This window comes from Oncorhynchus mykiss, chromosome 6 (assembly GCF_057628025.1).
Source record: "Oncorhynchus mykiss isolate SJ-2025 chromosome 6, ASM5762802v1, whole genome shotgun sequence".
Lineage (NCBI taxonomy): Eukaryota > Metazoa > Chordata > Actinopteri > Salmoniformes > Salmonidae > Oncorhynchus > Oncorhynchus mykiss.
The window spans coordinates 72,036,933-72,097,421 of record NC_143027.1 but is presented as its reverse complement, the minus strand read 5'-3'; the positions used below and the strand labels follow the sequence as shown (position 1 = coordinate 72,097,421).

At 41.7% G+C, this 60,489-nt stretch overlaps 2 protein-coding genes across 5 annotated transcripts; both read right to left on the bottom strand.

Moving 5' to 3' along the window:
* Positions 1-1,160: 1,160 nt before the first annotated feature.
* LOC110526520 (myosin-binding protein C, cardiac-type) lies at positions 1,161-41,592 on the bottom strand. 4 transcript variants are annotated; one of them, XM_090238785.1, is made up of 32 exons: positions 41,136-41,592; positions 36,010-36,342; positions 34,086-34,220; positions 33,666-33,743; positions 33,338-33,486; positions 33,015-33,132; positions 32,777-32,825; positions 30,830-30,889; positions 30,664-30,666; positions 29,073-29,242; positions 28,494-28,626; positions 28,269-28,271; positions 27,792-27,916; positions 27,534-27,639; positions 26,250-26,416; positions 20,984-21,149; positions 20,784-20,890; positions 20,661-20,690; positions 20,397-20,536; positions 18,753-18,912; positions 18,239-18,343; positions 17,721-17,909; positions 11,923-12,057; positions 11,231-11,398; positions 9,064-9,152; positions 7,654-7,849; positions 7,240-7,379; positions 6,084-6,243; positions 5,738-5,874; positions 5,266-5,452; positions 3,758-3,778; positions 1,161-1,609 (listed from the first exon to the last, which is right to left on the bottom strand). In XM_090238785.1, the coding sequence occupies exons 1-32, from the start codon at positions 41,158-41,160 to the stop codon at positions 1,560-1,562; spliced, it is 3,834 nt and encodes a 1,277-aa protein (XP_090094911.1). In that variant the 5' UTR covers positions 41,161-41,592; the 3' UTR covers positions 1,161-1,559. The 4 variants fall into 4 exon arrangements, with proteins under 4 accessions (XP_090094911.1, XP_090094908.1, XP_090094909.1 ...); XM_090238782.1 differs by lacking the exons at positions 28,494-28,626; positions 29,073-29,242; positions 30,664-30,666; ... (6 more) ...; positions 36,010-36,342; positions 41,136-41,592 and adding an exon at positions 19,712-19,759 and having other exon boundaries at positions 27,792-28,271; XM_090238783.1 differs by lacking the exons at positions 3,758-3,778; positions 28,494-28,626; positions 29,073-29,242; ... (7 more) ...; positions 36,010-36,342; positions 41,136-41,592 and adding an exon at positions 19,712-19,759 and having other exon boundaries at positions 27,792-28,271.
* Positions 41,593-45,445: 3,853 nt separating this feature from the next.
* Positions 45,446-52,308, bottom strand: LOC100136249 (Spi-1/PU.1 transcription factor). Its single transcript, NM_001124513.1, is given in 5 exon segments — positions 45,446-45,883; positions 46,043-46,202; positions 50,225-50,412; positions 51,280-51,370; positions 51,965-52,308. Coding segments are annotated over 5 exon segments (810 nt in total). The 5' UTR covers positions 52,013-52,308; the 3' UTR covers positions 45,446-45,560.
* Between the last annotated feature and the right edge of the window lie 8,181 nt (positions 52,309-60,489).

Sequence of the window (60,489 nt, the reverse complement as noted above, 5' to 3'; positions counted from 1 at the left end):
TTAAGTCATGCCTTTAGTTGATGCCAATTGTGGGAGGAATGTACAGTATGTACTGTATACTGTGATTTTTGTAAACCAAAATATATAAAACCAGTTGCTTGAAAAAAACAATGTTTTATGTACAAGATTTCTGACGGACATTCTCACTCATTCGTATCATTTATTTGCCCCACACTGACACACAGGTAAGTTGGCCTGATTTTGACCTCATCAGGACTTATCGGGAGTGTTTTTCTTTGCCTACAGTGTTAGGTTCTGTCTGACTGACTGACCATAGTGCTACTCAAGGGTGCTGTTGAAATCATCATTGTTATAAATGGTGCACCAGGGCACTGACACCTCTCCCAATTGGCTCCTCTGACTGGTGTGTGGAATGCATTATGGGTTAAAAAATAACCCTGTTGATGGTGTCCATGTCACCTGCCCCTGTTCCTTTAACACATACAAACCTTGCGAAGGGTGTAACAACAACATCATGATGGGGCTTACTGGAAGTGAACAAGTGCACATGAACTATGGATTTGAATATGACATGTCAAATCTACACCAAGTTTGACAATTATGTGTTTGTTTAAATGTGTCGTGGATGAAGGTAGGTGGTTGGCAGTGGACCTCAGAAACCAACAGGAGCAGCCTTACCTCTCACACCCTGTTTGGCAATGTACGTGGCTTGACCAAACATTTCACCTCCCAGCGATGCACCCCCAGGGGGAATGGGACATTCCAACCCTCCCCACACCTCCCACTGGGCCAAACACATTAAGCATATTGCAGTATCCTCTTTTGGCCTTAATTAGGCTTTGTTACATTAATACCCAGCAGCTTTTGTTCATTCCCTCTGGCATTCAAGTGTCACAGCATCAACTGTTTGTTGGCCTCATAGTGATCATGTTCTGTGGGTAGGGCAGCATGAGGCACACAAGTGCTGCTCCACCTGTGTATTCATCTCAGTGTTAACCCCTGTCCACTGTCTGTTTCCCATGTTAAACAATGGTGGGGTTTTATAAGGCCCCCACTAGTGAACAGGCCACATCAGGGGTAGTGGTTTACTTAACTTGCATTATAACCAGTTTACAGCTGGGAATATGAGTATGATTGGGCACCCTAGAAACCTGGTATAGACTTGCATTTGAATAAGTGAGACTAAAAGGGGCGCCTACTGCCCGTTGACAAAGCTTTGCATTTATTTTTCATACATAAAACAAATGATCTTTGCCACTAATACTCAATAACTTTTTTCTACTAAGGATGCAAGAGTGAATCAAACAATGCAGTCCTTTGCTACTCCTCAAATTATTCCATGAAATAAATAAAGGTACAATAACACAATGTGGATGAATGTAGTGTCTTGGATGATCTATGTAAGATGATTTCACAACAGGGAACCGGGAAGATTGGCATGTGCACATAACGGGGTGGTAGTGGGACACAGGAAAATGAAAGCTAGTGGATTATCTCTGGTCTCTTCACATTGAGCTGTAGTCTGGCCAGGGTCCCAGTGGAGGTCCGTGTAGGATGAGACGGGACATCCACCCTATCTTCAACTGGCTTCTTTACACCTAATCAGCCTTGTTCATCTGCTTATCCCTCTCCTCTTTGGTGATTTGAGCTGCAAGGCAATTAGTCTAAGTCGTGAATCATATTTCCAATTCATAAATCAAACATATTAGAACTTATTGTTGGTGATCAATGAATGAGTGATAATACTTCACTATTTTAGACTATTCGATCTAATTATTGTCTTTTTACATTTTAATTCTAGACTATGTAAAATACACTGCTCAAAAAAATAAAGGGAACACTTAAACAACACAATGTAACTCCAAGTCAATCACACTTCTGTGAAATCAAACTGTCCACTTAGGAAGCAACACTGATTGACAATGCATTTCACATGCTGTTGTGCAAATGGAATACACAACAGGTGGAAATTATAGGCAATTAGCAAGACACCCCCAATAAAGGAGACGTTCTGCAGGTGGTGACCACAGACCACTTCTCAGTTCCTATGCTTCCTGGCTGATGTTTTGGTCACTTTTGAATGCTGGCGGTGCTTTCACTCTAGTGGTAGCATGAGACAGAGTCTACAACCCACACAAGTGGCTCAGGTAGTGCAGCTCATCCAGGATGGCACATCAATGCGAGCTGTGGCAAGAAGGTTTGCTGTGTCTGTCAGCGTAGTGTCCAGAGCATGGAGGCGCTACCAGGAGACAGGCCAGTACATCAGGAGACGTGGAGGAGGCCGTAGGAGGGCAACAACCCAGCAGCAGGACCGCTACCGCCGCCTTTGTGCAAGGAGGAGCAGGAGGAGCACTGCCAGAGCCCTGAAAAATGACCTCCAGCAGGCCACAAATGTGCATGACTCTGCTCAAATGGTCAGAAACAGACTCCATGAGGGTGGTATGAGGGCCTGACGTCCACAGGTAGGGGTTGTGCTTACAGCCCAACACCATGTAGGACGTTTGGCATTTTCCAGAGAACACCAAGATTGGCAAATTCGCCACTGGCGCCCTGTGCTCTTCTCAGATGAAAGCAGGTTCACACTGAGCACATGTTACAGACGTGACAGAGTCTGGAGACGCCGTGGACAACGCTCTGCTGCCTGCAGCATTCTCCAGCATGACCGGTTTGGCGGTGGGTCAGTCATGGTGTGGGGTGGCATTCCTCCATGTGCTCGCCAGAGGTAGCCTGACTGCCATTAGGTACCGAGATGAGATCCTCAGACCCCTTGTGAGACCATTATGCTGGTGCGGTTGGCCCTGGGTTCCTCCTAATGCAAGACAATGCTAGACCTCATGTGGCTGGAGTGTGTCAGCAGTTCCTGCAAGAGGAAGGCATTGATGCTATGGACTGGCCCGCTCGTTCCCCAGACCTGAATCCAATTGAGCACATCTGGGACAATCATGTCTCGCTCCATCCACTAACGCCACATTGCACAACAGACTGTCCAGGAGTTGGCGGATGCTTTAGTCCAGGTCTGGGAGGAGATCCCTCAGGAGACCATCCGCCACCTCATCAGGAGCATGCCCAGGCGTTGTAGGGAGGTCATACAGGCACGTGGAGGCCACACACACCACTGAGCCTCATTTTGACTTGTTTTAAGGACATTACATCAAAGTTGGATCAGCCTGTAGTGTGATTTTCCACTTTAATTTTGAGTGTGACTCCAAATCCAGACCTCCATGGGTTGATAAATTTGATTTCCATTGATAATTTTTGTGTGATTTTGTTGTCAGCACATTCAACTATGTAAAGAAAAAAGTATTTAATAAGAATATTACATTCATTCAGATCTAGGATGTGTTATTTTAGTGTTCCCTTTATTTTTTTGAGCAGTGTATATTATTTATAATATCCATGCCATTTGATAAAAAATACCACTGAGGAAATGTTTATGTTCTTCAATAACATTGGGATTAGAATAACATCTCCAGTTCAATTTGTTAATATCAAGATAGATTTTTCTAAAAATCTATAGTGTACAGATGAGGTAAAAGTCTTATACTTTCACATTATCCAATATTTTGTAACATGTTTTACCTTAAATGAAGTGAGATGGACAATGCACATTGTTACATACTGTAACGGATAGTACATTTACATTTTAGTCATTTAGCAGACGGTCTTATGCAGAGCGATTTCCAGAAGCAATTAAGGTTTAAGTATTTTCACCTTTTATTCTTCTCCAGTTAACACAAATGAAACAGTTCTATAATAACGGGATTGACCTCAGTTATTACTGAGTGTGGGGGCTTACCTTGGGGGAAAGTGCCAGGTGCTGGGAATAAAACGAGTAGAAGCATGACAGGACACAGCATGGTGGGGTTACAGACAGAAGGAGAGACACACGTCAGAGGAGATGGATCATGTAATGGTGTCAGGATCCATTTAGAACCTTTACATGTATTCCAGTGTACATTCTAAAGGTCCGTCAGGGAGTTAATATACCCTTATGAAGACATAACGATATGTCTGTATATGTTAACATGAGATCTCAAATAGGAAGAATAGATTTACTGTATTTGCCCTCTAGAACATACTATGATTACCATGATACATGTTCTAGATTTGAACATGCCATTTAACATGTACAAGTAGAATTCTTCCATCTCAGATTTGATGTCCAAATGTATTATTTCATAAGGGAACCCCAAAACATGTTTCAAATATGAGTTGGGAAGCATTCATATATGATGACATTTTCAGACATTCATATATGACTTCATATTTGATGGACAAATATGTACTAAGGGTACCTGTTCCAGACCGTAAACAGAGTGAAGTACATAGGAAGTTGGAAACCTTGACAATCACCATGTACACTCGGTGGCCAGTTTATTAGGTACATCAATCTAGTACCGGGTCGGTCCCCCCTTTGCCTGAATTCTTCAGGATATGGAAACATTGCTGAATTGGTATCAAGGGCCCTAACGTGTACCAGGAAAACATTCACCACACCATTACACCACCGCCACCAGCCTGTACCATCGACACCAGGCAGGATGGGGCTATAGACTCAAGCTGTTTACGCCAAATCCTGACTCTGCCATCAGCATGACACAACAGCAACCGGGATTCTTCGGACCAGGCAATGTTTTTCCACGCCTCAATTGTCCAGTGTTGGTGATTGCGTGCCCACTGGAGCCACTTCTTGTGTTTAGCTGATAGGAGTGGAACCCGGTCATCTGCTTCAATTGCCCATCCGTGACAAGGACCAATGAGTTGTTCATTCCTAGATGCCATTCTGCACACCACTGCGTCGTTATTTGCCAGTTTGTGGCCCGCCTGTTAGGTTGCACCATTCTTGCCATTCTCCTTCGACCTCTCATCAATGAGTTGTTTTCACCCACAGGACCGCCGTTGCCTGGATGTTTTTTGTTTGTCACACTATTCTTGGTAACCCCTAGACACTGTTGTGCGTGAAAAGCCCAGGAGGCCGGCCATTTCTGAGATACTGGAACGCACCTGGCACCGACGATCATATCACGCTCAAAGTCACTTAGGTCACTCATTTTGCCCATTCTTACGTTCAATCAAACAGTAACTGAATGCCTTGATGCCTGTCTGCCTGCTTTATATAACAAGCCACGGCCACATGATTAATTGTCTGTAGGAGCGAACCATTTTCGTGAACAGGGTGGTGTACCTAATAAACTAGCCACTGAGCATACAAGAATGACAATGGAGTTGGCAGTTGGTTGGCAGGCCAGGTGTGTTAAGGAGCTCACCAGCAGAGAAAGGGTGAGTAGTGTTAGGGATACTTACGGCGAATCTCCAGCTTGCACTCCACTGCGTCTTCTCCACTGGCGTTGACTGCTTTGCACATGTACACTCCCCCATCAAATGAGCAGGGCTTGCGGATCTCCAGGGTGAGTACGCCCTGCTTACTGAACATACGGTACTTGGCCTCGTTGGAGATGTCCATCTTGTTTTTGTACCATGTCACTTTGGGCTGAGAGAGAGAGGTTACAATGTGAACTAGATGTGCCTAAAGTAATGCATGTGGCAAAAAAAATGAAATAATGTCTATCTGCTATAACTAAGGCTCATAGTTTTTACTGTTTTACTGGTCAGGACATGCTTGACATCCCCCTACAGTATTAGTAGCAGACATGATGATAATGTAATAGTCGTGCTGATTTGATGGTCATTCTGATGGTGATAAATCACTATATCATTCATGGTGAGCAGCATAGCCTTTGTCTCTGTCATTCTCGCCTGTATAGGGACACCTCACCTTGGGGATGCCTCTGACGGAGCAGCTGAGGGTGGCGTTGTAGCCTGCTATGACTGAACGGCTCACTAGAGGGTGTGTGAACTTAGGCGCCTCGGAAAAGTCATGCTCCTTGTAGGTTGGGGGCTTGTATTCGAAACCTGATGAACAGATGAATAGATGCAGTGCTCAACCTTTGTTCAGAAAGTTTATGGGTTTTTACACAGGTGGCAGTAGGGGATGTTTTTTTAAATTAATTTCATATGAATGCTGCTCCTACATACATGAGTGTATAACTATTGTTTGTTTATAGTTATGATGTCATGGTGGTATTACTGCCATGAACGGTGCATCAGGTATGGGAGCCCACCTGTTTTCTGGATGTAGGCACTGTCTGCTGAGAAGCAGGGCTCTAGGCTGAGGCCTACCATGTTCACAGCGTAGATACGGAAGATGTATTCATTCCCCATGATGAGATCAGCCACCACACAGTTAGTTCGCCTATATAGCTCATAGACAGTGTACCATTCCTGAAAACCAACCATATTTTAGTCAAACTCTTCATTTTTAAGTGAGACAATATTTTAGGGCTACCAAAATACTACAGAACAACTCAACCACAATGTAAGTGTAATGTGTCTTGAGAGAATGAGAATGCATGCCAACTCCATTGAATGTTTGCCAAACAAAGGGGCCCAACTGTGTTATATTTAGTAATGGGGCATCTCCGATATCCAAATGAGATATTGTTCTTTGTAACATGATAATCTCATATCTCACAGCCTGCCATAGTGAGATGTAGGAAATTAATTGGGTCTAATAATGACTTGTGTGAAACCTGAACAGGGAGCTTTTTATTTAGCCACTAACCTTGCAGCTCAGAAGCACAATGGGTTTCCATCACTACACAGACAAGCCATGTCCAGTATGAGGCCAAGGCTGGGGGCTAAAAACAGGACGGGCTTGGCTTGCTGTGCTCTGGGTGGCTGCCTGGGGCGGTGGAAGGTGGCAGTTGGAGCTCAAACAAACAGGCCCAGCATGCAGTTTTCCTTGCTCACAAAGGCTCTCTGCCTAGCTGTGGCTGACTGTGTGTCACAAGAGAGGGTAAAATACCCCTCGGTGACCATGTATCATTCTTCCCCTCACATAGTGTACATACATGAGTCAATTATGGCCGTGTGTCAGAGAGCTTAGCTACCTTGCCTTGGCACTCAGAGCTTGGCATAGTTCACTCTGAGCCCAGCCAGAGAACTAACAGCTAATTATCAGGCAGCTCGCCCTCTCTCACACACACATTGGGATGACCTCTGTGTGTCAGTTAGAAGATAAATATTAGCCTAATCATCATTTATAATATAGATAATGCTTTCCTGAACCTGCCATGGGAGGGGCAGTGTATAACTTTACTCATTCAATATTGTCTGACCAATATTAATTGCTAGTTTTCTGTCGTATATGAACCTCTTGCTCAAATTGATGAAGAGAACATTTTCATGTTAGACACTGCCCAGCACATTGACTCTCACCATGGTCTTCTTGTCAGCCTTCTGAACCATGTAGCCGGTTATTTCACAATTTCCATTGTCCTTGGGTGGCTTCCACTCCAGAGCCACATTGAAGCCCCAAACATCCATGATCTTCAGTTTCTCTGGAGACCCAGGCAAATCTAAAGATAAGAAATAATATTTATCGAGTCAACATACTGTACCATAACTTTACCTTAAACTCCAATCCAATCATTCACAGAGAAATGTAAACCACACGGTGGGTACACGTAGAATATGTTATCTTAGGGACAGGTGTGGTTTTGTTTCAATATCCAACGATAATGGGACCAGCTTGCGGGATAGCATAAACCCATTCTGAGTGAACTGATAGTGCCACTGATCAATCATAAAACATTTCTATTCCAAACCATTAGAGTTGTGAGGAGTCCTCACCGACAATTTGAATTGAGATGCTGGCTGTGTCCTCAACATTCTCAATCTGCAGCTTGACTTCATACTTCCCAGAGTCCTTCCTCTCTGACTTGCGGATGAACAGGATTGTGTCGGTGTCGCTGTTTCGGACGCTGACCTGCTTCGGGTTCAGATGCTCCCCATCTTTACTCCAGGTGATCACAGGCCTAGGCTTGCCCTAAAATAAAAAATAATAATATAAACAATCTAACATTTTTTTAGAAAGACCAAACCAGATTCTGGAGGACTACAGTACAAGTAAGTTAATATGTGTGAAATATTGGTTTTCCTCAGTAACCTACGTTTACTAAATAATCATTACAGGTCCAGGGGTGATGATGATTTCAGTACATCTCCAGACCAAGACATTTGAAATATGATATTGTTCAGATATTTGTATGGCAGATTTGAACCTAGATAAATGTTCCTAATGAATACAGTAGATGGTGGTACATTTGGCAGTGGCCCAGACTCCTTGGCTTGTGGTTTTCAGCAGTTACTCACTATGAGCTGCTTAAGATAATCATGTCTGTATCAGTTATCAGTCTGTCAATTGTATGTGTTACTAGGATACAGTTTCAAAACTGAAGCTGTATGTATTTATAGTCTTGAGGGAAAAGCAGAAAGGAATAAAGAGACAGCGTGATTTACTGAGGTATTTTTGCAGACTGTAGTATACTGTAGAATTTACTGTTGTGTTTTTGCAGTAATTTTGTTTTATTATTTTGACGTACAAATGGGAGCTTTCTCCTTGAGGAAACCTACTGGACAAATTTTCCAAAACCTATAGATAGGTAGGTGTCACGCCCTGGTCTTAGTATTTTGTGTTTTCTTTCTTTATTTGGTCAGGCCAGGGTGTGACATGGGTTTTGTATGTGGTGTGTTTCGTCTTGGGGTTTTTGTTAGGTATTGGGTTTGTGGCTTAGTAGGGGTATCTAGCATAGTCTATGGCTGTCTGGAGTGGTTCTCAATCAGAGGCAGGTGTTTATCGTTGTCTCTGATTGGGAACCATATTTAGGCAGCCATATTCTTTGAGTGTTTCGTGGGTGATTGTTCCTGTCTTTGTTGTCACCAGATAGGCTGTATAGGTTTTCGTTACGTTTGTTGTTTTTGTATTGTTCGTGTTTATTCTTTATTAAACATGTATCAAGAATACCACGCTGAATTTTGGTCCGACTCTCCTTCACCACAAGAAAACCGTAACAGTAGGACTAGTATTCCATAGTAAACTAATATTTTTTTAATGTCGGTAGCACCATTCCATAACTCAACGTGCACCAAAGAAAATGAAATAGCAATTTCATTCAACATATTTCTCTTATGGGCCAGGGCACCAGCATATATACAGTACATTCAACCTATAGAGTGTGAAGGGTGTACTCTACCCCATACCTGGAAAGGGATCACAAGGTTGATTGTCTCCTCCACTTTCTTGATGAGGGTCTGGCGGAGATTTCTAGGAATCCAGATTTTGGGTTTCTCTGTTAACAAAAATGTCATAAGATGTCAATGAATAAAAGTGTTTGGGTACAGTTTTGTGGTGTGCGTGTGCGGGGAAATTGGTAGGCTTGGGCGGTATACCGTCTTCTCAATATTGTCAATCAGGGGTGTCAATTTGGGCTGGCTTTAGGACCATGCAGACACCTCGAAGTGGGCGGGAAGACTGTTTGCCTGACTGCAGGTGAACAGCCCAACTTTCCTCTCAAAACAGTGCAGGTGGAAGGTGGCTGTAATTGACTAGGTTACAGCTGTTTGACTTGAAACTAAACTCGAGTTTTAAATTCCGGTGCTGAGCTAATGCGTAGCAGCTAATTGCTGTAAGATATGTTGCTGAAGAATGTTATTTATGTCCCTTATCAACTGAGGTGAATGAAGGTATAGCAGCCAAGGTGATAATGACTGGAGTCAATTGTTGTCAATTGCTTATTTTTGCTGTTCTCTGTACAGCATTTTAGACATTTAAATTAAAATTAAATTGTGTAGGAATGCAGAAAATAGAATAAAGTCACTTTGCTATAGCCTACCCTCAGTTTACCTGAAATTATGCCAATGCCATCAGTACCCTAAAGCTCGGGGCCTACCCGCCTCTCGGGGGTGTGTGCTACGCCACTGCTTATAACTATAAGTTTTCACTATCTAAGATGTGCCAAATAAATTATCTCCAGCTCAGGGCTCCAGCTATGCATTTGGTTTGCTAACTTCCTAACTTAGTGGCTAGCTCGCAAGATCAAGCTTCTTGGTTATGGCAGAAACAATCAAATCCCCCCTTGGATAAAAATCCTGGCTGCCAAACATTTCTTTGTGCTGCAGCAAACTGATTAGCCTTTTCAGATACTGTAGTTATTTTACTTGAGCTCGGTTGTCTGTTCTTGCAATTAGTTTATGTTCGCTTGTTAGCATTTAGCTAGTGTCCGCTGTGTGAATTCTTTGGGGGAAAAAAATACCGGCCATTGTGTGCACTGCCAGTAATACCGTATACCCCTCTATGGTACAGGAATGGTATGAAAATATGCATACCGCCCAACCCTAGAAGTTGGTTCATGGCTCAGACTTTTCCCTGAGACTGGGAGTACCACAATACTGTAACGACCCTGGTTTTATAATTTTGCGGCACAGTCGATAGCGCGCCGGACCTCGGGCTCGAAGGTTGAGGGTTCGAGACCTGCTCCCTTCTGTTTCATTACAATACCTTTCAACTATCACGTTTAGCTTGATGGCACCATTACTGATCCAATGAGTTACTGCTCATGTACATTGACCAACCACCTGTGCGGTAGTAATAAGCGTGAGTTGACAACATCAAGTGCTTTTCAGTGCAATTCCACAGTAACGGTGACACAGACTTTCACTTTAACATGTATGTCAAACAAAAACCAATCATTGGAGAATTAAACCAACCATACAACTCTATGCACAGGAACTACTTTTAACAATTTCCACAGTAAATGTGTTTTTGTAACTTTCAATGGAAAATGTTAAACGTAGTCATCATGCATAGAGTTGTATGGTTTGTTTAACTTTGCAATCATTGGTTTTTGTTTGACATAGTGAGTCTCAGTGTCACTGTTACCGTGAAATTTCCTTACTGCCAATCAGCACTTAGTGATAATATCATCCTGCAGCAAGTGCAAAGGCCGGGGGCTTCAGTGTACATCTGAGAACTCAAAATACACCTCACAACTAATCTGTTAGGTGCTGAGAGCGAAATAGCTGATGACCTTGGCAATGTATGTATGTTCCCAAACATGATCTGTGAGCCCTGAGATCCATGTAGGGTAGTGGAGAATAACTTCAAGCCTCATCAGCTAAATATCTCAAACTGTAGAGAAATAGGAGAGAGGAGACAACAGCAGGACACCTCACATACTTTCCATTAAAACCTTTGGATTTTGAACAAACTGATGATGTCTTACTCTTACAGTACAAGTGTTTTAGGAACTTCCCTGGTAAAAAATATATTTATGTTTTGTACGTGTTTTGACTTCATGCTCATTGTATGGGAGGGAGGGTATAATTGAAAAATTGGATTCGTTTTAGGCAATCATGGGGGAATGCTTACGCATGATCTCGCGGATAGTGACGGCCTGTGCTAGGGAGGTAGGTGCACTGGGCCCTGCCATGTTGTAGGCTCTGACACGGAACTGCATCTTCTCCCCAGTTGGCAGGTCCCGGATGATTACAGATGTCCTCTCTGTCAGACCCTCGAAAGCTGGCACCCATTCATCAGCTGTGGGCAAGAGACGGCCAGACAGACATGTCAAAATGCAACATCCGAAGAAGGCTCAGTGCCCCATCCCTATATGTCATCACAACTAGGGCTGCCTGCTTGGATGGAGTTAGAACATTGACGTGCAGCTGGCCAGCATAGCCAACCCTGGAGGGATTGATTTAATTACCTACGCGTTGTGCTAATGGTCCCTGGCTCAAACCACTCTTGACAACTTAGGCCTTTGATGTTGTCAGACTAAAACCAAAGCTTTTTAGATAATGGCTCATCATGGAAAGTGTGATACAGCTAGCATGATGGAGGGTGTCATTTTATGTAAGAGGGTCAAGATTTTTTTTTAAAATGTAAACAGGCAATGCTCTCTGAAATGTTGCTGCATTTGGATTTATTTGACAGTTTTTCTATATTGTTAGGTTGTTTTTCAAATAGTGTGTTAACAGCTTTCATGCCATCCTCCTCCTTATCTACCCAGACATTGTGTGAGTGTGTGTGTCAGGGATCAAAATATTGAATGCAGTACTCACAGCCCTCCTTGCAGTACTCGACCCCATAGCCATCCAGCTCAGACGAACCCAGATGCTCCGGGGTTCTCCACTTCAGTGAGATGGTAGTGTCACTGATGTCATCCACGCACAGGCCGACGGGCTCACTGGTTGGGGCTGAGAGAGAGAGAGAGAGAGAGAGATTTCAGCAACATTATTCTAGTCTAAATAAGAAATCAATGTCAAGAAAAAAATACATCAATATTTCCATATGTTATGTCACCGATGTCACAGTATATGACTGTAAAAAAGACATATTGAAAAATAGAGAAGGAAACATTTCAGTGTTAGCAGGTGTCAATGCAGGATATTTTTATTGTGGATTTACTGCTACCTGTCATTGATGCCTCAGCATCAAGACAGTTTAACTTAGCTGCAGATAAAGTGTGTTGCTACTGGTAACAGCCTTGTAAACTAGGGTCCTCCAATAAAAGCATCACTTCCTGAAATACAGTATCTCCAACCTTACCACAACCCATGTGTTAAGCACCCCTGCATGCTAGCTGACCTGGAGCTAGCACATTGGAGATTAAGTATGGACCTTGCAGGCTCCCGAGTGGCGCAGCGGTCTAAGGCACTGCATCTCAGTGCTTGAGGTGTCACTACAGACACCCTGGTTCGTATCCAGGCTGTATCACAACCGGCTGTGATTGGGAGGCACATAATTGGCCCAGCGTCGTCCGGGTTTGGCTGATGTAGGCTGTCATTGTAAATAAGAATATTTCCTTAACTGACTTGCCTGGTTAAATAAAAAATGCATGACAGAGCTTTCATCAATACTCAACCTGTTCTTAGAGCATTTTATATTATTCTGTATGCAATTACGAGCCACTCCATTTAGGATGGTATGTATTCATTTGTCCATTACCCTTTTTGTATAACATGTTTACGAATTACAATTCGTATTATATGTTACGAATATCTAAAACGAACAATGTGTTACGAATTTGCGACACATACAATATATTACGAATTTGCAAAAGGTATGATATGTTAGAAATTCTAGCTAGGTGGCTGGGGGGTTAACGTTAGCTACCTGGCTAACCTTAGCTAGACTAGGGATTATGGTTTGGGGTAAGGGTTGAGATTAAGTTTATGAGTTAGGGTAAAGGCTTAGATCAGGGGAAGGGTTAGCTAAAGGGGTTAAGGTTGTGGTTGTTCGTTAAAGTGCATATTTATATCCAAATATCTCATTTTACATTGGCGTGTTATGTTCAGTAGTTCCAAAACATGCAGTGATTTTCACTGATGTCATCCACGCAGAGAGAGAGAGAGAGAGAGAGAGAGAGAGAGAGAGAGAGAGAGAGAGAGAGAGAGAGAGAGAGAGAGAGAGAGAGAGAGAGAGAGAGAGAGAGACCGCGCGTCACGAGCTCAAAGCATTCTGCCAGACCTCTGACTCATTCCCCTCTCATTCGTCCCCACTTCACAGTAGAAGCCTCAAACAAAGTTCTAAAAACTGTTGACATCTAGTGGAAGCCTTAGGAAGTGCAACATGACCAATATCCCATTGTATCTTCAATAGGGAATGAGTTGAAAATCGACCAACCTCAGATTTCCCACTTCCTGGTGGATTTTTTATCAGGTTTTCGCCTGCCATATGAGTTCTGTTATACTCACAGACATCATTTAAAACAGTTTTAGAAACTTCAGAGTGTTTTCTATCCAATATTACTAATAATGTGCATTCATTAGCAACTGGGACAGAGTAGCAGGCAGTTTACTCTGGGCACCTTATTCATCCAAGCTACTCAATACTGCCCCCCTGTCACCAAGAAGTTAAGTAACCATCTGTCTTATGTAACCATCAGTGGAGGTTGCTGAGGGAAGGCCGTCTCATAATAATGGCCAGAACAGAGTAAATGGAATGGCATCAAACACATGGAAACCAAGTGTTTGATGTGTTTGGTACCATTCCAATTATTCCGCTCCAGCCATTACCATGAGCCCATCCTCCCCAATTAAGGTGCCACCAACCTCCTGTGGTAACCATACCAAACGTGACATATCATACTAATATTAGTGTTCTGTATTTACCTTTACTATGTTACGTCTAGTCTATGAGACCAGGCTGCAATACTGGGCTAGCTGCATCAATGCTACTATGGAAACCATTCAGTCCCTATAAATCTTAATGTCATGTTTATCTCACCATTTTTCTTAGAAAATGGGTAAATAACAATGGAGAAACAAATAGAGTATCTTACTCATTTTTTGTTTACATCCATAAATCTAAAGATGTATTTCATGAATAATCCTAATATCAACAGAGAGAACTGAGGTTATTTGTAATTTATCCTGTCATAGCTGATTTGTACCACATAAACAGTTTGCATGTAACAACACATTAGCACATAGAGACATCCTGCAAAAGCAGCCTAAAATAAGCTCAAGCTGACAGCCATCAGAGGTTGAGTTACAGAGTTGCCTTTCCCCCAGGCCCTGAGCCCATGGTCCCATGTCACAGGTTAACCAGACAGGGGAGCCATGTAGGCATGTAGTAGAGGTCAGAGGTCAGTCTGTGTTTAAAGGGCCAGACTGAATGGGAAAGACCAACTGGCGTCTACGGGCAGTACAGGAACACAGCAAACAATGCTTTGATAAACATCCTTTTCATTTTATTAGCCAACACACAAACAACAACACAGGAAAGTCTGTTAGTAGAAAACTTTTCTTCTCTTTTGCGCCTGTGAGACAAAACATACAACAAACATCTCTGATTTACCAATGAAGGTGGCACTGTCCATTCCTACTTACATTGCCCCTTACAATAACAGTAAAAAGGAGAACAGAACCACAGAAACCACAGCCAGGGTTCACCTTCTATCTTATTATCATCATTATCATTAAAGAAATCCCAGTATTTATTACAGCACAAACCATGCACGTAATAGTTGACCCTAGCTTAGAGGAAAATAAATCAATGCCTACTCCTAGGAGGTTCCAACTCTGGTACGGGCTCTGGTGCCTGGGCGGGCTCTGGTGCCGGGGCAGGCTCTGCTGGGTCACCCTCTGCAGGGGGGGCTCTATCGGCTGGTGGGTCTCCTTCTGCCGGAGAGGCCCCATCCTCAGCTGGGGGTGCCGGAGCTGGGGCTCCTTCAGCTGGGACTGGCCTTGTTGAGGGTGCTGCTGGCTCAACAGGGGTCTCTGGTGCCAGATCTGGGGCTTGTTCCTCTGGAGGAGGTACTGCTGCTGCGTGTGGCTTGGCCTCCCCTTCTGTCGGTGCCTTTGCTGCACCTTCCACTGGAACTTCCTCCGCTGGTGGCTTCTTCTCGGCCGTCTTTGGCAGCATTGGCTTGGTCATCCTTGAATAAGGTTAAGATAGTGCTCTTCGAAGTGAGCTTGTCGTACTCCTCCTGTTCCTTGTCTCCCACACGCCTCAATCTACTCTGCTGTTGCTCCTCTCTCTCGATCTGTTCTATCTCAGTGATAGCACTCGACAGCAGCAGTTCAGCTGGGTCGATGTCCTCCCAGAGCAGCCTCAACAGTAGCAGCTAGCCCCTGGGTTCTAAGCAGCTGGTCCCAGCCCCGCCACGCGCTTACATGCCATTATTTATAGAGGGGGATGCCACAGATAGTTTCCTAATCAGCTGTCTTACAAGAGATGGGTCCGTCCAGATACCTCGATGTTCACACTCACATCCCCGAGAAGGAGGAGAAAGTAGAGGGGGACCCAAGGTAAAGAGAGCCCCATAATTCCACTAGACACTGATTTCTGTCTTGAAGACACCTCCTCCAGTCTTATTTTAGACAGTGTCTACCCAAACATGTTTTCCCTACAAGCACAAGTCAGCATGCCATAGGAACCAAATGTCAAGATGACCATGTGTTGTTGTTGAGTGGTTAGAGGTGCCCGTTGTGATTGCATAGCAGACCTTACATGGCTTAGGGGATATGTAAACTTAACTCTCAGTAGCCAAACCCCCAAGACAATTCACTGTAGTGATAGACAGCACTGGCATCAATCAAACGCACTGCCACTGAAAATATGTATATGGGTAATCCAAATACTTTAAGATGGAAACAGTTTTGTACATTTCCAATTAAAATCATGTAAAAAAATACATACAATTTGATACATCAAATTGGGAATTTTGTGACATATTAGCGCAACTGTATTATTAACGAAGTAATATCAACATTATATTCAGAGAATACAGGTCAGAACAATGGGGTTGTTTCTTCTGTTTTTATGCTCTGTTTATGTTCCGTGGTCAGCTCACATCAGTAATCTCTGCCAGGACAGAAGTTGTGTTGATGTGACAGTGTGACAATGCATGGACAATAATACGATTATTGTGAATTTATTTGTCATTTTTTTATTTTACCTTTATTTTACTAGGCAAGTCAGTTAAGAACAAATTCTTATTTTCAATGACGGCCTAGGAACAGTGGGTTAACTTCCTGTTCAGGGGCAGAACGACAGATTTGTACCTTGTCAGCTTGGGGATTGATAAGATGAATATAATAGTTTGAAAAAAACGTTTACATGCAATGCAAAAATAACGATTTTCCTAATAATCCTGTTTACATGGACACATCTGAAATCAGGCTACCTCATGGGACTTTGATTAATGCAGAAGATCACCAATCAAAGTAAACGTTCTACCACAGCGACCATGTTATTTCTGTGAAGCCTACTTGATTCTGAGTTCAGACATATACAGTTTGTATGTGAAAACTATTTCTAAGATGCATACTTTCAGTTTTTCCACAGACACAGCTCATTACTTCTCTGCATTATTCATCTAGTGTCACGCCCTGACCTTAGAGAGCCTTTTTATTTCTCTATTTGGTTAGGTCAGGGTGTGATTTGGGTGGGCATTCTATGTTTTCTATTTCTTTGTTTTTGGCCTGGTATGGATCACAATCAGGGACAGCTGTCTATCTTTGTCTCTGATTGGGAAACATACTTAGGTAGCCTTTTTCCCACCTGTGTTTGTGGGTAATAATTTATTTTCTGTGAGTGTTTGTGTGTGCCACTGTTGTGTCACATTCGGTATCTGTTTACCTATTTTTTGTGAAGGTTTCACTTTATTAAAGATGTGGAATTACATGCACGCTGCTCCTTGGCTCATTTATGACAAGGAGATGGAAGACAGCGATTGTGACATCTAGATGGGCTAGCTCACACTGTTACAGTAGGTTACAGTATGTGAGGTGAATTGCTTCTCATAAGTAATGGTTTAATTTAATTGATTTGGCATAATACATGATTGCATTGTAAAAATACATACTTTCAGACCACTGTGCCCTCTTGTGGTAACTTCCCTCGCACATAAGAGGGAAGCTTGCACTGCTGGTGCTGTCACAAGTGCAGATCAAATGCACTGCTGGAACTCCGATTAAGCCGTTCACACATATCCTAATAATTCAAAAGATTGCTTAGAAAACCTGGTGTTTTAATTGCTGCTTGTTTACTTCGATTTTGACCGTACGCCGATTAAGATAATCAGAGTAAGATGTTTACATGACTATTGCATAATCTACCTATTGTCATAATCAGTTTAATATTGAATTATTGATGTGCATGTAAACATAATCATATGACTGGTGAGTGACTGACTGTCCAGTGTGACCACCCAAGGGAGAGCACATGCCTATACGATGACCATCCACCACCCAAAGTTTACACCAACAAGCTGACACATATCTGTTTGCATTTTGAATGACCTGATTGTACGAGGCGCCACATAGAACAAAATGTATTTCCCCATCCCTCAAACAGGGAAGTTCAATTTCATAGATGTATATAAAGGAAAATCACAAGGAGGGGAACTCACCCACTGGGATGAAGGGTTGTGAGGCAGCGCTGTGGCATGACATGCCAATGGCGTTCACTGCATAGACACGCATCTCATATTCCACACCCTCTATCATCCTCTTGGCCTCATAGGTAGTATCAGTGTAGGGGTCAAAGTTCAGCCTCATCCACCTGTAGCTCTTCTTCTTCTTCCTCTCCAGCACATAGCCTGGGAAGAAAACGTCAAACATTGTTACTGTATACATTACAGGAGGTTGGTGGCACCTTAATGGCTGCAGTGGAATGGTGTCAAATACATCAAACACATGGTTTCCATGTGTCTGATGCTATTCCATTCGTTCAGTTCCGTTCCAGACATTATTAATGAGCCGTCATCCCAGCAGCCTCCACTGATAGACATGTGACTGTACCTATCAGTATACTACAATCAAACTACTCATATTTTCTCTGTACATGTTCGCTGTAAACAAGTGAGCATTGTGTATGCCTGAACATAAGATCTGGTAAGACATTATGCACGCTACTGTATATCCTCACCAATGATCGGGTTGCCACCATCTGACTTAGGGGGGTCCCACTGGACAACGCAGGAGTCCTCTCCAACACTGAGGATCCTTGGGGCCGAGGGAGGGTCTGGCGCATCTGAGGAAAAGAAAAGGCCATAAAAAAACATGAATAAGATGACTTGGGACTATAAGGTTCTATCTGCAAAAGGATGATTCTGAGATAATTGGCTTTAAAGTTTCAAACCCTCATTGGTTTGAATGGTGTCTGCAATTTTTATCTAGTATTCTTTTGAACTTAACAAAATTAATTGGGGTGTTTAGAGTACTACATAGGCAGAGAACATTGAACAGAACAAGGCTATGACAATAACTACATTTGGACAAAAATGCAGATAGAACCTTTATCCCAAGCTCCCAAAATATAGTGTAAAATACAGGATAAGCAAGGCACAACCTGATTAAACTAATTTGTCTCATCTCTTTGACTAATGACAGAATGAAAAATGTATCAACAAAAATCCTTGTGGGCAGTGGTTGTATCTTACCAACAACTTTGACGTTAATGTCAGCTTTGTCCTCCCCAGCAGGGTTCCGCACAATCACAGAGTAGAGGCCCTCGTCCTGTTTATCCGCTCCCTCAATAGTGAAGATACAGTGTCCCTTGGTGCTCTCCACGTGGAGCCTTCCATCTCCCTCTGTCATCACCTGACTCATCAGGACAGCAGATCATTAGCGGAGTCGTTCTCATTCAGCTGAACTTAAGGGATCAATTCCAATTCGTAATGCAACCGTTTATATCATCTGATCTGGAGTGTATTCATTAGTGCACACCGTTGCAAACGAGAGTTTCTTAATGGACAAATTCAGGTAGGTCCTTCCTTGTTTCGGCTTGCTTGCTTCCGGTCTGTTGTAGTGAACACACCCTTGATGATACTGTTTATTGTCAAAGCCAAAAAAGGACGAAATACACTTTCCAAGACACATTGGCTGGAAAGGATTTACCTGGTCATGCTTTTTGGCATGAAAACCAACCACACTGGGAGGTTTACTCATAGACTCAGCTGAAATGGCCATGCAAAGCAGCTATAATACTTACTGTTCTGCCCTGGTGTCACCCCTTCGATGTCTTTCATTTCAGCAGAAGATTTTGAACATGCTCTTACCTGATCGTCATGAAAGTATGAAACCGCATGCATTGTTTAATTAGCATTGAATGCTGTGTTAAGTTATCAGTCAACATGTTGCCACCCAGGCCTCTGTTGGCACAGACAAAATACAATCCTTGATGTTTTGAAATGAACAGTGTGTGAGAGCATGAGGAATAAAAAGTAACAGGGATGCCAGAAGAGAAAGGACAGCATGAGACTGACACAAATGCACAAACACATATACAGGGGAAAGAGATGCATTTTTTGGAACCCAGGTGCTATGGAGAGAAAGTAGTAACAGAGATTGAAAAGAGACATGCACAGGCCTCAGCGTTGGTGTTTAGGGCCACACTCACATCCCCATCCTTGATGCTCCATGTTTCTGCCGCCACCTCAGAGCCAGCCTACATGAGCAGAGCAAAGCAGTAAGGGTGCTGAAGAGGAGGCCAGAGGGTATTCCCCTCTTGTCTCCCCCTTCTCCCCAACTAACCTCCCGTTCCCAGCAATCAACCAGACACCTGCTGGAATTTAGGTCATGTGATCGCCTGCAGACCTCCTACCTGTTGGGATGGGTGAGGAAGGGATCCTCTCACCATGAAAGTGGGACAATTAGCTAAGACGTAAATTAAAAAGTTTGACAATTGAGAACATGGGAAACCACATAGTTGAAAGTGGAAAACAAGGTAAACACCATAGTTGATATTGAAAAAAAACAAGGAAAGAAACATTAATAATTAAGCTAGTCTACAGTACATGGCCACTGGTAGTGGAAGAGTTAATTGTATGAGTGAACATACAAAGTATCAGACAGCTTATGACGTACTAATGGGGAAGACAAAACAACATGGTTCAGTCTTCTCACAGCAAGCCTCACCTAGAAGACCTGATCATCTGTACAGTCGTTGGCACTGAGGTAGTCTCTCCTAAACATCCACTGGTCAGAGGCCAGCATTCACACAAGATTTGGTTCTGGCCTACCAAGATTGGAATAGAGGCTATGTGCTAGCCTGCGTGGCTAATAAGGAAAACCAGCAACTTTACCTTTTCTCCCTTTGTCCAGACCACAGTAGGCGCTGGGTCTCCAGTGATGGGCACGTCCAGTCGCAGCTTGTTCCCAGCCACCACCATTATGGTGGAGTCGGACGTGTGACCCATGCAGTCAAGGTGGATCTTTGGAGGATCTTCAGGAATAAAGAATGATGGAATGCAAAATATGTAAATGTATTCTTAATCCAGCAATCCAAGATATATAATATTTTCAATTGAATAAGAGGCTGCGAGGATGAAGAATAAACCATGGTATACCTTGGCGAGGCACATAATCGATCTTGACCTCTGAAAAGCAGACAAACACGCAATGAATTCATAAAATGAAAAGGATCATTATGAAATGCAGGGGCACATGACATGGTGTAATTGTAAAAGTACCCAGGAAGTTGAGTTTGGCTGAGAGGTTGAATGCGTATCCCTCTGGAACAAAGGTGTAGTCACCCTGGTCCTCAGGTTTGACATCATCGATAGTGAGTTTGTGGATCCTTCAGTGAGACAGAATTTTCACAAATATTTGTCCAACTACTCAACAAACCTTCTGATCCTACCCAGTACAACAGTATGGATACCATTCTCACCTGCCAATGTGTGTAATATTGGTCCTGGCATCGGCCTTCACTTCCACTCCGTTCTTGTACCAGATACCCTTCACAGTCTCATCTGAGACCTCACATTTAAACACAGCCTCATCCTTTGCCTTCACCGTGAGGTCAGCAATGTTTTGGTACACCTCCAGTTCCTTCTCTAAAGGGTCAGAAGTCAGAGGTCAGAGATGATTCACAATGTATGTAGTATATGAAGTATTTCAGAATATGTGGTGTGTTCGTTATGATCCTAGGTTTTTCTAGGGGACTTTTACTAGGGGATCCTAAGTGACATGGATATACAGTATATATACAGTATATGACAACACCAGATGCATAGAGGATAGGGCATCTGATCCACACAGGAAACTAATACTTTTAGACATCAACGGAGGCTGCAAGCTCAAAGTCTATCAACATAAGAGAGAGTACGAGACAGTTAAGGGTAGTGGACAGGGAGTGTCCGCAATGATCAATGTAAACTACTCCACTCCTAGTGAAGGTTACGGCAGAATGAAGTTAGCTGACAGGAGCAATGAGAAGCTGCTACTGAGAGCATAATGGGGTTGGCAGCTGGTAATTCTTGGCAATGGCTAAATTTGATGGGGCCCAGATAAACTATAGTTGCGAGCTGGGCCAGATATCATATTTAAATTCAACTACGAGCAACAACCGCTGAGCAACACACAATAAAATAATACACACAAGATACTTGTGTATTCAGGGGTTTGTGCTTAGTCCCCTCCTGTACTCCCTGTTCACCCACGGCTGCGTGGCCACACACGACTCCAACACCATCATTAAGTTTGCCGATGACACAACAGTAGTAGGCCTGATCACCAACGACGAACCAGAGAGGAGGTCAGAGACCTGGCAGTGTGGTGGCAGGACAACAACCTCTCCCTCAACGTGAGCAAAACAAAGGAGCTGATTGTGAACTATAGGAAAGAAGGGCCAAGCACTCCCCCATTCACATCGACAGGGTTGTAGTGGAGCAGATCGAGAGCTTCAAGTTCCTTGGTGTCCACATCACTAAGACACTATCATGGTCCAGATACACCAAGACAGTCTTGAAGAGGGCACGATAATGCCTATTTTCCCTCAGGAGACTGCAAAGATTTTTTTTCCTCCGAAAATTCTACAGCTGCACCATCAAGAGCATCCTGACTGGTTGCATCACAGTTTGGTATGGCAACTGCTCGGCATCTGACCGTAAGGCGATACAGAGGGTAGTGTGTATGGCCCAGCTTCCTGCCATACAGGACCTCTATACCAGGCGGTGTCAGAGGAAGGCCCTAAAAATGGCAAAAAACTACAGCCACTCAAGTCACAGACTGTTCTCTCTGCTATCGCATGGCAACCGATACCCAAGCACTAACTCTAGGACCAAAAGGCTCCCTAACAGCTTATACCCTCAAGCCATAAGACTGCTAGACAGTTAATCAAATGGCCACCTGGACTATATACATTGACCCCCTTTATTTTCTTATTTTTTCTTTTTTTGTTTTGCACTGACTCTCTTGCACAGGTTCGATATACACTTACCAGACTCTAACCACACACCCGCACATACTACACTGACACTGCAATACACACACGGACACACACAGAAAACACACACACATTCATATTGATGCCACACACATACAGTGCCTTGCGAAAGTATTCGGCCCCCTTGAACTTTGCGACCTTTTGCCACATTTCAGGCTTCAAACATGAAGATATAAAACTGTATTTTTTTTGTGAAGAATCAACAACAAGTGGGACACAATCATGAAGTGGAACGACATTTATTGGATATTTCAAACTTTTTTAACAAATCAAAAACTGAAAAATTGGGCGTGCAAAATTATTCAGCCCCCTTAAGTTAATACTTTGTAGCGCCACCTTTTGCTGCGATTACAGCTGTAAGTCACTTGGGGTATGTCTCTATCAGTTTTGCACAACGAGAGACTGACATCTTTTCCCATTCCTCCTTGCAAAACAGCTCGAGCTCAGTGAGGTTGGATGGAGAGCATTTGTGAACAGCAGTTTTCAGTTCTTTCCACAGATTCTCGATTGGATTCAGGTCTGAACTTTGACTTGGCCATTCTAACACCTGGATATGTTTATTTTTGAACCATTCCATTGTAGATTTTGCTTTATGTTTTGGATCATTGTCTTGTTGGAAGACAAATCTCCGTCCCAGTCTCAGGTCTTTTGCAGAATCCATCAGGTTTTCTTCCAGAATGGTCCTGTATTTGGCACCATCCATCTTCCCATCAATTTTAACCATCTTCCCTGTCCCTGCTGAAGAAAAGCAGGCCCAAACCATGATGCTGCCACCACCATGTTTGACAGTGGGGATGGTGTGTTCAGCTGTGTTGCTTTTACGCCAAACATAACATTTTGCATTGTTGCCAAAAAGTTCAATTTTGGTTTCATCTGACCAGAGCACCTTCTTCCACATGTTTGGTGTGTCTCCCAGGTGGCTTGTGGCAAACTTTAAACAACACTTTTTATGGATATCTTTAAGAAATGGCTTTCTTCTTGCCACTCTTCCATAAAGGCCAGATTTTTGCAATATAGGACTGATTGTTGTTCTATGGACAGATCAGCTGTAGATCTCGGCAGTTCATCCAGAGTGATCATGGGCCTCTTGGCTGCATCTCTGATCAGTCTTCTCCTTGTATGAGCTGAAAGTTTAGAGGGACGGCCAGGTCTTGGTAGATTTGCAGTGGTCTGATACTCCTTCCATTTCAATATTATCGCTTGCACAGTGCTCCTTGGGATGTTTAAAGCTTGGGAAATCTTTTTGTATCCAAATCCGGCTTTAAACTTCTTCACAACAGTATCTCGGACCTGCCTGGTGTGTTCCTTGTTCTTCATGATGCTCTCTGCGCTTTTAACGGACCTCTGAGACTATCACAGTGCAGGTGCATTTATACGGAGACTTGATTACACACAGGTGGATTGTATTTATCATCATTAGTCATTTAGGTCAACATTGGATCATTCAGAGATCCTCACTGCACTTCTGGAGAGAGTTTGCTGCACTGAAAGTAAAGGGGCTGAATAATTTTGCACGCCCAATTTTTCAGTTTTTGATTTGTTAAAAAAGTTTGAAATATCCAATAAATGTCGTTCCACTTCATGATTGTGTCCCACTTGTTGTTGATTCTTCACAAAAAAATACAGTTTTATATCTTTATGTTTGAAGCCTGAAATGTGGCAAAAGGTCACAAAGTTCAAGGGGGCCGAATACTTTCGCAAGGCACTGTATATACATTAATATTCCATCACACTCCTCACATACGCTGCTGCTACTCTCTGTTTATTATCTATGCGTAGTCACTTTACCCCTACCTACATGTACTGTATATATTACCTCAATTACACGACTAACCCGTACTCCTGCATATTTACTCAGTACCTGTACCCCTTGTATATAGCCTCATTATTGTTATTTTATTGTGTTACTATTTTTCCTTTAGTCCATTTAGCAAAACATTTCTTACTTACTAAATACATTTTAAAAACTCTGCATTGTTGGTTAAGGGCTCGTAAGTAAGCATTTCATGATAAGGTTGTATTTGTAATTGGTTTCAAATGTGATTTGATTTTTATTTGGTTTGATAACTGTATATATACAAACATACATGTCTGTTTATATACAGTACAAGTCAAAAGTTTGGACACACCTACACATTCAGGGTTTTTTTTATTTTTACTATTTTCTACTTTGTAGAATAATAATAATAATTCTACATTATTTTACAATGTAGAAAATAGTGAAGAAATCAAAACTATGAAATAACACATCTGGAATTATGTAGTAGCCAAAAAATACTATTTGACCAAGAAGGAGAGTGATGGAGTGCTGCATCAGATGACCTGGCCTCCACAATCACCTGACCTCAAACCAATTGAGATGGTTTGGGATGAGTTGGACCACAAAGTGAAGGAAAAGCAGCCAACAAGAGCTCAGCATATGTGGGAACTCCTTCAAGACTGTTGGAAAAGCATTCCAGGTGAAGCTGGTTGAGAGAATGCCAAGAGTGTGGTAAGGCAACGGGTGGCTACTTTGAAGAATTTCAAATCTAAAATATATTTCCATATGATTCCATATGTGTTATTTCATAGTTTTGATGTCTTCATTATTATTCTTGTAAAAAACAAAGAAAAATCCATGAATGAGTAGGTGTGTCCAAACTTTTAAAATGTAAAAAAAAAAAATCCAGGTCTAACTGAAAGACAGCAAAACCAATGTCTTCATACTGCAGCTCTTGACATCAATGACTGGGCACTTACGGTCATGTTAGGATTGTAAAACGGTGATAAACTGATGTTTAGTTATGAGATGGTGGAGAATGGGTGTTTTTATTTGTCACAATGACACAGCTAAGGTTCTGTCACAGTTGAAAATGCTGAAGTGACATTGTTAATTGATGGTTGTTGTTCAATCAAAATGAATGTTATTTAATTTTTGTCCTACGTTGGTTTAGATTTTCTCCTACGTTCGTTTCCATTGAATGGTCATCATCCAACGTCTCTACCACATCGCCTGTGGGTTGATTCTCTATACTCGCTGGAATAGGACAACATTTTTAGTTTGCCATGTTCCCTGAATACCTTTTTGGAATACCCTATAAATATACACCTATTGGCACAAATTAGATATACAGAACAAATTAAACATGCAGTACAATGGGACAGGACAGAATAGAGAGAGAGAGAGAGAGAGAGAGAGAGAGAGAGAGAGAGAGAGAGAGAGAACAAACAGAGAGAGAAAGATAGAACACATACAGAGAGAGACAGAGAGAGCGCGAGAGAGAGAGAGAGACACAGACAGACAAAGACACAGATAGACAATTGAGGGTCACCTGCGCCAGCCTGTACCCTTCAGATAAAATATATGGGCCATGTCTTCTAACTTTAGCTGGCATTTGGACAGACTTGTGTTTGTGCTGTAACCTTGACATAGTAACATGGTTGATGGCGTGGGCAGCCACGTTTCAAGGTTAGGCAGAACAGGGGCTTGCTTGGAGTGACAGGAACACAAGAGTAGGCTGTGTCTCGGTGAAGGGTGAGGAAGAAGATTCACAATGTTTTTTGTATCTTCAGCCCAGTACTCTAGTTCAAAGATTACTTTGTCTGTCTATAAACTGGACATGCTTTATGGACTGCAGGTGGTTGGACCCCAGGATACTAGCTATCATATTCAACATTGTTGAGCAGAGATGTATTTCATTCTGTTCTGTTGACTGATGTGAGCACTTACCCGACACCATGAGTTCAGACATAGATTCACCGCCATTGGTTTTAACTGTGTAGTGGCCACAGTCCTCCTTAGTTGCCTCATTAATGATGAGGACGTGCTTGCGGCCATCTTTCTTGAAGCGGTACTTGAAGGACTCATCCCTTGTCAGCTCCACACCATCTTTCTCCCTGCATAGACGGAGCACCACATGAGCACCAGCAGTATCAAATTCTCCATTATTGTCTGATTAATTTAATCTACATTTCTACAAAACAGTCAGAGGTGTCACTATAACAGCTTTGATTTGAGGTTATGTTAGACAGTATCTAGTGAATGTGATACAGAGTTGTCGATGTAACACAGTCAGCCATTTTGCATTACAAATGTTCTCAACATGTCACTTTTCTGAATGGTCATCACTTTACCACGACTATTTCATTTTCACCAATGAAGGCACTGTTACACAGGTATTAACAGTGGTATCATGGCAATCTGATACTGTATGTTTTCCCAAAGAAACAAACTGGCAGATAGATGTTTATTTCTGTGCCCATGATTAGGCCCAATTCCAGGAACATCACCCTGTTGTATTTTAGATGGGTGACCATAATTCACAATTACTTTCTTGTTCCGTTAAAGGACAGGGGAGGTGCTAACAGCTCTGTGTGACCTTTCATGTGGCTGATAATTTACTGCATGTTATGATATTCAGCCTAGCCCTGTGGCAGATATACTGTGACTGAGACACTGTGGCAGAGACACTGTGGCAGAGTCACCGTGGCAGAGACACCGTGGCTGAGACACCGTGGCAGAGTGACTGTGGCAGGCAGTTCAGCATCTATCTTTCAGTCAGGGAAGTCAGAGCCTCGGGGTGACTAACACATTAAAGCCATGAGAGACACAAATGCCATCAACTGGACATGTGAGGAAATTGTACCATGCAGCGCAGACTCAGAAACTACATCTGTTTCAATCCTTACAACCAGAGGAATGTATCAAACCAAGATCTGATATGTGGATTACTTCTAACAAGGGAAACACAAAATATAGCTATTTCCTACTGTGCCACTATGTCATCATATTAGTTATTACAGCCATCTGTTGTGTCTGTCTGAGTTGTTGTGAAGTGACGTAATGTGAACAGTATGTCAGACCATGCTTTTGATGTCCTCGGTCAGGGACTTGGCACTTTGTAAATCTTAAGACCCTGTCTAGTATGGCACCCATTGTTAACCTCCTCACACCTTCTATGGTATGGAAGTTATGGTGTTTGAGTTTGATTTGTGGGTTGAGGGAATGTCCTACCATTTGACAGTAGCCCCTTCTTCTGACACCTCACACTCTAACTCCACCCGCTCACCCTTCATGACCATCTGGTCCTCCAGATGACTTGTAATAGTGACAGGAGGCTCTGCAGACACACAGAGAAAGAAACAGTAAGAACCACCATTATACCACCAGGCACAAATATAACGTCAGTGTGAAATGCATTCAAACTGGTGTACAAACAAAACATTGATGTTGGACCGTTGATTGTCCACTTTCAGCTTGTCTCACATGCACCTTTGACAAAGAGCTCTGTGGTGCACTTCTCATCTCCGACCACACAAGTGTATGTGGCATCGTCTGACAGTGAGCAGTGGTTGATGGTGAGGTATCGCTTGTTGCCAACACTCTCAAAGATGTACCTGGTAGATGGACAAGAACCTTCATTATCCACTCAATTATTCACTCAATTGTCCCTTCTTTTTGACAGACATAGACGACATTCAAACCGCAATAGCCTTCTGTGTAACATTGTATTCTTGTTGATGATACATTGTATAGATAGCTGGTAAATTGGTTGATAGCATAACAGTTTTACATCAGTCATCATCATGTTTTCAGATTAGACAGCAGTGTGGAGACCCCAAAAAGCTTCCATATTTACAATGGTTGACAAAGTCGTATTCCTGTGTAGCTTATTTCAGCTCTTTGGTACTTTTTGGTACCTAGCAAAACAATTTCAGATGTGCTGCTTGAAATGATGAAAGCACTTACTTGCTGTTCATGAAAGGTCAGCAAGATCAGCACAGTCCATCCATGTGTTTTGGGGGGAAGGAAGAGAAACGTTAGCATGACATATACAGCAATCTGAGAGATAGCTAATTGTATTGTTGAGTTGCTGAATAAGCATGTGTTGTACACACATTTGTAAGAGATGGTACATCAGTAATTCATTCAATTTGAATGCAAGCTCAGAAAACCCTCTCTGCTGATGGCTACCTTCCAGTTGATTGAATCTCTTGCCCATTCTTCAGCCATTTTACATCTACGTCTTCATTGGCCACCTCAATGCATAGTTTCATTTTATGCCCTTTTTCTACCTGGTAGGCAGGGTCCAGCTTCTTTAGGAAAACTGGAGTTTGTAGACACAGACACATGGAGAGAAATTACTTTTCCTACAGTTAACAATACTTATCTGCAGAGCACAGGAGGTTGGTGGCGATTTAATTGGGGAGGACGGGCTTGTAGTAATGGCTGGAGCGGAGTAAGTGGAATGGTATCAACTACATCAAACACATAGCTTCCATGCTTGATGCCATTCAATTCACTCCGTTCTGGCCATTATTATAAGCCGTCCTCCCCTCAGCAACCTCCTGTGCTGCAGAGGTAACATTTAGCTGTAAATAGTAGCTAACAGTAGCTAGCTTCTACAATGGAGGCTTCCATGGAGGGATGACTGAAGGGATGAGTACCTAAATGAGTATTTGCGGTTTCCATTTTAGGTCGGGTTCAGTCTCAGGATGCATAATGTATTAGCTGAAGGATATGTGTTGGTTTCACAAAGATAGAGATACCAACCTTCACTCTTCTTTTCCTCCTTCTTCATCTTCTTCAGCCTCTTCAACATCCCACGCAGGTCTGTTATGCCATACTGGAAGGCAATCTTCTCATACTCACTGGCTGGAGCCTTCTGGAGGATTTCCCATACATCCTCATCAGGCTCATTTTTGACCTGGGACTTAGAGGCACTGGCACAGAAAGACGACACAAGTGGACAAGGTAAGCCACTGTCTGAAGCCATCACTTAGCATTATCATTGGGCTACATTACTGACCATGCACAGTAACAGTTAGGTCTACTCATGCTCAATAGGCCTACTTATACATTTTCTTCATTATCTATTTTCTTCATTTTCCATTACAATTTTATAAGTCAAATTTGCATTCAGTTTTCACTCAAAAACTCATTGCAGTCTTCACATAACAATCAGATAGCATATTATTACATCGACAACAATTGTTTCTTACCGATGACCTGGTGAACCTTTAAAACAACTGCTGCGCTCATTCCGAAGCAGAACCCAAGCGACATGCATGACAAGACAAACCAAACAGATTAATACACACATTAAATATACATTGCAGTACCCAAAACCGAATTATAGCAGAACCCACCCACGAAGACCACAAACAAGCACAACAACTACAACAAATATAATTTCTGCTGCAATGGTCTGCAGACATGCAGAAAAGTGTCACAGCTATTGTAAAATATTGAAAATAAATTCAGATTAATCTGAATTATACAGAACATCAACTCAGAATCATTTTGACTGTATTATGAATTTTGAAAACAACATTCACATTTTCAACAAACAAGAGATCCCCAAACAATGTGTTTGCCAGTATAGGTCAATTCATGACATCAAGGTAAATGCCAGGGCATGAAATCCACTAGACTAGGAGATGGGTTTGACATTAAGAGATTGAGTGAGACGGAACAATGTCTGTGTGTGATGGGGGCGGAAATAAACCATTGCTTTTAAAACAGGTGGAGTCGTGACTGGATGTGGAAGGTAGGTCTTGAGAGTCAGTGATGACTCATTGTGATGATGCAGTGACACTCATAGGGAAGAAACAGGTGCAGACCACAAAGTGTTGTGAAAGCTTCTAGTGCATTCAGATGTGTGTTAAATCTCCTGCACTCGCAGAAAAAAATTTGCTATCTAGAACCTAAAAGGGTCCTTTGGCTGTCCCCGTAAGAGAACCCTTGTCAGAAACCTATTTGGTTCCAGGGAGAACCCTTTTGGGTTCCATGTATAACCCTTTCCACAGAGGGTTCTACATGGAATCCAAAAGGGTTTTACCTGGACCCAAAAAGGGTTCTCCTATGGGGACAGCCAAAGAACCATTTTGGAACTTTTTTTCTAATAGTGTACTGCTCTATGTGTTCTAGCTTGTTTGGTAGAAGTGACAGTCTTCTGCAGGGCATGAGGGGTGTGAGTGTGCTAGGCAGAAGTATTCTGGGACCAGTATGAGATTAGCAGGAGGACTCAAGATGCATTGTGAGTAGGCAGCAAGACTGAACTGAATTCAGGTTAGTGATAAAGTAGCTGGGAAATCATGTCCATTAATCCAATCTGTTGGGTAAACTAGTAGTAGTCACTTACTCTCTGTATAGTGAAATCCAGTGAAGAAAGGGGGGGGGGGGGGGGGGGTGACAAAGAGAGATGGACACAATGAGATAACATGCCCAAGAGAAACAAGCTTACTGATTTGGAAAATAATGTTACTCAACTTTTTGTTCTGAAATAATCAGAGATAATTCACACTCACCTTTTCTTCAACAAGGCACTGAAGTCCAACTCTCCTGCTTCCTCGCTTCCATCCATACTGCTGTAGAAATATCAGCACCAATATCACAATGTCAGTACCCTATCAAAGCAATGTATTCTTAAAGTGTAGTTATCATCATCACCATAAGAGATGAGCAGCACCCTTGAAAACAACAATAAACATGTCATCCCCCACGAATGATGTTCAGTTCATTACTATAGCTCCTGCCTTGGACTAATCAGTGTAATTTTGTAAGTACCGGATCTCTGTGGCAAGATGTATCATTCACCCAAGTTTTTTTTTAAATCAGGCCAGTACTGTCTGAGATATCGCGTGTGACTAACGTATGAAGGAACGAACAGAGACAAATCCACAGTCCTCTCCCCGATTTCATAATGGGGGACAATTAAAGACAGTAGCAGAAAGGGTCTTGACATTTTTTCAAGGTGGAACGCAGGGAGCTGGTAGATATTTTAAGGGGTAAGAAACAAAGAGATCTTTGGGACGCACTGTAAATATAGTATAATATAGATGGATAGAGACAGACAGGCTGTCTTTTCTGGCATCCTTACCCTGTACTAGCGTAACCATGAGAAGCAACAGTCCTCTAAACAAAAAACAAACCACTCAAAGTGAATGCCAGCACCTGGTCAAAATCCCCATGGAATCTGTATTCCACACTGATCAATGTGATGAGGGATCTCAGGGAGAGGAAAGCCGTTTTAAATGTGGCTGGAAGTGTTTATCTCCTCTCTCTGATCTCTGAAGCGATCAGGATTAAACGAGGGCCTGGTGGTTTATGTGGTAGAATTACAACACACGGCGGTGACTTCCTCCAGTGATATCTCTCATCCGACAGCCCTGGAGAACCAGTGCCACAGAAAAGCCTGTGTGTCTTAACACATCCTGGCACTTTCAATACCAACAAACCAGGGGCAAGACGAAAACTCACTATGTCGGCTCACTGTTTGTGCAGCTGGCTCCACTGTTTTGATAATGACCCCGTGGTAGATCAGAGAGAGCGTTTGAGTGACATATAAAGTTGGTGTGCTGTTAAGCTGCTTGTTAACCCAGCCTATTGTACTCTCTCACCTCCAGACCAGAAGCTGGTTCTGTCAAAGTTGGCACGATGACAGTGTTCAATCTGTCAAGCTAAAGGATGACCCAGTGGATTTAACATCTAAGGTGGTCTCTGAGTTAGGTCAAACCCTGTCTCTTTCACACCAAGGCTGTCTTCTCAAATTCCAGCGAGGAAACGGGCCAGAAACGGGCTCTGTTTGGCCAAAAAGGAAAGCAGAGAAAAAGATGGACTGAAAACCTTTCCCTGAAGTCTTTTTGGTAATCAGGGGCCCCAGTGTTTGGATATGAACCACCAATGTTGCAGCAAACACCCCTCCGCCACTACCTTCCTGATGGTACACCTCTCTTCCTAGCAGCTCCACTCCTGACAAGTTGGCATTGCCAGATAGTTATTTCTCTCACATATCCAAAGGACTGTATAGATACTATTACACCCTATTTACTTATTGTGTATTGGCACATAATGTATACAAAAAAAGAGAAGCATTTGAATAGCCGTCCAACAACATGCACAGACTGCTAGTTTGGGGCTGTCGAAAAATGCTTTTGTTAATACCATTGTACAAAGTTAATTTGTGTTGTTTTGTTGATACAGCTTGCTAAATAACAACTTGATATACCTTTAACTTTCGCACTCGCACACACACACACACACACACACCAGTAGAGGCTGCTGAGGGGAGGATGGCTCATAATAATGGCTGGATCAGAGAGAATGGAATGGCATCAAACCATGTATTTGATACCATTCCATTTATTCCACTCCAGCCATTGAGCCACTTGAGCCCGTTCTCCCCAATTAAGGTGCCACCAACCTCCTGTGACACACACACACACAGAAAGAAAGAAAGAAATGTTTGAGCTTACGTGCGCCTGAAAGCTGCCCTGATGTCAAACCCTTCCACAGCCCGGGCCTCTGAAACATTATAGAATAATCAGTTATCTCTTCTCTATCATTGATTTTTATACCACAGGTACTATAAAAAATAACTGATATTTACTGTATGATTTAGCAAGGAAAGGCAGGCACTAAGGAGAAAATAAGAACAATTGTAATTTCTGTTAATCTGCCCCTAGTGATTGTACTGTGTGTGAGGGCGCCCACCATGCACAGTTAGGTCAAAGTTGCAGCTGTCAAACTTGTCCCGGGATGACACCTCACACCTGTAAGCTCCAGCGAAGCTGGGCTTGGCTGCAATGATCTGCATCTCAAAGGTGTAGACCTGAAATCAAAGGCAAAATAATTCCTGGTAATAATAATGTCAACCAAAACCATAAAACCTCTGAAGTCTTTTGCAAGGTGATCTCTAGGACTTTCCTGAACAACTTTTAACAGCTCATTGCAGCGTCCAACCTATCATGATGTTCAGAACTGTACATTGATGACAACAGTATGTAACATGCCCATGGATGGGGAAAAAGTCTAACCTTAGAGTTACGATCATAAAGCTCCTTGAGCTGCAGGTTCTTTCCAGACTTGCTAGCCAGGTCCATCCACTTCCCCTTAAACCACTTGATGGTGGGCTTCTTCAGCAGTGAAGCAGCATTCACTTTAGCCACAAAATTGATGTTCTCACCTGGACACAACAGTAGAGAAACATGCTTTGACATGCCCATAGCATCTTTATGAATGGCTTGCATGAATGGTTATGATCTCTGGGGTACTGTTCCCTAATGTTACCATGTCTGGTGTCTAACTAAGTCGCTCTGGAGGAGAGTGTCTGCTAAATGACTAAGATGTAATGGTGTCACTCACCCACAGTGACCTCCCCACTCTGGGGTTTCTCTGTAAACAGGCCAGTGAGGTCTGTCTTCATGTCAGGGGCTTGACTTTCTGGGAAATGAACAGGAAAAGTTTAAACAGGACATAGCTAGGGAGAAGCTGGGAGCAAGTAAACTACCAAGGATTGTTAAACCATCTGTTTTTTGTGTTTTTTTTCTTCACAGAAGCTCCGTGGAAGGTTGTGAGGCTGATACAAAGCTAAATTGTGATACTGGCAAGCGCAGTGCACAAGTTTTTCAGTGAAGCAAATTACAATGTATCCATTTCCATGCATTGTGACCCTACAACATCACCACAAGCGTGTATCCAGTAGCTCAAAGGATCGGTGGAACACTCTGTAAACATTGGTCTAACCATCAAATCCTGGAGTGTCATGTGCCTGTATATTGGCACCTGGCTGAGGTGCTGCTGGTGTAGTGTCCGCTGCTGCAGGGTTCTCTGCTGGGGTTGGGGCCTCCGCTGGAGCTAAAGTGTCTGTAGCAGCTGGCTCTGAAGCTGCTGGGTCCCCTGCTCCACCCTGGGCTTCCTCTGTTAACAAAGAGTTAACAATGGGAGACTCATAGAACTGAATGTTTCTCTAGTTAGTAGACTAAGTGTACCTTCGACTGTAGGCCATATACACTAAGTCTACGAACACCTTCCTAATATTGAGTTGCACACCCCCCAAGGCCGATGTTGACTCCAATGCTTCCCACAGTTGTGACAAGTTGGCTGAATGTTGGTGGTGGACCAATGAAAAACTCAGATAATACTTTCATTCCCTTTTGACCCACATTTTAATTGCATAGACAATCCGGGGAAATACACAATATCAAAAGTGTCACACAAGCAGGAAGATGGCATGCTTTGGGGGGGGGTGGCATTCATGCAGGAATTAATGAGATGATCGAGGAGGGGCATCATGCAGGAATCAATGGGATGCTCAAGGGGTTACATTTTGTGGTGAAACTTAGCCTATGCGCATGCTCTCTCTTAACCCATAAAATATCTTAGCATTTGAGAGTGCTTTGTTTCCATAGGCCTATGGTTTCCATAGGCGTATCTTCCCTCTCATTAGCTGGAATGGTCCCACCTGATCTCACCTCTTCCTGCCTGCCTGCCTTCCATCTTTAAAGGATGTGTATTTCCATTGTTGGAGCGGTAAATAGACCATCTTGTAAATATAATAGACAATCTTTTGCTAGATGGCTCTGAGTGGGCCTATCTGTAATGTATTCGTGCGCGGGCGCTTTCTAATAGTTGTAGGTGGCCTCCCCGTGAGGACGCCAGTATTATGAATGACTCGACTGTGAATTGTGAATTAAATAAGTTCTGATGATTATTATGTCTGCTTTAGACTATTATTCCACATTGAAGGGTAATGAAGGATTTTGGAATGAATATGCATTTTACATTACCAGTTATTGTTAACTGTCATTTTGACAGAGGTATGTCCCAGGGGGGAGCTATAAAAATATAATTGCCTGTTTGGGTCATTTTTAGGAGGCTGATGTGAGCCTGTTATACCCCAACCTGAGTCTGAAGTAGACATATTTGCCTCCCTCTAAGCATTTTCTTTTTCATTGTAAGTGTTATTAGAAGTTTGGAAATGTCTATTTTTGATTACTTTGTCAATATTGTCAATTGAATGTCTGGATCCCCATTGACATAAATAAAAGCACAACTTCTGCACCTGAACCTGCCTGCCTCTAGCAACATTTCTGCCCTTACCACTACTACAAGGTCCCTATTTTACACATTTGTCTAAGCTTATCTTGCAAATATTTCCATTTATCAACTTTGAACGGATCAAGTTTCCATGTGCACTGTGTTATCTCCTGTCAGATGCCTCTTGTGGCTATCTATCCTGAGCACTTGCTGCTGTGGTTACTCATGAGGAAACAATCTGTTTGTGTCAGGCCAGGGTGAAGGTCATCAGGGAGGGTTTGATGTGAATCACAGCAGCCCTGGACAGGCTGGAGCTGCTCCAAGTCTGAGCTCTCCACAGCCACTGTCTCTCTCTGACCCCAGACATGTTTCCATCTTATCAAACCACACACAGTTCCTACTGCCAGGCTGAAAGGGTACATGTTGCTGTGTGATCAACTATGTAGGTAATGTTACAGTACACACTGTGCTCTGTGCTTGATGAAATTAAACATACTGAATGATTGTCTAAAACAGACTGTGATTGAGGTGATAACAACCAGTGCAACAAACAGTGCTCAGTGATCAACAAACATGTTTATGGTGTCTGGTGGCCTCTGTGCTCGGTGCTCCTCGGGCTCATAGGTGAGTATGGCTCTGGACACAGGTCTACAGCCTCATAGACTCCCACCTTTCTTTTCCTTCACTTCCTCCTTCACTTTCTCCTTCAATTCCAATTTGACTTCCTCCATGACTTCTTTCTCCTTCACCTTTAGGTCAAACTTGACTTTTGACCCTCCGGCAATCACTGCATAGGCAGTGCCGTCCTCCTTGGTGACTGCTTGGATGGTAAGTGAGTGCTTGTTTCCATCTGCCTTGATCACATACTTGTCGTCAGAGACAAGGTCCTTTGTGTTGCACTGCCATCTCACCTTCGCATCAGGCTTCTCTGTCTCTGTCTCAAAAACTACTGTTGCCCCTTCCTCTGCCACCTGAGTCTTTGGTTTCTTGGCAAATGCTGAGACTGGAGAGGGAAGGATGGGTTAGAATGATATTATTCCCTTTAAGATGCCCAGTTTATCATGCATTTTTGCAGTAAATTGTGATGTAAAACCTTTGAGGTGCACTATGATGATACAAGATAGTAGTTCTATTATCTAAATGTTAGCACTTCAGAAAAATTACAAATAAGGTTATACAGTGCATTCCGAAGGTATTCAGACCCCTTTCCTTTTCCCACATTTTGTTACGTTACAGCCGTATTCTAAAATGGATTCAAGAAATTGTTTCCCTCATTAATCTACACACAATACCCCATAATGACAAAACAAAAACAGGTTTTTCGAAATGTTTGCAAATTTATAAAAAATAAATAACTGAAATACCTTATTTACGTAAGGATTCAGACCCTTTGCTATGAGACTTGAAATTGAGCTCAGGTGCATCCTGTTTCCATTGATCATCCTTGAGATGTTTCTACAATGTGATTGGAGTCCACCTGTGGCAAATTTAACTGATTGGACATTGTTTGGAAAGGCACACACCTGTCTATATAAGGTCCCACAGTTGACCGCACATGTCAGAGCAAAAACCAAGCCACGAGGTCGAAGGAATTGTCTGTAGAGCTCCGAGACAGGATTGTGTCAAGGCACAGATCTGGGGTAGGGTACCAAAGCATTTCTGCAGCATTAAAGGTCCCCAAGGACACAGTGGCCTCTATCATTCTTAAATGGAAGAACTTTGGAACCCCCAAGACTCTTCTTAGAGCTGGCCGCCTGTCCAAACTGAGCAATTGGGAGAGAAGGGCCTTGGTCAGGGAGGTGGCCAAGAACCCGATTTTCACTCTGACAGAGCTCCAGAGTTCCTCTGTGGAGATGGAGAACATTCCAGAAGGACAACCATCTCTGCAGCAATCCACTAATCAGGCCTTTATATTCCGGAAGGTTGCAAGTTCAAACCCCAAAGCTGACAAGGTACAAATCTGTCGTTCTGCCCCTGAACAGGCAGTTAACCCACTGTTCCTAGGCCGTCATTGAAAATAAGAATTTGTTCTTAACTGACTTGCCTAGTTAAATAAAGGTAAATTAAAAAATATTTGAGTGGCCAGATGGAAGGTATTCCTCAGTAAAAGGCACATGACAACCCGTTTGGAGTTTGCCAAAAGGCACCTAAAGGACTCTTAGACCATGAGAAACAAGATTATCTGGTCTGATGAAACCAAGATTGAACTCTTTGACCTGAATGCCAATGATCACTTCTGAAAGAAACCTGGCACCATCCCTACGGTGAAGCATGGGGGTGGCAGCATCATGCTGTGGGTATGTTTTTCAGCAGCAGGGACTAGGAGACTAGTCAGGATCGTGTGACAGATGAACGAAGTAAAGTACAGAGAGATCCTTGATGAAAACTTGGTCCAGAGCACTCAGGACCTCCGACTGGGGCAAAGATTAACCCTCTAACAGGAAAACAACCCTAAGCACACAGCCAAGAAAATGTAGGAGTGGCCCAGCCAGAGCTCAGACTTGAACCCGATCGAACATGTCTGGAGAGACCTGAAAATAGCTGTGCAGTGACGTTCCCCATCCAATCTGACAGAGCTTGAGAGGATCTGCAGAGAAGAATGGAAGTAACTCCCCAAATACAAGCTTGTAGCATCATACCCAAGAAGACTCAAGGATGTAATCACTGCCACGGTGCTTCAACAAAATACTGAGTAAAGGATCTGAACACTTATGAAAATGTGATATTTCCGGTTTAAAATGTTTATAAATTTGCAAAAATTCAAAATACCTGTTTTTGAATTGTCATTGTGGGATATTGTGTGTAGATTGATGAGGGGCAAAAAAAAAGTTTTAATCAATTTTACAATAAGGCTGTAATGTAACAACATGTGGGAAAAGTCAAGGGGTCTGAATACTTTCCTAATGCACTGTATATACAGTAACCTTAATTGTACCCCTATTTTAAACTCAGTTGAATTAATCAAGTGAAATTGATAAATGTTGAAAAGGCTGATCTTATCATTGCAATCATCTGCATTGCAGTGGGTTGATATCAGAGCTCTCCAATGTGTTGTTAATGAGAGGTTTTTATTGTCTAATACACTCCTCCTCTCTGTGAGTCGTATCAGGTGTTTTATTACCCTCTAACCAGAGAATGGTTTCCAATCAGCCCATTACATCTCGAATGAAATGACCTCCACATGGAGCAAGACGACCCTATGGGTTTAAATATAGAATGCATTTGTGCCCCACTAATAAATGCACTCAGCAGGCAACCTCAGTGACAGGGGCACAGGTAGCACAGTAGAGGGATTAGTGAGACACTATTTTAGTTGCGCAGGGAGCATAGAAAGAATGTTACGCCTGTTCTGGGCTTCCAAGTGTGCTCCCTTTTCAGGCTATTGATGACTGGTATCTCCTCCTTAACCTCAACTGTGTATTTATTGGGCCTATTTATATTACACTTCGCTCAAATTCCTCCATATAAAGTAAAGTAAATGAGAAAAAATATATAATATGAGGGTTGAAACATATTTTGAACTAACAATCGTTATTGTAAAAAGAAAAGGAAAAAATAACAAGCAAGCAAAGCAGTTAGCTAGCATTAGGACCAGGAAGTGTTTACCCAATTAACTTATATAGTTCACCTGTATCTTCTAGTTCTTGTTTTATTTCAGTCCAAATAGTTTCCCCACAAACAATTTCTTCATCAGTTGGGGAATTCAAAACCCCTTTTCAGATGCAGTGCAAAGCATCTTTGTATCAGTAGAGAGACTCATTCTACATTTAAAAGACACTTCAACAAAAAACAGATGTACAGAATAATTATCTGTTGATAACAGGGTCTTGATGTTAATGCTGAATTACTCAAACAGCCCATGACTGTTTTACTTTGGGAGATCTTGAACGCTTAGCAGACATATTGTATCTGAGTAACTGATACTGGGAGGAGACTGCATTGTCATCTGATCTGTTGAGTTGCTCTTTCCACAGTGAATGGCAATGTTTTCCGTCTGACCCAAAAAACTGGAAAGTCATTTGTCTGGTTAGAATCCTGTGAGGCATTTCTGGATCATCTGCACACGATGAGTGATGTTTACACATGAACTCAGTGGTGCATGAAATGATGCACTCTGAATTTAGAACTTGGGCTTACATACAATCCCCCATGTATTTATTTGGACAGTGAAGCTAAAACTTTGAGATCAAATGTTTTATATGAGGCGACAGTATAGAATGTCACCTTTTATTTGTGGGTATTTTCATACATATCTGTTTTACCGTTTAGAAATCAATGCACTTCATGTATCTAGTCCCCCCATTTGAAGGTGTCATAAGTATTTGAACAAATTCACTGACAATGTATAACGTTTTGTCAAAAGTTTTGTATTTGTTCCCATATTCATAGCACGCAATGACTACATCAAGCTTGTGACTGTGTGAACTTATTGGATGCATTTGCAGTTGGTTTTGGTTATGTTGGGCCCAATAGCTATGAATGATAAATAATATATTGTTTCATTTTGGAGTCACTTTTATTGTAAATAAGAATCAAATATGTTTCTACATTAATGTGGATGCTACCATGTTTATAGAGAGAATCATGAATGAATCGTGATTAATGATGAGTGAGAAAGTTACAGATTCACAAAGGTCATGACCCAAAAACATGCTAACCTCTCACCATTTTGTTTTTTGGGGGGGGGGTATGATATTAATTCCTCTGTAACTTTCTCACTCTTACATTATTATTTGTAATCAAGTGAATTGGTCCAAATATGACACCTTCAAATGGGTGGACTAGATGCATAAAGTGCTATCATTTCTAAACGGTGAAACAGATCATACCTGGGAGACTAGTCAGGATCGAGGGAAAGATGAATGGAGCAAAGTACAGCGAGATCCTTGATGAAAATCTGCTCCAGAGCACTCACAACCTCCGACTGGGGCGAAGGTTAACCTTCTAACAGGAAAACAACCCTAAGCACACAGCCAAGAAAACGCAGGAATGGCTTCAAGAAAAGTGTCTGAATGTCCTTGAGTGGCCCAGCCAGTGCCCGGTCTTGAATCCAATCTAACATCTCTGGAGAGACCTGAAAATTGCTGTGCAGTGACTCTCCCCATTCAACCAGACAGGGCTTGAGAGGATCTGCAGAGAAGAATGGGAGAAACTCCCGAAATACAGGTGTGCGAAGCTTGTAACGTCATACCCAAGAAGACTGGAGGCTGTAATCGCTGACAAATGTGCTTCAACAAAGTACTGAGTAAAGGGTCTGAACACTTACGTAAATGTGATATTTTTTTATACATCTAAAATTCTTTCTAAAAACCTGTTTTTGCTTTGTAATTATGGGGTATTGTGTGAAGATTGATGAGGGGGGGGGAAACAATTTAATCCATTTTAGAATACGACTGTAACATAACAAAATGGGAAAAAGTCAAGGGGTCTGAATACTTTCCAAATGCACTGTACACTCCCTTTACAGTTTCAATGGATCAAATAGACAGAAAAACTGCACAGAAGACATGCATAGCTAATATGAAGCTGAAGAGGCAGGCATTGGCAAAGTTCCCCCTTGTAACAGCAACAACTTTCAAATGTAACCTCTCTGAAATGCAACTGTGAAGACAAGAAACTATGACATGAGATGATCAGTGATCAAAAGCCCCACCAGTCCCACAGGTTGGGGGGGATTTGTTATTACAGAGGGAAAAGGGAGAGGAGGTAAAAAAATCCAGCGACGTCTTTAGATAGCAGCTGGAGATACAGTGATGCTGAAGTAAAATGAGATGGAATCTGATTGGGTACACTTACCTGTTTTTTTGACCGGCTCTGGCATCCTGATTGAATGTGTCTTCCAGAAAGTAACCAACAATAAATAACAGGCTCCTTCCTAGCTCACCACTTGCGTTTAATAGTGGGGCTCCTGAGCAACCCCCCTTCACAACAGCACTAACCCAACCTCTTTTGTCATGATGTCTAGACCCAATCCCCTTTCTGTCCGGCAATGAGATAATAGACGTGCACCTCATCCCTTCCTATCCCTCCACCCCACATTAACACAACACCCAGACCCCTCTGACCTCCTGCAGACCATATTTCAACCATCTCTTCTCCCAACACCTGAGCTGCATGACAGGCAAAGCGAGGGAGGGAGGGAATGGGAGGTGGGGGATTAAATTTAGAACCTGAGCCCAGCGAGGTTTCCTGCTCTTTCTAGATTTGTGCCGCTGCCTGGCCTTGTAAAAAGTAGTAGCCGCTTCAGAAAACAGCAGACAGGAGACTAGAGCAATCCTTTTATCTGTTGGCAGGAATGTGAGTGCTTTTCCCCTGGTGAACAAGGACTTCCAGGACTTTCAGGAATCCTTCCATGGCCGTATGCACAGCTTTCCATCATCCATCTGGAAAATGTAACATTAATTTTCTGAACAGGCAGCACTGTAAACAGCAAAATATTTTTCCTTATGTTTGTACTGTAACAATACCTTTTCATGTAAAACAAGCATTCCAAATGGCAGTCAATTTTACATCAGAACCTAATTTCCCTAGGAAGTAATACACATATATGTGGGACCTTTACCCTCTCTAAATAAATCCTGTTCTGGTTGAATCATACACTGTTGCCTGACACACTGGAGCTTAGCATCTTATTAGTAGGGGCCTACCATCTGAAGCCTCAGCTTGGTGGCATAGCGAGGACATGACAGACTGACTGGAGTAAAATATTATGGAGTTTGGAGGTGGGCGAACTATTTTGGTATAATAAGGCATGTCTGACCCTGATCTTGAACACGACGTCCTGATCATTTTAGTGATCATCAGTTAGGATCACCACTTTATTTTAAGAATGTGAAATGTCGGGCCTCCCGGGTGGCGCAGTGGTTAAGGGCGCTGTACTGCAGCGCCAGCTGTGCCATCAGAGTCCCTGGGTTTGCGCCCAGGCTCTGTCGTAACCGGCCGCGACCGGGAGGTCCGTGGGGCGACGCACAATTGGCCTAGCATCGTCCGGGTTAGGGAGGGCTTGGTCGGTAGGGATGTCCGCTAGCCAAGGTTGCCAGGTGCACGGTGTAGCCTCCGACACATTGGTGCGGCTGGCTTCCGGGTTGGATGCGCGCTGTGTTAAGAAGCAGTGCGGCTGGTTGGGTTGTGTATCGGAGGAAGCATGACTTTCAACCTTCGTCTCTCCCGAGCCCGTACGGGAGTTGTAGCGATGAGACAAGATAGTAGCTACTCCAACAATTGGATACCATGAAATTGGGGATAAAAAGGGGTAAAAAATGTTTAAAAAGAATGTGAAATGTCAGAATAATAGTAGAGAGAATTATTAATTTCAGCTTTTATTTCCCACATTCCCAGTGGGTCAGACATTTACATACACTCAATTAGTATTTGGTAGCATTGCTTTTAAATTGTTTAACTTGGGTCAAACATTTCAAGTAGCCTTCCACCAGCTTTCCACAATAAGTTAGGGGAATTTTGGCCCATGGTGTAAAATCAAATGTATTTATAAAGCCCTTCTTACATCAGCTGATACCTCAAAGTTCTGTACAGAAACCCAGCCTAAAACCCCAAACAGCAAGCAATGCAGGTGTAGAAGCACGGTGGCCAGGAAAAACTCCCTAGAAAGGCCAAAACCTAGGAAGAAACCTGGAGAGGAACCAGGCCATGAGGGGTGGCCAGTCCTCTTATGGCTGTGCCGGGTGTAACTGAGTTAGGTTTGCAGGCCTCCTTGCTTGCACACACTTTTCCACAAATTTTCTATAGGATTGAGGTCAGGGCTTTGTGATGGCCACTCCTATTCAAAGAAAATCAAATCAAATGTATTTATATAGCCCTTCGTACATCAGCTGATATCTCAAAGTGCTGTACAGAAACCCAGCCTAAAACCCCAAACAGCAAGCAATGCAGGTGTAGAAGCACGGTGGAAATTGACTTTGTTATCCTTAAGCCATTTTGCCACAACTTTGGAATTATGCTTGGGGTCATTGTCCATTTTGAAGACCCATTTGCGACCCATTTGCGACTGATGTCTTGAGATGTTGCTTCAATATATCCACATCATTTTCCTCCCTCATGATACCATCTATTTGGTATGGATGAACCAGACTTGTTGAGGTCTACAAAAAAAAAAAATCTGAGGTCTTGGCTGATTTATTTGGATTTTCCCATGATGTCAAGCAAAGAGACACTGAGTTTGAAGGTAGGCCTTGAAATACACCCACACAGGTACACCTCCAATTGACTCAAATGATGTCAATTAGCCTACCAAAAGCTTCTAAAGCCATGACATAATTTTCTGGAATTTTCCAGGCTGTTTGAAGGCACAGTCAACTTAGTGTATGTAAACTTCTGACCCACTGGAATTGTGATACAGGAAATTATAGGTGAAATAATCTGTCTGTAAACAATTTATGGAAAAATGACTTGTGTCATGCACAAAGTAGATGTCCTAACTGAATTGCCAAAACTATAGTTTGTTAACAAGAAATTTGTGGAGTAGTTGAAAAACGAGTTTTAATGACTCCAACCTAAGTGTAAGTAAACTTTCGACTTCAACTGTATGTTTTTATTTTCAACCTTGCATTATCGCTCAGTCAGTAATAAATGCAGGAGGGTTCACTTAAATCAATCCTCACTGTTTCTAAAATTTTGCAGTATTAAATTGAATTTTTCTAACTTTATCCCCGTCCTTTGTCTCCTTTTCAGTTGTATTTATTCATTGCTTTATGGTGCCATAGGGAAAATACACTTAAAACTATTATCTGTCTCTTGATGGTGCCCTCTCTGGATACCTCACTTTGGGTCACTTTTCACTGCAGACTGTGCCCTGTGCTCCCATCATTGAGCTGTGTCAGCACCCATAATTATTTACACCTACAGGCTTCGGCTGCCACATAACTGGGCTGGGGGTGGGTGGATGGTGGGGAATAGGGTGGCCTTGTATGCTGCCAGTGGGCCCAGTAAAGTTTCCACGGCTGCCGACATGTCTATATATTATCTGGCTCGGCCACTGGGGTTCTGCGTAGATGGCTGTGATTCCCAGAGGATTTTCTAAAGCCAGTCTGTGATGTGCTGGAACAATGTGAGGATGAGTCAACTAAAACCACATGACGTGTGAGAAATAGAAATGCTTTCGAGTTCACCACGTGCAGATATGTAATTGAGTCATGCCAACATACAAACATGCCAACATGTGTTATACAGAGAGCACATAGAGTACGGAGAACAACCTTATCATATACACTTTCACACAGTTCAAACAGGGGTCTATGATTGAGAGCATGGGAGAAATATCCCTGTGTTGGTATTCCTAGGCTAGGAATAGATTGCACCCTAGCTCGGAGGAGGCAAGGGTCTGTGCTATATCTCAGAGCACAAGCAGATGATAAGGGCTGGGTGACAAGCCTCTTCACCCTCTTTCCTTTCAGGAACAAGTCAATGGGTTGTTACAGGGAAGTAATGGTCAAGGGGACAGTCCAAAAAGTTTGCAGGTTAAACCACCCAATGTTCAGAAGGGTTTCCTTCCCAAAGTCTTGAGCTAACATGAGTTAGTATGTAATACACATATAATACCATCAATCAAATATACAAGCTTTATACCACGGCTTGGCTGAATTCTCAATTCTGATTAGCAAAAGCTAATGTATAATATGTTGTGTTTGTGTGCTGCTACACCAAAGGTTAAGCAATAGGAATTGCATATCCAACGTCAGTGCATCTCAGAGTGTGAAATCAATTTCATTAATGCTAAAGAGTTCTTTATCATAGTATTTTTGTTTGTTTACATTGCATCCAAGTCTAATCAATGTCAAATGTGCACAATGGTCAGTGAGTCCAACAGTGCGTAGAAGTCAGTGAAAACAGCCAGCTTTAAGAAAGGAGATCTCTGAGGACTTCTAGTGGTCATCTGTATTACCACTCCTGTAAGCCTTCTGGTGATAATGATTGACAGTATCATTTGAAACGGTCCTGTTTCTACGTGCTATAGAATGTAAAAGGTCCAGATGTGATTGTGCAATTATTGAGTTGTAGGAGCAAAACTTGCTAATTGTCAGATTCCATTAAGACATTGGCTTTGACGTTCACATAAATGCTTTTTACAAGAGCAGCAAAAACAGTTATTGTTGATTTGAACACAATCAATAGTTATTACATTGATAACCATCTTGCATACTATATACAGTTAACTATCTCTCTCTCTCACTACCCTTTTTCAGGACTTCCTCTATGTTTCTCCCTCTACAAATGGGAATATGGCCTCCTCTCCAAGTGAGACCTCCCCCCTAGCACTTCACCACTGAACTGATAAGTCAGCTTCTTCTTGACCTTTTTGACCTCGCCTGTCTTGCCGTAGTTGCGAAGAGCCCGTGCCATCTTCTGGTAGGTCATTTTCTTGCGGTTGCCCTTCTGTACGCCCCACCGATGTGCCAGTGCCTCCTTGTGTTTCGAGGAGAACTGGAAGGTGCCCTTGTCCCTGTCCACCCACCAGATACTGTCCTTCATGTCCCCATTCCTCAGCAGATCCAGCAGGAACTGGTACAGACGGATCTTCTTCTTGTTGCCTATATTAATGTTGACAAAATGACAAAATGGTTAAACATGCAATGAATCAGTTGAGGAGGTTCCCTACCTATGACCTACATGGGGTAGGATTATTGTCACCTCAAAATCTAAATCATCATGTGAGATATTAGGTAAGCATTTATGAAAGAATTCCCTACCCAATTCTCCCCTTGTTACTTGGGCAATGTGGTCTCTCAGACACTCTTCATCAGACACTTCTAGTGGAGGGCTGCGGCCTCCTGGCTCCTCGTCGTCTGAGCTCCTCATCGTCTGAGGAGAGGGGTGCAAGTAGCCCATGGCACGAGGGTAATATGACACCTTGGACACAACAAACAACAATAACCATGTACAATACAAAACCATTACAATTACAACCAATTATAATACATTATTTTTGGAGCAGTATTCACTGAGAAATTACAACTAAACAAATGAGATACCATGCTGATCATGTTATATACACAGTGAGGCGCAAGTGTTATTAATGACGGCAACCGTTTTTACTCCCCCAATCATTTATCCCCACCACAGGTGGCTGGTAGCACCTTAATTAGGGAGGACTGGCACATAGTAATGGCTGGAACGGAATAAATGGAATGGTATCAAACACTCCATTCAAGCCATTATTATGAGCTGTCCTCCCCTCAACACCCTCCTGTGAATACCCACTCCCTCGAATTTATCAAGTGACAGTGGAGTTGAATGAATACTTATGTGGGAGAAAAAGAGCTTCAACGCAGATTTACTTAAAGTGTAGTCAACTTTGTTCTAAGGGCAGAAAGAATCTGATTGGTTTAGGGCAGAACCAATCCGATTGGTTTCTAACTCTGAATCTTGTAAATAACTTTGAGTTACAAGTTGTAATGTTTTAAAATCCTTTTTGTGCTACAGTAGTCAAACAAATGTGACAGTATCTCCAAGATACAACTTGTCTCCTGACTTGAAGCAAAGAGTAAAATGTAGCAAACTAGCAGCCTTATGCTAAGCTAATCAGAGCAAGAAAGCTAGCTAAGCATTTAGTAACCTCTTAGCTACTAATGTTGAATTAATAGATAGTATATTGAGTCATAGAATAGAACTAGCTGGGTCTCTAATATACCTGTAAATCGGCTCCCATTTACTTTATCAAAAATATTTAGTTAAATGAGCTATATAAACTTCTGGGGGAAGAAAAGTAAAATGCTAAGCTAAATGTAGCTTAGCTGAGCAGAAACCTACCTCCTACTAATGTTGAATTATAAAATTAAAATAACTATTAAGTTAGGTCTCAAATCTGCCAATAGGTCAGTTAACATTTATTTTATTAAAAGTTTAGATGAATAAGCGATATCAACAAAAAAAATGGAATAGACTGTTTATGCTACCGTGGGGGCAGAAATGTTAGTTTGGGTCAAGATCACTTGGTGCCCTGAGGGCAGACTTTAAGCAAACTGGAATGCATTGTTTAAATGCTTCCCAGGGTGCAGTAATGTTAATTTTGGTTTGGATCACTTTGGTGCCCTAAGGGCAGAATTCAAGCACAAAAGGTAATACAAAAAGTATTTACTGCCCTAGGGGCAGCCATGGACATATGGTCATTTCCATGTAAAAGGACCCATGAGCACCAACATGTGAAGTTCATAGGAGAAATTAAGGCAAATATACATTTTTCAACCATTTGCCATCCTAAAAATTACTTTAATGTTAAGAAAAGACCCCTTCCAACTAATATTAACACGTTCAAATTTACTTTAGGGTACATGTTTCTGCCTTCTGTAAGTTTAAGAAACATTGCCTTGTGCTTTGAAATTCCGTTACCAAAACCCCACATATCTTTAAGATATTTTCTCATTACTCTCCCTCATGAGGGAGGATAAAGAAAGGTCACAGATGTAACAAGTACACCTATCAATTATTATAGTATTTTACTGATATCAATTTTGTTAATAAATTATTAAATGATTAAAAATGATTCAAACCAAATTTGGTAACGGAATTTCCCAAAAATCGGTAAAGGAATTTCTGCAATTTAATTGGCTACAACGGGAAATCATAGTAGTCACAAACCACAGTTGGGTTCACAAGTTTGGACAGCACAGTACTATACAGTACAGTAAATAAAAGTTGAGTAGAGTTCAGCACAGTACAGTAAAGAAAAGTACAGTACAGTACTGTATTGTAAAGTACTGAACTAAGCTCTACTTTACTGTACTCTACTGTACTCGATTGTACTCTACTGTTCTGTGCTCTGCTGTACTGTACTCTACTGAACTCTACTGTGCTGTACTTTGATGTCCAAACTTATGAAACATAGACGTATGTCTATGACTGGTTCAGATTTGGTTCCTTTCGGACCAAGCAAATTTGGTCTTGTTTGGGGGCAGAGCTCATTAAAGTAATAGCCGTTGTGTAGAATAATCTCCAAAATATGCAAAGGAGGATATGTACATATTTAGGATAGATCCCCATGAAGAGAATGACATTCATATCCATAATTATCCATTTCTGTGTAGTACAGGACTTAGATCAGGGACCCATGATGAAATTATGTTACATTTGTTATTTTACTAGGCAAGTCAGTTAAGAACAAATTCTTATTTTCAATGATGGCCTAGGAACAGTGGGTTAACTGCCTTGCTCAGGGGCAGAATTACAGATTTGTACCTTGTCGGCTTGGGGATTCGAACTTGCAACCTTTCGGTTACTAGTCCAATGCTCTAACCACCTATAAATCCACTTCACCTATTGTAGTTCCATAACAAAAATATATTTTTTTCAAAGTCAAGGTGTCATGCCATAGCTGACACCCCCTTCTTTCTGTAGACATTGTTGAGTCCTAATTCTGAAATTTTACAGAAATTCTGTTACCAAACTTTGAATCTGCACAGTTCTTCTAGTAAATGTGTTTTTGTAAATGTTTCTGTGTAAATTGTTAAACTTAGCCCTTGTGCACTGTATGGTTTGTTAAACTTTTAAATATTTTTTGTTTGTTTGATATACATTTTAAGTGAAAAATCTGAGTCGTGGAATTGCCCTTTTCTAAATTCTATTGTTATCGTCACCCAAACTAACATTTACTGGCATATTTGAGACCTAGCTAGCTAGCTCTGTTCTTTGACTCAACATTAGTAAAATATAGCTATCTGCTAGCCAACTAGTTCTGTTTTGCTTAGCATTTTATATTGATACCCCTGGAGCAGCATAACTATCCATCCCTGTTGTTTTTGTCATAAAGCTTATTCAACTTAACATTTCAATAAACCAAATGTTACCTGACTTATTTGTATATTTGACACCTAGTTAGCTATAGTAGTTATATTTATTAATTCAACATGAGTAGCTAAGAGGTTACTAAATGCTTAGCTAGCTTTCTTGCTCTGATTAGCTTAGCATATCGCTGCTAGCTTGCTACATTTGACTCTTTGCTTCAAGTCAGGAGACCAGTTGTATTTTAGAGGTATTGTCATATTTGTCTTCCTACTCATAATAACAACGTTTTATTTACATGATTCTCAGTTCAAACCTTCGCCATGTTTTTAAGAGTAGTATATCTGTTAAACTCTGCCCACTGACCTGTTCTTGACAATACAATCATCTCAAGTTAGCCCAGCGGTCGCAAAGATTTTAGGACACCGCCCCGCTGCATGAGGTGTGATGTGTGGTTGCTGTTATTGCAGTTTGACTGTTTGGCTGTGCAAAATCCTGGCAAAACATTCAGCATACAGTTCTAAAAACCCACTGTTTCTGCTCTGAGGCAGTATGTCAGTTCCATTTAAAAATAGAAAAGGCATCTTTAAGGATATTCTCATCCACTCTCATTAATTAATGCTCTCTGTTTAAAGTGTAATATTACACTAAGAAGACAGACAGTGTTCTCTCTGTGTGTGTGTGTGTGTGTGTGTGTGACATAATGTTGAGGAGGCCACTTCTAGTTAAAAAAAGAATTATTTGTTCATCAGCCGTTAGTGAGTTGGCAGATTATAGTTCTGTAGCAACACCAGCAGGCCCCAGTTGGGAAAAGGCCACAATGTCAAACCATCTGTGTGTAGGCGCACCCTACATCCTCCACGCAACATAGCTCACCAGTAACAAACAGTAGCCCCGATATGCTTTCATACTAATTTCTTTATCTGAAGCCAGATGGTTGATTTGATGTTTATCTGTTATTAAGCATTTCTGAAGCATTGCTATTGCCACTAGAGGGGACATGTAAATGAATTCTGCTACTTGCTTTAGTCCTGAACATTCAGAACATTCTCTATTAGTCACGTACACTACATCTGCTTGAAAAGAATGACCAACTCAAACACTTGGTCTGTGTTAGAGGAAAAGAGAGGTCAGCGGTCATGGGGTGGGCTCACCGGTGGGGGTAGGGCATGGTTGTGTCCCCCAAGGCCAGGGTCCAGAGAGAGAGTGTCAACATCGCTGTAACGAGCCATACTGGGTAGATGTAGTTGCTGGACACTCTGGAGCTCAGTGAAGTGGCCCTCTTGGAGGTTGTCAAAGTCCAGAGGATGAACATGATGAGTGGCGTGATAGTCCCAGTGTTCTGAACAGAGAGACACATTTTAATTGTTCATTGAGTAAGAGGTAGGTCTGAAGGAAGTGTACACTAAATGGCAATGTTCAGATGGCATAGAATAGAGAAAACCTATTTGACTACAGATTCCAAATACACAATGTCTGCTATTCATTTAAAGCAACATGTTTTAGGCAATTTCCTGTTCACACATCTTTGCTTTGGCAGTTGTCTTTTTCTTTCTTTTTTAGCCTGAATGTCACAAATGTGTTAAAACGTGTAGAAACTCTAAAAACTTTCTGCATGTAAACATGTTTTAGTGATCTGTTGTGTTCTGTCCTGAGACTGCACCAGAGACTTGCCATTCTTAGGATTTTATATTTATCAAGCATACTGTAATAATTTTGTTTGATAAATGGAGCAGAGCCTTTATAATTCTACAGTTCCTACTAGTAATTACCAGTTTATTCTTGCAGTAGGATCAGTTGATTACAGGAGAAAATACAACCGAACCTCTCCATTTCAATAAACCCCAGGGGGGAAAGTTGTGCCTGACAGAAATGGCATCTGTTTCCTGTACTCCATGGGGGCAACATGGTTGGCTCCAGCTGCAGTGTCTTTATACCTTTTATGTAGAGTATTGTCTTGAGTATAGCTACTGTGTGTGATTTCCTCAGGCCTGGTCAAACACATATCTAGTTGGGCCGGCACTATTCACTTCCGTATAAGTGATTTTCAAATGGTTTATTTCGTCTACAATTATGTGATGGTAAGTTCATCAGAGAAAGCAAAATCAATTTTAAATGTATATCATTGTATCATAGTTACCAAGATTATCAATAGATAATACATGAGGTATTAATACTAGGAAAAATGTTGTATTGTTTTGAAGCTCACCTCCTTGACTCTCTGCATCGATGACATAGGGATATGAATATTCTGACATCTGTTGTCTATAGATGTCGGGTTCGTATATGTCTTCTGATGCCTGTTAAAACAACAATAATATCCTCAACTGAAATCATGACAAAACTTCACATAATGTTTTACCATTGTTTCCAAGGAACTGACACTCAACATCTATATACAAATTGCTTTCTTCCCTTGATAATGTTTATTGATAATGACATTGCTGAACAACATTTTGAGCTTTTTAAACTTCATTGACATTTACTATAATACTTTTGCTGGGGTTTTTTCATGGTTGGTCATAACCTTACAAAATTGATTGTTATGAAACAAAACATATTGTTAGTTGTATAAACTGTTATGTTAGAAATATTGTTATTTTGACAGTATGTAGACCACAAAAGTACCAACATTGTGTACCAGTTTAAGAGTTTGAAATTGAATGATGTTACAGTAATATTTTAATATATTTGAATTAATTATCATAATTTGAAAAATTCAATGTTAATATGAAATTCAAACTTGAATTCAGTGAGCTTGAGATGCATTTTCTGTATAAGTACATCCTGTGGTATATAAACAAGTACATAAACTCAACAAATAACCACATACCTGTATATACTTGGGCCTATAACTGAATTAACACAAATTGTTTGACACATTGTGTACTTACAGGACCAGGTGAGATGAGGTACCCCTCCATTCTGTACGGATGCAACATGAAGGCTTCTTCTTGAACCGACCTACTTCAGGCACTTAGCTTCAATTGTTTCTCACACTCTTTCAAAACTTTTCCCGCACCATTGCACAACGTTTACCAAATTTCCTCTCACCAAACGAAACCCAAAATGTCTCTCTCTGCCTACACAACTTTATCCACTTGTAAGCCAAGCTATTCTCTCAAATTTTGTCTATGAAAATAAAATAAATTAGCCCTACTCAGTGACTGAAAATTAAAAGGGAACCTGATATTTTGACTTCTGTATATCTTTGTGGGTGTACACATCTCAGTGTGTCTGGTGGCGGTTCCTGGTCATTGGTGATTTGTAAGGGGGAGATTCTAACATCTCACATTTATTAAGGCTCAATTGCATCGCCTCGCAAGCCAGCCAATCATTTCAAGGCCTGTCTTAACTGTCAGTCTTCTGGCATAGCATCATCTGTCAGTGGATAGTATCTTTGCATCTCATTGTGACCCTTTTTCCAACCAAATTAAATATTTGTTTTTTTGTGTGGCTAAAGTGCAGGTATCCATATGCATATACATTGCATACACTATACAAATCTATATGAATATTACAAATCTAATATTAAACATTTTTAGCATGTTTCAATGCCAGATTGATAGTCGCCTGGTCCACATTATAACAATTGTATTTTGCATTTAACATTGTCATCTCGCAGACCAGTATCAGTGTGTACATTGGATTTGGTGTTCAGCAACGTTCGGCACTTGGACCCCTGTTATTCCCTATACTATGCTATCCCTTCAAATAAACTGGTGTAAATATGTCAATTAAAAAACAAACCAGTAGCTTGAGTTCTAGCCGTATCAGTGAAATAATGACTCACATACATCGATTAATTCTGCTATATTTCTATCCAAACAATTGTTTCATCTGTGTGTAGATTAGCTGGACAGATAAAATCATGACACTGCCTTTTTGCAATCCTGCAACAGCTGTGGAGATTAAGGGAGAGGAGATAAAATACCTCCTAAGACAATAGTAGTGTTGGTGGGGGGATTCTTGAGAAATCGCAAATGTTTTATTCTATTTTCTGACCAAATGTGTTTTTCTCACCATTCACCATTCTTCCTCACATTGGGTACAGATGACCCTCTCTCCTGACCCTATGGGCTGGTTTATAGGACACAGTATGAGTATGCTTTTTTATCCAGGACTAGGCCGTGTCTGGGAAACCAGCCCTATCTGTCTCAGGTATCTCTCCCTGACACAACATCTCTGTTTTAACTTGAAGAGAAGTGAGGTCACAAGCCTAGCCTCCAACTGACAGGCTTGTATAGATTTGGACAGAGGAAGAGTGCATCAGTCTGATAATGACCAGATACTTGAAATACTGTAGACAGTAAGATCCAAATCGCACTGAAGATAATTTCGGAATGATTATTATATTCCCTTGGTTGTTCAAAGCTTAATATAACACACAACCAAAAACCATGTAGTCAAATTTGCTCTATTATGGATGTCCATCAATTCTATTGTTTTTTGTCTCCTTCATCTCTATCAAAGACTATGTTGAATTTTCTGTGAATTGTTATAACCTTATCTGATCATATTTGTATGTGCTAAGGAGCACCAAATACAGTGTATTCTTTGTTTAATAATCAACATTAACAAAGGCAAACAATCAGTTTGACTTACTGGTTGCAGTATAACAATCTTAATTTGGTAGGCCTGTGCATTTGATGTTGGTGTACTTTGTTGGATTTTGGTTTACGTGGCTTTTCAGTTTGCCTTGCTTGCATGGTCTGGGGTTATAATTTGAGTCCCTTGCATCCTTCTACCACTTGTAGGTCTGCTAAAACCACACAGCCTGTCCATGGCCCCCATGTTAATCACAGCTGTCTGTGCAAAACTGATGACATTTAGTATTAATACACTATGTACGTTACAGCAAGCCCAGCACGCTATTTTCACCACGGCTATTTTCAGAGCACACAAACGACTCTCTTTTTGAATATATAGTTTTTTCTCAAACACAAAAATATGCTGTTTTGTCATTAATCATTCAGGTTTCCCAGATCTGTTTAAAATGAACTATTAGGTGGAGATTGGTGGACATCTCAGTAAGAGGTCAGTCTCTCAGCCTTATGGACAGCACTATAGTTCGTTTGATGAGTATGATATACTGTAATTTCTGTTCCCCTGTACTTTGCTTTACGGAGTACATCCACATACAGGTCTACTGCATACTACATAAGGCTTCAGATTACTAGGCCTTCGACAGCTAAAAACAAGATGAAACCTAAACAGGCGTCATTGTGCTCATCCCATTTTGGGAAAGACAAGAACACACTTTCAGTTCTGTGTTTGAATGAATGGCTCAATACATTAAATGTGTGTTTCTTACAATGTAAAAAGCTACAGGAAATAGGCAGATAACATTCCAACAGAATCAGGCCTATAATTTGGTTTTACATTTCTACTGTTAGTCAACAAGGCGGTGTCAGAGGAAGGCCCTAAAAATTGTCAAAGACCACAGCTACCCCAGTCATAGACTGTTCTCTCTACTACCGCATGGCAAGCGGTACTGGAGTGCCAAGTCTAGGACAAAAAGGCTTCTCAAAAGTTTTTACCCGGACTATTTGCATTGTGTGCCTCCCCCCAACCCCTCTTTTACACTGCTGTTACCCTCTGTTTATCTAAAATGTATAGTCACTTTAACTATACATTCATGTACTGTACATACTACCTAAATTGGCCCGACCAACCAGTGCTCCTGCACATTGGCTAAACGCATTGTGTCCCACCACCCGCCAACCCCGTTTTTTACGCTTCTGCTACTCTCTGTTCATCATATATTCATAGTCACTTTAACCATACCTACATGTACATACTACCTCAATAAGCCTAACTAACAGGTGTCTGTATATACTCTTATTTTCAAATGTCTTTTTACTGTTGTTTTATTTATTTACTTACCTACACACACACACACACACACACACACACACCTTTTGTTTTCTCGCACCATTGGTTAGAGCCTGTAAGTAAGCATTTCACTGTAAGGTCTACACCTTCAGCGCAGTGACAAATAAACTTTGATTTGATTTGATTCAGTCTTGACCATCATCATTTTCAGCATCACACATGCACACACACACACACTCACACACCCACCCACACACACACGCACTATGTAAAAGAGGAACTGGGAAATTCTCTTTTAGATTCAGTTCCTTATGGGGGGGGGGGGTTGCTGTGAATGACTCCATTTGTGTGTCTAAACTTCAGTATGATCTAGGCCGCAAAACTTAAAATATAAATCTATAGGGGTATTTCAGTGATTGTCTTGTCTGATCACGTTGGGCCTTTTCATACAGTAAGGAAATATAATACGTATCGTATCTTATCAGTCCCTGCTAGATCAGACCAGCTTCTTTCTTTGTTAAAACATAGTAGATAAAATGTCTACTGTGTTTGATTTCCAGCAATGACTTGTGGACAAAGCTCCTGGACACATAAAGCCTTTTACTGGAATATAAATACTTAATGAATGGCAATACTTCATAAAACATGCTTTTTAATACAAGACTAGGTCTGGTAAACCAGCTACAGGCACGCGGATGCTGTTGTGTTTACTGTATCACGTGCACCCATGGACGCTTTGGTTTTAGGCTACGAAAGCGAGCGACTGAGTACTCGACAACTTGAGATGTCTGAATGCAGTTATGTTCACAAGATGCATATCTCTGATGGCTAAATCATCCTTATAAGCAAGCAGTCACATTGACACCTCTTACAGCCCCTTATGGCTTTAATACCCTGAGGTCTCAGGGCCACAGTGTGACAATTGTTCTCATTTAGCAATACAAAAAATACACTGGAGGGGGACTCAGTCAGGGTCTCAACTTACTGTTTTGAGTTAGAATAGTACAATACACAAGATGCAATTTTGAAATTTGGTTGTGCCTCAGCAGCTTTTCTCTTGTTATGTCAGTCACTGACAGTCAGTCGATTAGTCAATCAGCTAAATCATTTTTGATTGTTAAGTTAGTCTAGCTACTGTATCTAAACTTCTAGTAATCATGGTCCAATTATCAACCGGGGAGCCTCATTGATTTTGTTGTCACTCTCACTCAAATATCATATTAAAAACTGCAAACATTTATCTCCATCCTATGGCAAAATTAGTAGAATTGAATGAAATTACTTATAAAATTGCAAACATTTCTCTCCACCCAATGGCAACTTTTATAGAATTGCAGGAAATTAGCTGTTTGAAGCTGGTGTACAAAACCAAAGGTAAAAGTCGCATAAAGAAAACTTAAGAACTGGAAGCATAGAAATAGCGCACAAGAATGACACAAGAATGACATAACACTAACTCAAAAAAGTTCTGGGACACTGTAAAGTTCATGGAGAATAAGAACACCTCCTCCCAGCTGCCCACTGCACTGAAGATAGGAAACACTGTCACCACTGATAAATCCACCATAATTGAGAATTTCAATAAGCATTTTTCTACGGCTGGCCATACTTTCCACCTGGCTACTCCTACCCCGGTCAACAGCACTACACCCTCCACAGCAACTCGCCCAAGCCTTCCCCATTTCCCCTTCTCCCAAATCCAGTCAGCTGATGTTCTGAAAGAGCTGCAAAATCTGGACCCCTACAAATCAGCCGGGCTAGACAACCTGGACCCTTTCTTTCTAAAATGATCTGCCGAAATTGTTGCCACCCCTATTACTAGCCTGTTCAACATCTCTTTCGTGTCGTCTGAGATTCCCAAAGATTGGAAAGCAGCTGCGGTCATCCCCCTCTTCAAAGGGGGGGACACTCTTGACCCAAACTGCTACAGACCTATATCTATCCTACCTTGCCTTTCTAAGGTCTTCGAAAGCCAAGTCAACAAACAGATTACCGACCATTTCGAATCTCACCATACCTTCTCTGCTATGCAATCTGGTTTCAGAGCTGGTCATGGGTGCACCTCAGCCATGCCCAAAGTCCTAAATGATATCTTAACCGCCATCGATAAGAAACATTACTGTGCAGCCGTATTCATTGATCTGGCCAAGGCTTTCGACTCTGTCAATCACCACATCCTCATCGACAGACTCGACAGCCTTGGTTTCTCAAATGATTGCCTTGCCTGGTTCACCAACTACTTCTCTGATAGAGTTCAGTGTGTCAAATCGGAGGGTCTGCTGTCCGGACCTCTGGCAGTCTCTATGGGGGTGCCACAGGGTTCAATTCTTGGACCGACTCTCTTCTCTGTATACATCAATGATGTCGCTCTTGCTACTGGTGAGTCTCTGATCCACCTCTACGCAGACGACACCATTCTGTATACTTCTGGCCCTTCTTTGGACACTGTGTTAACAACGCTCCAGGCAATCTTCAATGCCATACAACTCTCCTTCCGTGGCCTCCAATTGTTCTTAAATACAAGTCAAACTAAATGCATGCTCTTCAACCGATCGCTGCCTGCACCTGCCCGCCTGTCCAATATCACTACTCTGGACGGCTCTGACTTAGAATACGTGGACAACTACAAATACCTAGGTGTCTGGTTAGACCGTAAACTCTCCTTCCAGACCCACATCAAACATCTCCAATCCAAAGTTAAATCTAGAATTGGCTTCCTATTTTACAACAAAGCATCCTTCACTCATGCTGCCAAACATACCCTTGTAAAACTGACCATCCTACCAATCCTCGACTTCGGCGATGTCATTTACAAAATAGCCTCCAATACCCTACTCAACAAATTGGATGCAGTCTATCACAGTGCAATCCGTTTTGTCACCAAAGCCACATATACTACCCACCATTGCGACCTGTACGCTCTCGTTGGCTGGCCCTCGCTTCATACTCGTCGCCAAACCCACTGGCTCCATGTCATCTACAAGACCCTGCTAGGTAAAGTCCCCCCTTATCTCAGCTCGCTGGTCACCATAGCATCACCCACCTGTAGCACGCGCACCAGCAGGTATATCTCTCTGGTCACCCCCAAAACCAATTCTTTCTTTGGCCGCCTCTCCTTCCAGTTCTCTGCTGCCAATGACTGGAACGAACTACAAAAATCTCTGAAACTGGAAACACTTATCTCCCTCACTAGCTTTAAGCACCAACTGTCAGAGCAGCTCACAGATTACTGCACCTGTACATAGCCCACCTATAATTTAGCCCAAACAACTACCTCTTTTCTGACTGTATTTATTTATTTAGCTCCTTTTCACCCCATTATTTTTATTTCTACTTTGCACATTCTTCCACTGCAAATCTACCATTCCAGTGTTTTACTTGCTATATTGTATTTACTTTGCCACCATGGCCTTTTTTTTTGCCTTTACCTCCCATCTCACCTCATTTGCTCACATCGTATATAGACTTGTTTATACTGTATTATTGACTCTGTTTGTTTTACTCCATGTGTAACTCTGTGTCGTTGTATGTGTCGATGTCACGGTTTTCTAGGTGAGAAGGAGAGTCGGACCAAAATGCGGCGTGTAGATTGCGATCCATGTTTAATAAACAAACGTAAAACACGAATCGATACAAACACTAATGAACGTAATGAAAACCGAAACAGCCCTATCTGGTGAAAACACAGAGACAGGAACAATCACCCACAAACACACAGTGAAACCCAGGCTACCTAAATATGGTTCCCAATCAGAGACAATGACTAACACCTGCCTCTGATTGAGAACCATATCAGGCCAGACATAGAAATAGACAAACTAGACAATGAAACATAGAATGCCCACTCAGCTCACACCCTGACCAACCAAAACATAGAAATATACAAAGTAAACTATAGTCAGGGTGTGACAGTCGAACTGCTTTGTTTTATCTTGGCCAGGTCGCAATTGTAAATGAGAACTTGTTCTCAACTTGCCTACCTGGTTAAATAAAGGTGAAATAAATAAATAAATAAAATCTATAACTCACAATTCTATGTACATTTGGTCTGGTTGCCCAAAAAGTTGCAACATATTGCAGCTTACATTCTTTTCTCTCTGCTGCAAAATGTTTTGCTTGCAAGGTGGCACCCCCCACCACAAAATGTTTTTGCTTAGGGCCCCCAAAAGCCTGGAGTCTTTTGCAACTGACTGCATATGTGGGTATGGATGTGGATATGCAGACCGAGTTCAGATTTTTTGTGGCCCCCATCCCCATCAAAGTTGCCCATACCTGGTTTAAACCAATTTGAGTAAAAAACATTTTTACAGGCTGTTTCTTTTACATTGGCAAAAGACTGTATTCTTAAGGATTGCAAAATAGTCACAATGCAGGCCTACATTTCTAGTCAGGACTATATCTGGCTATAAATGGATACCTTTGATTATGTCATAATCTGTTAGTTTAATTTGGACAGACAGAGAGCCTCTACTAGACCTCACACTTTCTGGTCACGAGAGCGTACCCACAGACCCTCTCACAAGGGGATGACATGCAAGACCACTGACTGTGGAAAACAGGATACAGAGACCGTCGCAACAGGAAATGTTGCACTCTTTGTCTATTATTTGACCAAAATTTCTCCAGATCAATGTCCACACTGTGCTGGTTTTGACAGCATTTACGTAATCATCCTCTGACAAACTCTCTTGAACAACTAGTGTAATTTAGCTTGAATAGTTGGAAACATGTTATAGCCCAGTAAAACATTCGATAACACTTTATTTGGATAGTGAGTTGGAAAATCCGGAATACGTTGATAAGCAACTGCTTGCTAAAGTTATGGTTAGGGTTAGGTTTAGAATAAGGGTTAGGATAATGGTTAGGATTAGAGCTAAGGTTAGTAGATAGTTAGTTGAAATGTTGCTGATAGTGTCTGTAAAGCATCTATAGATGAACTATCCAAAAAGTGTTACCAAACATTCTTCATTCTACTTATTATTTAAAGAGTCCTGTTATTAGTTTTGATGTGCTGACAACATATTCTAAAACAAGTAATTACATTTAGAAGAAACAAATTAAGACCAATGAGGATACAAAGTATTAGCTGTCAGGGATGACCATAGGTCTACTGCCTAGATGTTAGCTAAAGATAACTTTTAAAGGTACATTTTTACTCTCTATGTAAACCATTGACTCTCAGACAAAGATAAAATATACTATTAACGATCAACAAGGGTAAATTAGCATTTATTTTTCAACAACTTATAACGCAAGACTATCAAATCAAATAATGGATAAGGATAAAATGCAAACTGTAACCTAGTGATCCAGAAAGGCCAAATTGCCTCTCAAATTGCCTCTTTACTCCATTCAATAAAAAGTAGCAAGAATACCAATACTAGTAATACAGATATATCTCTGAGTTGAAACCAGCATAAAAACATATTTCATAACATTACAATCTGTATCAAAGGATGCTCATGGGAAGAAACGCCTCCTGTCTCTCTCAGTCCAGCCAGCCTCACTCTTACCGTCCCTCTCATAAGTCTTCCAGGAGCAGCATGTATAGTAGCACACTCTCTGTGAATGCAGGAGAATCTCA

Coding starts and splice junctions, on each gene's coding strand:
- LOC110526520 (XM_090238785.1), bottom strand. CDS start 41,160: ATGCCAGAGCCGGTCAAAAAAACAG. Junction 32,826..33,014: donor CTTTGACCTAACTGTGCATG/GTGGGCGCCCTC, acceptor ATAATGTTTCAG/AGGCCCGGGCTGTGGAAGGG. Junction 20,891..20,983: donor AATATTACACACATTGGCAG/GTGAGAATGGTA, acceptor GTCTCACTGAAG/GATCCACAAACTCACTATCG.